Genomic DNA, 72089 nt, shown 5'->3' on the forward strand with positions numbered 1-72089 from the left:
TTAAGTGCCTGAGATTTCGGATCTGCTGCGAAACTGGTTGTAAGGCCCGCGGGAGGCCAAATCTCTGGCTTGCTGGAATCGACCTTTCGGACCTTACCTTTTCGAGTTTCTTCCTCCAGAAGCAGCGCAAACTCGTTCCGAATGGCGGATTTCAGAACGTCGCTAATGTATTTCGATAGTTCTTGGGCGGATCCGTGAAGGGACGACCGAATTTCCCCACGGATCTGCTCCTAAAGGACGCTGGCTGGAAGGCTAATGTTCTGGTCCGGCCTTCCAGGAGGCCTCATCGCGTGGGGCAGCATGTTGCGCAGACCACGATGACGAATCGCCGACGATTCCTTTGTTTTTAAACATCTTTGCAGTCGTCGGCGACATCAATTTTCTTCCGAAGTTGCATGTAAAAGTCGCGAGACGTCGGTGTCCCACTGGGCGTGCCAATCTGTTGTCGTAAAAAAATCGCCACCGACGGCTTAATCGGAAAAGCCTGTCGGAATTGATTTGTTCGAAGGGTTCCCCGGCCTCCTCAAGAAAGGATCCGGGCTATCTCGCGATATTCGAATAATTAACGAAAAAAAAAGAAGGTAAATACACAAGAACGAAGCTAAAAATTAAATTGGAATTAATCGAAGAAAGCTGTAAAAATTCTGAAAATATTACAAGAAAATAATGCAGAGAAAAAATTAATGTTGAAGAAGATTCATGATGAATGGCTGTGCCTTCCTGCTCTCTTGAATCTTCTTTAAATAGTTAATTTTTTTTGAATTTATTTGAATAAGATATTATCCCACTTTTTTCTCCAACAACTCCAACAACTTTCTAACCACTTCTTTGACCTTCTTGCTTCCGTTGGACTGCTTCCAAGTCAAGTTGGACCTTCTTGAACGATGGGCTAGACGGGTCAGAAGGTCCGTCTGCTATTTTGGACCGTATGTTGGGCCGCGAATGTCCTTGGAGTTGGGCTGCACTTGCACTAGGCCGGCCCAAATAATTTTGGGTGTGTACAATATTTTATTAATTAATGGAAGTGTATAAGAGTTTTTGACATTTTTGTCATTTGACTTTATGTATAAAGTAGTTATATGTATAATAGTATGTTTGTAATTCAAATAAAAGTTAAAGACTATTTTGGTATTAATGTATAATTACTTTTTCAAAATAGAAAATAGATACTTTGAAGTGAAACTGATGAAAATAGTAAAAATGATACTTTGAATGGTAACGGTAAGAGTATTATATATTGGAAAACGTCAAACAATACGTTCTTTTATTGAAGCTTAAAATGCTTCCACACAATATAGAAAATTTTGGAGTTTTGTATTTACTCTCAATTAAATGTCCCGCTGAGTAATATAGTATAAAATGATTTCTCATGTACATGTAAATACTAAAATCAATTGAATGTTAATACATGTTATTCAAATACTTAACAAATAATAATGGCCGGATATTCTTCAATTTTTTTTTAAAAAAAAAACTATGAAAATTAAGTTCTCAGTTTAATGAATTAGTCTCTAATTTTTTTTTTTAGACATACAATCATTTGTCTTTATACTTTTCTAGCATAAATAATGAATTTTGGTATCTTCTTGATGTTGATTAAAATTCAGGAGCATCTTGAATATTTTTAATCCGTTGGATTATTTCTACTGGCAATCTAACGATTGAGTTTGATTGAGGATATTTTGGTAATTTAAAAAATTAATTATGATAGCTAATTAAAAAAATTAATTAGAAAAAACTATCGTAACTACCTTCGATAATTCCGGGATTAAGATTTTCCTAAACAAAACAAAAACGTTCGCAAATAATTACTTTCAAAATCGTATACATTCAAATTATAATAATGTATACAGTATCACACAATGATATCTCTATAATACTATTATGATGTTTTCCATGAAATACTTTTTTTATATAATTTAATTAAACGATGTCCAAGTAAATGCATTATGATATATTCAATCAACTCGCCGATTATGATATGACAAATAATTAAATAAAATAAAAAAATATATATATATTATTAACCCTTTTTAACCCTTCTTATCTCATCTTATTTACCAAGCCCTAAAATCATCATGTACATACCCTCTCCCCCGTCGCGCTGCCTTCGTCTACAACACAGTCCGCTGCCGCCACCCCTAACCTCTCCAGCCACACCCACCGCCGTCAAATAACCACCCCCCGCCATCGATTTCTTCTCTATTTGAACATCCGCACTTGACGAATGGCGGGGGGTGGTTATTTGACGGCGGTGGGCGTGGCTGGAGAGGTTAGCGGCGGCGGTTATGATATATTGATCAGATTTAAATGATAGACTATGTTAGATATAATTTTCACCATTATGTTTATAAATATGATATATAACTTCAATAGACATGATATATACGTAAGATATAAATTATGTAAGTTCATATAAGGATGTTGCAGGTATAGTTGTGATATATTTCATTTTATGATTTCTATTTATGATTTATTTATTACATATAGGAATGTTGCATGTATAGTTATGTTATATATATATTTTTCACCATTATATTTATATGTATGACTGAGTAGCAACATCCTCTGAATATGTTTGTTTATTATTGGGGTCAACTTTATTATTATTTTTGCACCCTTTTTTATTGCGGCAATAAAGAATGTATTGTAATGGATGGCCTGGTGGTGTAGGGGTTGGACTTATGACCGTGAGGTCATCGGTTCAAACCTCTTACGCCTCAGGTCACCTGCCATACATGGTTCGTCTAGTGTGACTTGCTTGTCGGATTTAGTTTGCAGGGTATAAGGTTCGGTCGGGGGTTTACCAAGTGCGCACTTTCGGGTAGCGGCTGCCGGTTCTCACATCATAAAAAAAAAAAAAATAATGAATGTATTGTATATTTGATAATCACTTTTTACATTTTTGTATATTTTTTTACACGAAATTTTTTTGTCTATGCGTATATTTACAATATGATTTATATGCATCGTTAGAGCTTGAAAAAGATACATTTGTCCAATAGTCGTCACCTGAATAGTCAAATGATATATATATTGTTATAAAATATGTGTAATGTAAAAACGAGAAAGAAAGCAAATAAAAAACATAGAGGTTTTACGTGGTTCGGTGACGGTGTGTCAACCTACGTCCACGGGCAGAAACCGGAGAGATTTTATTATATTGATTCAAAGAGTTACAATTATGTCATACGACTAGGAACATAGCTATCTATTTATAAGCACCCCAAAACACCCTAAACCTCAAGCCTATTTGTTATAATTAGGATAAGCCCAAAAGGAACCCTACCAATTGAAGCAACCATTTCGCTTTGGTTTCGGGTCGAGTAGACCGCTAAATCCAAGTCACGTTTCAACAATCTCCACCTTGACTTGGAGTTTCTCCAACCACCAAAGGTTCGTCAGTATCTCTCAGTCGTCTCCTTCCTGCCAGATGCTCCGAGAGGGCTTTACCTCATGCGAATATTCACCAAGTTCAAGCAGTGCTCGAACTTCTCCGTCGGTAGTGTCTTTGTCAATATATCAGCTGGATTGTGTTCTGTAGCTATTTTCTAAATAGAAAAACTGTCTTCCTCCAAAACATCATGGATAAAATTCAACCTCACATCAATATGTTTGGTTCTCTTATGATACACTGGATTCTTAGCCAAACTCAAAGCACTCTGACTATCACGGAATAACACCGGTTTCTCCACCTTCAGACCCAAACTCTGCACCAGACCATGTAACCAGATACCCTTCTTAATACCTTCGGTCATTGACATGTATTCCGCCTTAGTCGTCGACAGTGGAACCGTAGGTTGTAAAGTAGACTTCTAACTGACTGCACATCCAAACAGAGTGAAGATAAAACAAGTCAGTGATCTTCGTTTCACCTAGTCACCCCCATAATCAGAATCTGCATAGCCAACCAGACCATTACCATGGCCTTTATCATCATATACCAGAAAAATATCAAACGTTTCTTTCAAATATCGCAAGATCCACTTTACAGCTCCCCAGTGAGCTTTACCTGGATTAGCCATAAACCTGCTTACCACACTAACCGCATAAGCGAGATCCAGTCTCGTATATACCATCGCATACATAAGACTTCCAACTGCACTTGAATATGGAACCGTCTTTATGTAGCTAAACTCTTCATCTGTAGCCGCTATAGTGCTTCGATCAAGTTTAAAGTGTGCCGCCAAATGGGTACTTACCGGTTTGGACTGATCAACAGAGAATGACTGCAAAACTTTCTCAATATACTTTTCTTGAGAAACTCATAGCCGTCCTGCTTCTCTATCACGCCAGATCTCCATACCCAGTATTTTCTTTGCCGCACCCAAATTCATCATCTCAAACTCACCCTTTAGTAGAGCCTTCAAGTCATTAATTGCAGCCATATTTTTAGTTGCAATTAACATATTATCCACATACAACAGCAAATACACAAAGGAATCATTAGAAATTTTCTTCAAGTAAACACAGTTATCAAATTGATTATGAGTATAACCATTAGACATCATGAAAGAATCAAATCTCTTATACCACTGCCTCGGAGACTGCTTCAAGTCATACCGAGATTTATTTAACAAGCATACCTGGCCCCTTTTAGAACTGTCGAACCCCTCCGGTTGAGACATGTAAATCCGTTCTTCTAGATTACCATGAAGAATGTTGCTTTTACATCAAACTGCTCCAGCTCCAGATCAAAAGCACCCACCATTGCCAAAAGAACCCGGATGGTTTTGTTTCACCACAGGAGAAAAGACTTCATGGTAATCGATTCCTTCCTTCTGTGAGAACCCTTTTGCCACCAGTCTCGCCTTGAACCTAGCAGCTTCAACACTAGGAATTCCTTCTTTTCTTTTAAAGACGCACTTGCATCCCACTGGCTTCACCCCTTTTGGTAGTGCAACAAGATCCCAAGTCTTGTTCTTTTCAAGAGACTGCATCTCTTCATTCATTGCTATAATCCAAGTTTCTGCATCTTTACTCGCCACAACTTCTTTATATGTCTTTGACTTATCAGAGCCAAGATCATCACCAACCGCCAAAGTGTAAGCCACAGAATTCATGTCACATGTATTGACACATCTTGCAAACCTAACTGGTTTCTGAATATCATGCAATACCCGCGTCATCAGCTTCCTCCTCAACCAGTTTCCCTTGAGGTTATTACTGATCTGGTTGATCGGATTGATCAATAGTATTATCATGCTGCTCTTCCTCTAACACAACTCTGTCAGGAGTCTCAAACTCCACCATCTGGTCAGCACCACAATCTTTTGTACCTGCAATACTTTCACAAACTTTTGACTCATGTTACATACCCTAGAAATATGCATTTTACTACCATCTGCTCCAGCTTACCATCATTTACATTAACGTATGCAGGGCATCCAAATATTCTTAGATTAGAGTAATCAGAGGATTTAGCAGACCATACCTCTTGAGAAGTCTTTAAGTCAATTGCAGTAAATAGAGATCTATTAACCAGATAGTTAGCCTTGTTAACTGCTTCAGCCCATAATTGCTTAGATAAGCCAGCAAATATGCGCATACATCTAGCACGCGCCATGAGGGTTTGGTTCACTCGCTCTGCAACTCCATTTTGTTGTGGTGTGTGTCATACAGTGCGGTGCCTCACTATACCTTCTTTCTTGAAGAAATCATCAAATGGAGCGTTGCAGAACTCCAACCCATTATCAGTTCTTAGAGTCTTGACCTGGTTACCCGTCCGTTTTTCAACCATGGCCTTCCACTCCTTGAACTTTCCAAACACCTCATCTTTAGTCTTCAGAAAGTACAACCAGACTTTTCTCGAATAATCATCTATAAAAGTGACAAAGTAAGAACAACCGCCCTGCGATTTTACCGGAGAGGGACCCCATAAATCTGAATGAACATACTCTAAAATTTCTTTTGAAGTGTGATGACTGGTACTAAACCTCACCCTGTGTTGCTTCCCTTTTACACAAGCTTCACAGAATTAAATTTTACCTATCACATCCCCACCAAATAAACCTTGTTTGCTCAACACAGACAACCCTTGCTCACTCATGTGACCTAATCGAAGGTGTCACAAATTTGTCCTGTCATCGTATTTATCCAAGGATTGGGATACCGCCGCCGTTCCTATCACTGAACTGCCCTGTAGAAACTAACTTCTATTATGCAGTTTACCCTTCATCATCACCAGAGCACCTTTCAGGACTTTCACCCACTCACCTTCACCATAATATTTTAAACCATTCTTGGCTAAGGTGCCAAGAGAAATCAAATTCTTTATGAGTTCAGGAACATACCAACAGTTAAATTTTCTGACAATACCGTCATGCAATTTTATCTGCACTATCCCGCTCCCATTTATGGCTAGAACCCCATCATCACCTAACTTCACTGTTCTAGAAGGACCGGTATCCATAATCCACGAATCAGCAGTACTAGTACTACACGCTGTCAGAACTTCACCAAAGTCCCCATCATCAGAACTATCTTGTACCACAGCAGCACTGCTGCCACTGTTACTAGAATCAACTTTTGTATTTGTGGACAATTCCTTTTAACGTGCCCCTTCTCCTTGCAAAGATAACACTTAACTTTGCTAGAGGATTTTGATTTTGAACGCGACCTCCCATTCCCGTTACCTCCTCATGTGGTCTTCCTCTGCCTGCAAACAGACCTGAACTAGAACCCTTTTCCAAAGAAACCTTCTTTTCAATTTTTTGGACTTAAGGGCATCTTTCGCATCATTAACAGAAATTGTAGTTCTACCATATAACATAGTATCTACAAAATTCTCATATGAACCAGGTAGTGAACACAATAAAATTAGGGCTTAATCTTCTTCATCTATTTTAACCTCAACCCCTTGAAGATCAAGAATAATACGGTTAAAGGTATCAAGATGATCATTTACCTTAGTACTTTCGGACATCCGGAGGGTGTAAAGATGTTGCTTCTGTTCGTGAGAGAGTTTTTTTGGTACTTCTCACACAGTTTATTCCATAGCCTAAAAGCCATCGTCTAATCTACAACCTCCCGTAACACCTCATCAGTAACTGACAACAAGATCACGGAATGAGCCATTGCCAAAATCTCATTATTTGTCTCCTCCTTCGTGTCTTTATGAAACTTGTCTTCTCCCTCTAACGCAGCCGCACATCCTTGTTGAACCATAAGTGCCCTCATCTTGACCTTTTCAGAGCGTGACGTCATTCGATCCATTAAACTTCTCCAGATCAAACTTATACGAGGACATCTTCAATCAATCAGATATGACTCTGATACTACTTGTTATGTGAAAACGAAAAAGAAAGCAAATAAAGAACACAGAGATTTTACGTGGTTAAGTGACGGTGTGTCAACCTACGTCCACGAGCAGGAACCGGAGAGATTTTATTATACTGATTCAGAGAGTTACAATCATATCATACGACTAGGAACCATAGCTATCTATTTATAAGCACCCAAAAATACCCTAAACCCTAAGCCTATTTGTTATTAATTAGGATAAGCCCAAAAGGAACCCTGCCAATTGAAACAACCATTTCGCTTTGGTTTCGGGTCGTGTAGACCTTTAAATCCAAGTCACGTTTCAACAATATGCTGTTTATTTTAAAGTAATGTTGTTTACGAAATTTAGTATTATGATATCATTCCTGTGCGAATCTAACTAAATTACTTGCTTTCCTTTTTTACGTAGTATATGACTGTATAAATATTTTATATATTTTTTAGGCATTTAAATAATGACAAAAATAATATATATGATTTAATTTGAAAACTGTTTCAAGTAGGAGGTTGATCCTAAATTTAAGGGAAAATTAGTTTAATTCAACACTTTTAAATTTAGATAAAGTATATTCTTTATCTTATTGGTTTCAAATATAATTTCATAGAGCAATCGAATAAATTATATTAGAAAATTAAAACTTTTAAGTTAGTATTTACATAAATTCTACAAAAATATAATAAGCTTTAAAATGTCTCAAGAAAATAATGTAAACAATTTTTTTTTTTTAATTTCAGGCTACATATCATTCGCACAAAAATTGGATTCGAAAATTATGATAAATTTAATGTATATAATTGAATGCAAGTCTTCTATTATTTCAGCCATTGATTAAATAATTCTTGTGTGCAACTATTGATACGTTGAATGACTAATACAATTACGATGCATATATATTTAAAATATGATGTTGAGAAGATAGGTATATGATGTAATAAAAATTCAGCAATATGTTACTTTCCCCATTCTGTATTTTTTAAAACGTCATCTTCGTCCACAACACACTGGAACGGTCCGAAATGCACATAATTTTGCTTCATCTTGTTCTACACTCCAACTTCTTCACAATTTATTTTCTTGGATAGATATCGGTGAAAGAAGATGTAGTTTTTTTTTTTATGTGAACCGACTAAAATTATGAATACGACCTGCATCGATATGTATATATGTTCCCTTAATTTATGCTAAAACAAAACATTGACTTATTAATTATTAAAAGTAAATTAAATATCTACCTTAACCGCAATATCATATGTTGATTAAGATTTTGATTCGAAGATTAAAATTTATTCAGAACCATACGTAAATTAATATATTGTACCGTTATATAAATGGAGTAAATCAAATCCAATACATTGTGGAATTTTATACTATTACTTATGTGATTGAGCCTTGATTTTCTTATGCCGTATTGGTAAAGAAGATAAGTATTTGAAACTTCAATTCTTATTTTTTATTTTTAACTTTTTTGCATGTTGGATAATAGATTTGAAATTAGGACAATATTTTTATTATTTCCAAAATTTTTAAAAACTCCGAAGTGTGGTCTTTTTAGAATTTGAATTTTATATTTCAGTTTAGAATAATAAAAATTTTGAATTTTCGAATAGTTATATAATGTAATATAAATAAATATTAGATACAATATTTTTTAATATAAAATAAAATTTTAATATAACATAAAAAAAAAATATTAATTAATATTTTAGAAAAAAGAAAAAATAATACAAAAAAAATTACAAAATCTTTCAAACAAACACAACCAAAAGCGCATACGTAAATACAATTAGTATTTGATATATATTTTTTATAAAATTGATTTATTGAATAATTAAAATATAGTATAAAATTTCATAAGTTTTGAAAACCATAAGAGGTGATGCCCGAACAATCCGAAATTTAAATGAGAAAAGTACAGGCTTAGTCAAGTAGAATCAGGTTGCGCTGCTCAGTGCGCCCAAGCAGTCCGAAACTAAAATGAGAGAACTGGACAATTGATTGTCCGAAGCCAGTCATGATTAGAAATATACGATGTGATTGAGAATATACGGTCGTATCTTATTTCCTAACATTAGAATATTATTTAAAGGAAGATCACGTGACTAAATCCTACATTGGAAAACCAAAGTGCTAACATTATATCGTAGTATCCTGTCAGACAACGCACAGTGTTACTGTAGGCATCACGGTGTTATTATTATAGGTAGTACACCGTGTGCATTCATATAATACAAATACAACAAATGAACTAACAGATATTGTTATATAACACACTTATAATTATAAACCAACAGCACCGGTCTTTATTATACACATGTGATGTGTATAATACAACTATGTGCTGTTTGAATACATTACGGGTACTGATTTGACACAGTGCTAATTTTTTAAATTTAACACCCTAAACAAATTCCAAACAATATCATAGTTAAGTAGCCTAATTCTAACAACCGGTAAAGAAGTTTTGATAAATAATTATATATATATATATATATATATATAATCAAAATATGTACGTTAACGACCCCTGACGCTTAACATTCCAACACAAACTTCAATAATAATAAATAATAGTAGCTGGTACTTTTAACTTTTTATAAACCTAAAAAAACAACATAATGTTCTATTAAAAAAAAAAAAATTTCATGACAAAACCTAAAAAACAAATATTGTAAATTTAAATGAAGGTAAGTATAGCATAGCACATGTGCAATAGGAGCCCTACATTTATACTATTGATGATATTGTGTTGTAATCATGATATTCTTCATGTCTAACTAACACGGCAGATCTTCAACATGCCATGCCATCCATAAAGAGAACATGTATGAATATATGTAACTAACTGGTATTTAATCAAGTGAAATTTCTTCGAATAAAAACCCCCAATTTTTTGGTATGTCCATTGTTATCAATGCAGCAACAAAATGACAACCACAAATTGTTACCAGAGCTCCAAAATATCGTCGCATTTAGCCACCAAAAGCACCAACATCCTTCCATCCTTGTTCAGTCGCCAGTCATATTTTTCGTACCCGGCTGCTGCTGCTGCCAACAAATACACAGGTGAACCGAACTGCGCTAAAAATAACAGAATGAAAACCACATAAACGAGGGACAGCAGACATCAAGGGCCTAACAACAGAACATGACCGATACATAATATTTGGATCGCCGTTGTCATGAGAATTGCAATGCAGAGCTCTAGGGAGCTCCATCAATCAATCTATGCACTGCCAAATGTGAACAAGCTCTGCGAAGCAACACAGAGCTACAATCTGAGACTCTGGAAGAGCGGATTGCATGTAAGAGTGTGCGCTGCCATCCAGAACATCCCAGATTCTCATGCCTGCACCCTAGTCACCGGGCATATATCCAGCCCTAGCAGTCTTCGTTGAACCAAGCCCGATTATATCAGACTAGGGTGCAGGCATGGCCCATGCCCCCTCATCGGGGCCGGGCTAGTCCGAAACCCATATCAGGCTGCTGCTGATGAGACTGAAAAGAAAACGAGTGAGAGATAAGTTTAGATCATAATGGTAATGGTGGGGGACAAGGACAACAATCCAATGCACAAAACAAGGGGTCTAAAAACGCAGTAGTTGGCGGAAATGCAGAAGCAGCAAATATAACTCTGCTGTATTACTTAATAGGAGTCCCTTTTAAAAGTACTCAGGAGATTGGCCATGGCTAGGCACTATCAAGTTGCTTAAGGTAATTCTCGCCAAGATTCAGTATACAGCCATAACAACTTGAGAAGTCTTATGAAATTTAAGAGCTTCAAAGCAAAAGGAAGAGAGAAGAGCAGAGACAGTGAATCTGAACAAGGGCATAGAACAATTTGTATGCCATAGACATTGGAACTTGATTTTTATATTATATATGCACATATATTGTTAACCTATCAAGAAGTTATAGAAATGACCAAAAAATAAACGAAATAAAATAGCAGGCATTCCTATCTAGTTGGTAGCTCTGGAAATAACGAGGAAAGGACTCAGAACACAAATGGTGATAGAGTGCAAAGTGCAAACTATAACTTGCAATGGGGTTTAATGCTACAAGGACTCCAGGGATTTTACTGCATCAACACTAAAGTTGGGCTACAGATAATTCACAAAAACCTACATGGTGACAAGTAATAAATATCAATATCAATTTTGCTCATTACTGTTACTTATTAGATAAGCAAACAAAATTGGCAGGAAGATGTAAATGTTTGGTAGCCACGAGCATTTTTCGAAATTAACAACAGAAACTGATGCAAGAATAACTAAAGATTATATAGTAATAAACTTAAATAAGTCTTACTGATTTTCGATGTCCATATTATAATATATGAAAACAAAATCACATTAATTCGATGCAATTGACTAATAAAATTCCATACCTGAGAAAAAGGTTGGTGAATCTGTTCAAGAGGATGCATATATGGCAGTCCAGATCTTTGGCAGGGGTAAGGAGCAGAGTGCAAGTAGAGACCACCATTGGAGCAGGCATTGACGTGACTTGAAGTAAATGGAGACAACATGACATCTGCAGGACCATAACTAATACCAGCAGGACTGGATGGAGACATCCACGGCCCAGGAAAGTGTTGGTGAAGCAAATGAGGTTGAGGCTCAGAAGAAATTGGGGGTCTGTGGCTTGATCCAAGCTGTGGAAATTCAGTGTTATAGTTTACTGCAGGTACGTACATAGGCTGAATGGCGTACTGACCTCCAATAAACCCAAAGCCAGGGTCAAACCGTTGCATGTATCTGAGGAAATTATCAAAATATTACCAACATAATAGAAGATGAAATGAAATATTAGAAGTATTCTAAGAAAAGTGATTCAAGTATTGAAGCAAAAAGGTGTATGAGATAAAACAAAAGCTGAGATTGAATATTAAATGAGGTAAAAATGTAAAATGGCCACATAACTGCTTTAGACTCCATTTTTTATAGCTTTCAACATAAATGAAGAATCTCATTCATAATAAAAAGAAGAGGACCATAGAAACTGAAGTGAAGAAAATAAACTTTGCCTGTCATAGCTCCTGTCATAGTCAGGATCTTTACAATCAACTTCACGATCTCGAAAGATAGCCACTCTATTGTTCGGTTTTGGCCTACCAATTGGCTCATTTTCCATCCGATTCTTAGGTAATCTACTACTAGATGTAGAAGAGTCGGAGAAACTTATTCCTATGGTTGCTTCAGATCCACCACCTGCAGATATTCCATCTTCGATCTTAGTTGTTTGAGACGAACCGTGCTGGTGACTATCCTGATTCCTTGGACTGTTCACAGGTTTGACACTGGAACTCCCACTAGAATTGTTGGCATTGAATATGCGTGCTCGAGCCTTATTGTACTCCTCCTTCCTTTCCTCCACACTCTTAGAACTATTTGATTTTGCAGAATGCGCACTTAAATTATTGTTCTTATTACTAACAAGTGAACCTTTTTGTGGTCTCTGCTTAATTGCAACCTTAACCGCACCACTCTCTTCTGTAGGCAAATTTACAGGAATGTCAGCAAGTCGAATCAAAGGAAGCTGTATATTAGAAGTCTTCCGAACAATGATCCGGGAGCCAGACCCATCAGGCAAGTTATTGTCCAACAAAACCATAGATTGCAGCGAGTAATGCTGTGCCACACGATGTGCAGCCAATCGCAAATATGAAGTGGGCAACTGTTGGAACTCCATCTGCTCCCGAGTAGGATCGTGGATGAACCTCTCCACTTCCTGCTCCATTCGCAAAACTAAATAGACACAAAGCCATTTTCTTCAGGATGAAGTGCAAAAAACATGAAAACATGAATTAAGAATCATCAATACAAAGTCACATCACTGCATTCAAATATAACATCTAATGTAATCTTTGTTCACCTATGTTTTCATCACTTTTCATACTATATAATCTACAGTAAAATGTTACTCCCTCCATCCACAAAATATATGCTTGTTTTCCTTTTTTTTTGTTTGTTTACAAAAAATACACTTTACATTTATAACAAAATATTATTACACCCCTTAATTTATGCCCTTCAACATTACAGTTACTTACAAATATATTATCTATCACATCCATTTACACACTCAACTTATCCAAAATTCTTTCAAAATTTTCTCTCAACTCATTAATTCGCTCATATATTTCCCCAAATACCCTACTTATGTCACAATCAACCACTATAATCCTATATTCATTAAGACCCAGGTCCAACTCAAATGAGCACATATTTTGTGGACGGAGGGAGAATTTTTTTTCTGCATTCTCAAAACATTATTTTCAAAACCTAAAATCTATATATTATATCAAATCCAAACATTAGTTTCACTCTACAAAATTCAAATCCAAAACAACCCAAAACACCCCAACTTACAAGTAAGCTCGACCTAGTGTTTCTTCTAGAAAAGCATGATAGAAGTTAAAAACCACCAAATAAAACTGTTGGTTTTCAAAGAAAAGAATGTTAAACAAAAAAAAAAAAAAAGGAATGTTTGAACCATGTAAATAAATAAAAGGAAGTCTTCAAAGGCCCCAAAATACCCTGAGAGCTCAGCCCTTTACTTTTATTTACAAGAAGAGACCTGGTAATGCAGAATTTTGGGGATTAAAGAGATAGAATTGCAATCAATGGATAATTATCTTAAAATTTATTCCTGTAAGTTTCTAACCAGTCTAGTTTTAGATAAAATTTTATATCAAGGAAGAAATTTACATATACTCCCTCCCAAGAAGATTGTCGTTAGCTTTTTGCAATGTTGATATTTGAATACTAATTATTATATCAATACGTAGTGCGAATCAAGAGAAAAAAACAAAAGTATGTTTATTAGTCTTTTATAATACAAATACAATGACATCTGTTGAGTAAATTATTCAACTATAAGGATATATTTAGGGTGTGTTCGTTTGTAGGATTTTGATAAAATCCTACTATTCATCCAAAATTTTTCCCCCAAAAAAATCAAATCAAAACACCTATTTTTTATTTTTTATATTATACTAAAAATCAATTTTACATTCAAAATATCACATCAACACCTATTTATATCACATCATACAACTATTCAAATTCAAAATTTTTACTATTCAAATCTCAACTCAAAATCCAAACCCCCAAACAAACACACCCTTAATGGTAAGTACAATAACGCAAAAACCAAATGACAACCTTGCATCGGGACGGAGGCAGTAGTATAATTTGTATAATTTACTTTTTTAGAGTACTTAATAGTAGATTCCCTTTATAAAAAGGGACAGTTACTTTGATTAACTGGCCAAAACAAAACCCTTAGCTGTAAACAGAATACAGAGTCCAAGTCATAATCTCCTGACTTCGCTTGCACACTTGCCTCTTGGAGGCTCATCTCGATCTTTTGTCCCTGACGCACCACCCAATCACCATTCACCACAGCCACACACCTTTCACATTCTCAACATGCAAAGCCTTGTCACAGATCATGTCACTGCTAATATAGGATTTATTCTATTTTTTATATTCCTTTTAATGGTTGTTTTTATTATTATTAAATGGAATTGTGAAACAATTATTTCTCGCATGCGCAAATCAGGAATTAGACTCGATGGTGTGCAGTAGATCAACATTAAATTTCACATAATTCAAATATTATTAATAATATTACATACAAAAATGCTTAAACAAAGATTATCGAAAATCCCAAGTGCTTGCAATAAAGGATCTACCCACACCGTACAGCAGACTTAATTTCCACATGTGAACTGCAGAATTACGTTTACTGTAGACAATTGGTGTCTCGGTTATGAATCTGAATACATCATAATATGGATATTGAATCTAAGACATATTTGAGGAAAATATAAATTTCTGAAAGTTGATTACAAAAAGATGCGTGAGAATTAGAAGACGGAAGAGAGACGGCCTTATGTACTTCATTGTTCCAACATAAGATCCGATATAAACATCCAAATTAACATGTGATGATATCATTTTTCACTTAAAAATAGAAAAATGTTCTCCCATAATCACTTAAACAACAAAATCATAAGCAACAGCTTGTATAATTGATGCTCAACCATTGATCAGCGAAAAAGGTTACTACATTGTAAACCTTTGGGCTTTGAAAGTACTGTCACTAAGTAAACTGAAGTAGGTAAATGGCACCAGTAATGGTGCATGGTGCACCATGGTGCAAAGATTGTGTTTTTGCATGGAGACTGTAACAGGTCTCAATAGAATATATATATTTAAAAAAAAAAAAAAAAAAGACACTGAGGGTGGGTACTGGTGTTTCTGATGGTTTCTTGTTGTTTTGAATTTGATTTTTGTAATGTAACATTTGAATAAACAATAAGTTTGGATGTAATGGTTTTTTTCACACAAGTTTTTGTCAAAATTACATTTTTGGGATAATATTTCATTGTAGATTTCCTAGTACAAAAAATAATGACTAAACACAAATGCACACCGCCAGAAACATTTGAATCCCCACATTACAATACAAGTTAATAAATTCTATTTTACAGTAAATATATAATATATTGACTCAAATTCAACAGTTTCACTTTCACATTTAATCTCACAAATATGCCATATACTTTAACTATCTAGATGGTTCAGCAATTGCGATTATAAATTTCAGAAACCTTTGCACTCGCTGACAGCGAAAGATTAAACCACTCAATTCAGTGGTTAATGAACAAATAACTATCTAGACATCGTTCAATGAGGAAAAAGGACTTCTGATAACAATTGCCAGAAATTTTAAATACTATCCAAAAAGAATAGAAAATAAATAAATAAATAATAAAAATAAAAAGGGTAAAACACACATAGGGGCAAACAAATACCAAATTAACATATTTAAATGTACGAGCAATCTCCAATTTTCTTCTAGGCAGTAGAGAAGTGGAGAAAATAAATGACCGAATACAAGAAGCAATTTCCAGAAAGCCAAAAACTGCTTACTGAAAAAGCTTACCAGAGAGGCGCTCGCGAGGATTCTGTATAGCTTCGCGTAAGAATTGATCAACGCTGCTAATCACATCATCCCCCGTACCCGAACCCAAACCCGATTTCAAATCCAACTCCGAACCGCAACAGGAGCCGGAACCCTTGGTTGTCTCATCCAAGAAGCTAACATCTGAATCCTTCTTGGACGACAGTAAGAGGCGGCGCACGCTAGCTTCCACATCAGCTACCTCCCACGACTCTGGGCCATCTTCCGCCGCAACCAAAGATGCCGCTGCAGAATCCTCCATAAACGCTTCAGAGAAGCTTATCCGATGAGTCAGGGGAACTTGATTCTAGAACCAGGAATCATCAATAACAGCTAAAATTGGAGGAACCATGAGCGTACGGCTCGAAAACAGCGTCGAATTTTATGAAATGATGCGCTTAATATAGAGCAAAACTGATTTTGGGATTTGGGGAGGAGAAGATAGGGTTTGACGATTGCTCTCTCTCTCTCGGCTTTTCCTGCCGCTGTGTTTTTCGGTTTTTTCCTTTTCTTTTTTTTCCTTTTGCTTCGAGGCAGCGGTGGAGAGGTCACGTGCACGTCACGCGATATTCAGATGCTTCTTTGGAATTTACACGTTATTTATTAAAATTACTAAAAATGAGTAATTAGTTTTGGGAGTTGATGTAAAATCAATTAGAGTGAAAATTTTCTAATTTTGTGTATCTTTAATAGGTTCATTCGTAAGATAAAACAAAAACAAATGAGAAAAAATAAACAAACCTTATTATTGTTCTTATTCTATAATTATTTAATCCATTAGTCTCCCATAAAATTGTTTTATGTAATATAATAAATATAATATGATGTATCAGTATATAAGTGTTAAATATATATATGTTTTATTGCGTATGTATGTATATATACATTCGTATTATAATAATCAAAGCATTAAATGAGCACCCAAAGAAGAATGAAAGTGATAAGCTTTGAATATGATAGTCGTGTAATTTTCTTGTGTTCTAATTATATATATATAGATATTCATGTCCAATAGAAAATATCTACATTTCAGCCAACACAATGTCTATGAATTCAATATGTGTATTACTACAAGTAGCTACATGTCGCATATGTGTATAACACTTCCCTTTGAATATTTTTATAAAAAGAATGTGTCTCGTTAAAACCTTATTATGAAAAAATCATGTGGGAAAAAAATTATAATGAAGGAAAAAAAGTACATCATTCTTCTATTAATGTTCTCCCCCTGTTTTGGACTTTATTTGATGTCTTTCATCCGACGCATTCCAATTCATTGCACCAGTTCGTTAAATGTTGCAGTCGGTAGTGCTTTCGTAAATAAATCTGCAAAATTTTCAGACAATCGAATTTGTTGCACATTAATTTCACCACTTTTCTAAAAATCGTGAGTGAAAAAGAATTTGTTGCACATTAATTTCACTTGAATAGAATAGACCGAGGTCATGAGTCCCCTGAAGATAACGAAAAATGTGTTTGATACCATTCCAATGGCGCTTTTGTGGGGGGTGCGCTAAACCTGGCCAGTAGATTTACTGAAAAAAATATATCTGGCCTATTACAATTTGCAAGGTACATTAATGCGCCAATAGTACTGAGATATGGTACCTCGGGGCCAAGTGTTTCTTCATTTTCTTCTCTTGACCTAAATGGATCTTTACTGGAATTAAGGGATCTGACCACCATTGGTGTACTCAGGGAGTGAAATTTAACCATATAAAATTGTTTTAATACCTTTTGGGTATATGTGGATTGATGGATAAATATTTCGTTGTTAACATGATCCACTTGTAATTCCAGACAATATTTTGTCTTTCCAAAATCTTTGATCTCAAATTTTTTCTTTAAATATTCAATTGTAATTTGGATCTCTTTAGAAGTTCCTATTAAATTGAGATCGTCAACATATATTGCAATAATGACAAAATTTGATCCATTTTTCTTTATAAAGACGCATGAGCATATTGGATCATTAGTATAACCTTTTTTATTAAACAGTTACTAAGACGGTTATACCACATTCGTCCTGATTGTTTAAGTCCATACAATGACTTTTTCAATTTGATGGAATATGATTCATTTAGGTTTAATTTGTATGCTTCAGGCATATTGAATCCATCATGAACTTTCATATAAATATCAGTATCCAAGAAGCCATAAAAATATGCAGTAACTACTAAAAGATGCATATCGAGCTTTTCTCGCACTGCTAGGCTCACAAGGTATCTAAATGTTATTCCATCAACAACCGGAGAGTATGTTTAATCAAAATCTACTCCAAGTCTCTGTGAGAATCCCTGAGCCACAATACTGGCTTTATATCTCACAAATTCATTATGTTCATTTATTTTTCGTACAAACACCCATTTTTATCCAACTGATTTTATATCATCTGGTGTTTGAACAATTGGTCCGAAGATCTCCCTTTTGTTTAATGAGTCAAGCTCTGATTGAATTGCATTTTCCTATTTTGGCCAGTCATTCTTTTTCCAATATTCATGAACCGATTTGGCTCCGGATCCTCATTTTCTTTCATTATATCAAGTGTCAAATTGTATGCGAAGGCATTGTCAATGATTGCCTCTTTACGGTTCCAACATTTTCTTGAAGTAACATAGTTGATTGAGTTTTCAATGATCTCATCATGTTCTTCAAGATCGTGCTCTTCTGGAGCAATTATTTCAAGGTTGACTTCCTCATTAGATTGAGGTTTATCAATGTCATTCCTGAAATTTTCATGATTATCATAATTCATTCCTTTTTTCTTTCGAGGATGTCTGTCTTTGGAACCGAGTGGTCTACCACGTTTTAAGCGTGTCGCTGATTCATTAGCACTTGCAATTTGTTCACCAGGGACAATTATTTTAGTCGGAGCATTAGCAGCTTGGATATATGATCGAGTGACTTTGCTTGAGTCATTGAATGCATCCGGTAACTGATTTGCAATATTTTGCAAATGTATAATGCGTTGAACTTCTAGTTCACACTGCTTTGTACGATGATCACAAAAATTCAATGGGATTTTCCAATTAATATCCCTTTTCGGTTTATTTTTGTCTCCCCCTAATGTCGGAAAATATGATTCGTCAAAATGACAATCTGAAAATCTTGCAGTGAATAAATCACCCGTCATAGATTCAAGATATTTTATAATAGACGGCGATTCATATGCGACATAAATTCTCAATCTATGTTAAGGTCCAATTTTTGTACTTTTAGGGGGTGGAATAGGAACATAAACAGCACACCCAAAAATACGTAGATGAGATATATTTGGTTCGTGACCAAATACTAACTGCATCGGGGAGTAGCTATGATAGCTTGTCGGCCTCATTCTTATAAGTGTTCCTGCATGTAAGATTGCATGTCCCCAAGCTGAAATGGGTAACATAGACCTCATAAGTAATGGTCTAGAAATCAGTTGCAATCTTTTAATAAGTGATTCTGCCAGACCATTTTGTGTATGAACATGAGCAACTAGGTGCTCTACATTAATTCCAATCGACATGCAATAATCATCAAATACATTTGATGTATATTCACCAACATTATCCAGACATATAGTCTTAATTGGATTATCGAGAAATTATGCAGGTAATTTAATAATTTGGGCAAGCAATCTCGCAAATGCTATATTGCGAGTAGATAATAAACAAACATGTGACTATTTGGTAAATACGTCAATAAGCACTATAAAATATTTAAATGGCCCAAACGGTGGGTCTATTGGTCCACATATATCCCCGTGTATTCTTTCCAAAAATGTAGGCGATTCAATACCTACTTTAACTGGCAATGGCCTGGTTATCAATTTTTCCTGAGTGCAGGCAACACAGGTTAACTCATTTGAGTTTAACATTTTTTGACCTTTTAATAAATGGCCATGTGAATTCTCAATTATTCGCCTCATCATTATACTACCAGGATGCTCAAGGCGATCATGCCATACTTGAAAAACGGTAGTCTTTTGATCTACAGTGAGGTGTGTTTCAACAACACCTAATCTGGCATAATATAAGCCAGTAGAGAGTGAGGGTAATATCTCAATGATGCATTTCCTTTTATCAATGATATTGGTGATCAATAAAAATTCACCATCGGTATCACTCATAGTTTCAATGGGATAACCATTTTTCCAAATGTCATGAAAGCTCAGTAAATTTCTTCGAGCTTTAGTGGCCAAAAGTGCATACTGTATTACAATTTTCGTCCCCGCGGGGAGAAATATAATGGCTTCTCCAAAGCCTTCAATTTGCACTGCCACTTATTGTATTGACATTCATTCTTTCCCTTTTCAAATGGAAAAAATATTTTTCGTGTTTCAATATGGTATGTGTCGTTGCACTGTCAATGAAACACATATTTGCATCATTTTGATTAGCATCTATTTAACCTTCAAATATAAATAAACACAGTATCAATAAGGCAAATATAAGTATTACAAAATGCATTACAAAAAGGTAATATGTGATAATTTAAATATTACAAAATATGAAATTGCATAATTTAAAATGACAAAGTATGTCTGTCACTGGGGATTTGCTAGATCTACGACAAAATCCGCTATATCAAGATGCGTTGTGTCGTAATCCAAAAGATCATCATCGGGGTCATCATCATTATCAACGTGATTAGTTTCGATCTTCTTCCCCTTTTTCTGCAGTGAGGCTTGATAAAGATCGGCTAGGTGTTTGGTTGTTCTGTAAGTATTGACCCAATAGCCTTCAATGCCACACCGATTACAAATGCCGATTTGCCTCTTCTCCAGTTTAGCCTTTTCGGCTATATCCCCATATTGGGGTTTACTCTGCTTCCTGTTAATGTCAAAATCAGGGTGATTGTAAGGGGTATATCGACTGCATTGACTCTCACGACCTCGACCACGTCCACGGCCTCTACCACGTCCACGGCCTCGTTTAGAAAATGTCATGTTCGTTTCAAAGAACGGACTGGAACCAGTGGACTGAGATTGATGATTTTTCAACAGTAACTCATTATTTTGCTCAGCCAATAAAATATATGCAATGAGCTGTGAGTACTTTTGAAAATTTTTCTCACAATACTGCTGTTGCAGCACAACATTAGAAACATGGAAGGTAGAGAGAGTCTTTTCCAATTTATCATTCTCAGTAACATTTTCTCCGCAGAGTTTTAACTGAGATGTAATCTGATGGATAGCAGAGTTGTACTCTGTAACAGTTTTAAAATCCTGCAACCATAGATTAAGCCAATCATGTCGGGCTTTGGGGAGAGTGATATATTTCAAGTGCCCAAATCTCTCTCTCAATTCATTCCACAAATCAAATGGATCTTTCACCGTCAAATATTCGGACTGTAAAGGAATGTCCAGATGGTGACGAATGAAAATAATAGCCTTAGCTTGATCTTGGCTTGTAGCCGTATTTTCATTGGCAATTGTATGAACAAGGCCAATAGAAACCAGATGCATTTCTACATTCAGGGACCAAGTCAGAAAATTATTGCCAGTGAAAGACAGAGGTTTAAAAGAAAATTTTGCAAGATTTTCCATAGTTTAGAAAATAGATAATATAGATAGTATAAAAATAAAACTTACAAAAATAAATAGGCAAGACCCTTCGTGCTGATAACGTGTTATATAAAAAATATAATATGATGTATAAGGATATAGGTAAGTGTTAAATATATTTATGTTTGATTGCTAATGTATGTATGTATTATAATAATCAAAGCATTAAATGAGCAGACAAAGAAGAATGAAAGTGGTAGGCTTTGAAAATGATAGTTGTGTAATTTTCGTGTGTTCCAGTTACACATATATATAGATATTCATGTCCAATAAAAAATATCCATATCTCAGCCTACAGAATGTCTACGAATTCAATGTGTGTATTACTACAAGTAGCTACGTGTTGCATATGTGTATAACATTTTACTAATATTAGTTACTATTATTAGTAGGTCGGCACCATATATAAGAAAACAAGATTGAAATTTGCATACAAAAACCATACAAAACATAAAACTTGACCCCAAACCCAAATTTTAGCTAAAACTGCCTAACGAAGTCTTCTATTGGACAACCTATTAGGAAACATCACAGAATTTCTACTGTCGAGTGAAGCCTTCAATGATCAAAACGAAGGTCTAATGTCTTCGAACAATATTCATACGGTGATACAATTCTACTCACACTCACAATGGCATAGATTCTTCCCCTAAATTATGTTTTTTCCTCCCGAAAAGTCCTTGCGAACTTAGCAAACATGAAGAGAAATATAAACTCTAAAAGTGAAGATCAAGACGGACGGCTAAAATGTGATTATATTTGTTTCTTCGAGAATATCAGAGTTATGAATCTGAGAATCCGTTTTGCTCTAAAGTCAAGTACCAGCAAACCTAAATCCAACATAAAATAATTAATGTGATTATATTCGTTTCTTTTCAAATCTCATCCTTATATGCATAAATATTCGTTAAAACCTACATTCAGGTCATTTCCAAATCATTATTACTTCTCTGCCATATAACCATCATATTCATTTAATCCCTCTCTCACTATCACTTACGCAAAATTATATCACTAAGCAAGTCATCATCATTTCTATTCATACAACCATCATTTTTTCCCTAATATATAAGTAAATTGTCCCATCATCATTTCACAATACATATTCACTTTCACTTATAATCACTGATAATTCCAAAGTTAAGCATATTTTTTACTTATAAAATCTATGTATTACTTAGATTTTTATTTGAAAATAATCACAATATTTAAACTATGACATACTTTATTGACTTTTTCACTTAAGATGATCTAAAAGTTCTTAGTTAAGGTTTACTAACATTTTGGTCTCGCTTAGACGAAATTCAGGCTCAAATTGATCATCCTAAGCGAAGTGACCAAGGCAGACACAATCTATGTTAATCGATGAGAATCCCGCTCAAGCCGAACTCCAGAGGTCAATAAATTTCCACCGCTACAATAAGACTTTGAAGTAAAAGCTATTAGCGCAAGTGAAGTAGATGTCTTTCAACAGTATAACCATTAATTTCCTATGCGCAATAAAGGTCACCTCTTCTTCAGCAATGTGATGCCCTCCTTCTACTGAAGCAAGGACAAAGATCTATACCCACACTTACCAGAAGCAGTGAAGCGAGTGAGTTGGGAGTTATGGGAGTTCAAACAGACTTCAACAACTTAACCGCTCAACTTCCTAACTACCTAACAATTTCAACTGATATCCAGTAGCATCTTAATTGCTCTTCAATTGATGTTTCAACTTTCAACTACTCAACCACCGCCTTGATTTCTCTATGAATAGACTATGATTTCTCTTTGTAAAAAAATGCTTCCACAAGTGTTTTAGAGCGAATTATTGTTGCTACTTCTGGAGTTTGACACAAAGATTAAGGATAGAAAAAGAAAGGAAAATTATATGGCAGGCCATTTGAGTAGATTGCATAAGTCGAAGGACACCACTACAAGTATAAATTAATCTTTTCGTGAAGAGAATTTTTTTTATTTTATTATTATTATTTTTTTGTGCAGGCAAAACAATCATGGTTCGCTGACTTTGCTAACTTTATAACTACTAAACAATTCCTCACCCACAACATTTAGAGGGGAAAAAAAAACATCTCCAGAGGTCAATAAATTTCCACCGCTACAATAAGACTTTGAAGTAAAAGCTATTAGCGCAAGTGAAGTAGATGTCTTTCAACAGTATAACCATTAATTTCCTATGCGCAATAAAGGTCACCTCTTCTTCAGCAATGTGATGCCCTCCTTCTACTGAAGCAAGGACAAAGATCTATACCCACACTTACCAGAAGCAGTGAAGCGAGTGAGTTGGGAGTTATGGGAGTTCAAACAGACTTCAACAACTTAACCGCTCAACTTCCTAACTACCTAACAATTTCAACTGATATCCAGTAGCATCTTAATTGCTCTTCAATTGATGTTTCAACTTTCAACTACTCAACCACCGCCTTGATTTCTCTATGAATAGACTATGATTTCTCTTTGTAAAAAAATGCTTACACAAGTGTTTTAGAGCGAATTATTGTTGCTACTTTTGGAGTTTGACACAAAGATTAAGGATAGAAAAAGAAAGGAAAATTATATGGCAGGCCATTTGAGTAGATTGCATAAGTCGAAGGACACCACTACAAGTATAAATTAATCTTTTCGTGAAGAGAATTTTTTTTATTTTATTATTATTATTTTTTTGTGCAGGCAAAACAATCATGGTTCGCTGACTTTGCTAACTTTATAACTACTGAACAATTCCTCACCCACAGCATTTAGAGGGGAAAAAAAAAACATCTACTAAGTTTGGTAAGGATTATTTTTTGGATGAGTCATATTTGTTCAATATATCAGCGGATGGAATTATACGGCGGTGCATTGCTGAAGCGGAGATTCCGCCCTCCTGGATGAGTGTCATGGTTCCCGTGTAGAAGACTATTTCGCAAGGCAAAGAAAAACAAGTAAAGTATTGCAATCTAGATTCTTTTGGTCTATCATACATAAAGGTACTAAAGTCTTTTCGAAAGCTTGCAACAAATGTCAGAGATTATATTCTATCTCAAGAAGAGATGAGATTCCTCATAAAAGAGTTTTAATAGTTGTCATCTTTGATGTTTTGGGAATAGAGTTCATGGGACTATTTTTGAATTTCTTTAGAAAAGTTTATATCTTAGTTGTTGTGGATTACATGAGCAAATGGGTGGAAATGATCGTGCTCCCCACCAATAATGCTCGCTTAGTCATCCTTTTTCTGAAGGACGCATTATTCCCAAGGTTTGGAGTCCCCAAAATTTTAGTCACTGATGAAGGCATCAATTTCATGAATAAGACATTGCAGGCCTGTCTCGAGGAGTATGGTGTTCGCTAGCATCTGACTACTTCTTTTTATCCTCAAGCGAGTAGTTAAGTGGAGGTTTCAAACAGAAAGATCAAACACATCCTCCATACCACAGTTAACAAAAGTTGCAAGAATTGGAATGAGAAGCTAGATGATGCTCTCTGGGCATACAAAATAGTCTTCAAGAACTTATTGGGATGTCCACCATTGGAACATGAACATCACTTATTGGGCTATTAAGTATTTGAAATTTCATCTACTCCCAGCCCAGAAGAAGCGCACCGCTCGTTTATTGGACCTAACCGAGTTCAATTACCTTACATATAGGAATGCTAAGTTGTATAAGGAGAGAACAAAACTTTATCATGACATTGTAAGAAAATAATTTTTAAATCAAATATTAGCAGAAGCGAATATGATAATTAACAAACCTCCAGTCATTGCTAAAATTTAAATATGTTCATGAGATATTCTTTTTCAAGCAGACGGTAGGTTGGAACCGCGGGAAGATGGTGCTGCCAAACCCTGGAACCCCTAGGAAGATGTTGTCAAACTTTGGAACCCTGGGAAGATATTGCCGCAACCCTAGGATGACGTTGCCAAGCCCTGGCGCTCTCAAACAACGATGGTGTATTCTAATTTTCTGATAGTAGGTTTAGTAACCCGTATGTGAGAGTATTTATAATTAAAAAGAAAAACCGTCCGTCCATCACGATTTTTCTGCCACTTCTCACGTATATTTTGAATGTGATGGACTTAATGGGAGAAAATTGGGCCACAATTTAAGGTTAGTTTAATTATATAAGATAATTCAAAAATAATCAAAATTTAAATATGATTAATTAATTAATTAAACTAACATTCTCCCACTTGGCCCACTCAAACCATCACAACATAACGAGAAACCTTACATATGAATCATGGCGGTAGGTCTTCTATAAACGAATGTTACCTTCCATGTATCACGATATGTCAAGCATCTCAAACTAAATTCACAACTTAATGAATAAATCTTATATTTATTCCGGGTTAAACTTAAGCGATTTTTCTCAATAATAATCAAATATGTGCACAATAATGCGAGAAAACATCAAACTGCATAAGAGTTGCAAATAACAATCTGCGCAAATAAACTACATTGTAAAATCAAGTGCCATACTTGCTATGTGATCTCTCAAATTCTTTAGTGGCATGCCTTTAGTCAAGGGATCAGCAAGCATCAACTTTGTACTAACGTATTCAATGACCACTTTATTTTCCTTGACACGTTATCTTAAGGTTAAATACTTGATATCGGTGTGTTTACTTCGACTCTCACTCTTATTACTTTTAGCCATAAACACCGTAGCAGAGTTGTCACAACTCGATCGGTCTAGAAATAGAGTCAACGACTCTAAGCTCGGATATGAAACTCTTCAACCATACACCATGCGAGCTAGCCTCAAAACATGAAACAAACTCAGCCTCCATACTGGAAGTAGCAATGATAGACTGCTTTACACTTCTCCAAGAGATAGCTCCACCAGCCAACATGAACACATAACCCGATGTGGATTTTCGAGTGTCAATGCAGCCAGCGTAGTCCGAATCGGAGTAGCCAATTACTTCCAAGATATCAGTTTGTTTATACATGAGCATGAAATCTTTCGTACCTTGAAGGTACCTCATATAACATCCCTTTATCATTAGTTGCAAGCAAAATATCATCCACGTACAACACAAGGAAGCAAATACGACTCCCACTAACCTTCTGGTATATATAGTGATCCATGACATTTTCTTCAAAGACGAATGAAGAGATAACATCATGAAATTTCAAATACCATTGGTGGGAGGCTTGCTTCAATCCATATATGGATTTATTAAGCTTACAGACTAAATTTTCTCACATTTCTCCATCAATAGTCTTTTATCCTCTTGAACACACAAGCTCATCAATTCATTGATGGACCATTTATTTTTATGTGTGTTGTAGGATAATGTCCCGCATCCGCATTATGTGCTCGCGCATACCCCTTACACCCGTGAATCTCATGGTGGAGAACCGAATGACTGGCATAATCAATGTCCATCTAGCCTAAATAAAGGAGGATCATTTCCTTCCAGATTTTGTAATTATCACCAGTCAATTCAGGGACATCACACTTAATGTCAGAGAAATTCATAGGATTAAATGTTCTAAAATTAAATATACATGCTTATCAATAAAAGAGACAAGTAAATTACATGTTTTACCAATGTAAACATGTTAAGACATGAATCTAAAGACATAAGACTTGCATGTGGGCTAAAGTTTTACTTAATTAGATTTAAACAAAACCTAACAATAAAACTCAAATTGTGTTCCTTTTCTCTGTGGGTAGATTAAGAAATACAATTTGATATTTTATCCTAATTACTCATATAAATATAACAAGACTCATGTGGGTAGATCTCATCACATTGTACATGATAATTACAATCGATGTCTATTAATGTGATTTCAAATAAATCATGAATAAATGTTTAATTAATCGATGATGCTGTGGCTATTCCCCAATTAAATAAAATTTAAAATAAATCACAAACATCATGAACATAATATGGATTACACATGTCTATAAGCTAAAGTCCTCCGTATGTGAATTTATAAAATAAATTAGCAATCTTATTACAAGTTATCGAGCAACATCAGCAATTGTCTTTGGATAAATTACTGACTCGTCAGTGATAAATTTGTTTTGACAATCAAAAGTAGACAATAAAGTAGAATGTCGAACAATACTCCATCTTTGGACAAATCTATTGTTCACACACAAGTAACCAAATTATCATCACCAATTCAATATCATTAAACATGCATGTAACTACTTAATCGCTGATTTTCTTTTGGGTCAATCAACAGCCTTATAAATTACATACACAACCTTCTAACATATAAAACAAACCGATCTATGTAGCAGAGGCTGCTTTGGCAATATTACTATTTCAACCAATTCAAAAAATATATTATATTATTATTTGTTGCTAATTAAATTCCCCTTATAGAAAATATGTATGTCCAAACAATACTAAATGCAGCGGAATTACACAGACAAAAATACGCCACCCAAAGAGACTATAAATTTGATATGCTAAATAATTATAGTCGAATTTACACAAATGCATACTGTAAAATATATATGTATATATACATGCTAATGAATCCCAAAATTAATTGGACTATCAAACAAATAATAATGAATATTCGTATATTCACAAACTCATATGTGAAAATACATAATAAATATGGCATGACAAGTTATCAATTAATTGAGTATGACCATTCCATAAATTATTCCAATAAGAATAAACAAATAATAGTTAATTAGTTCGCAATTGCCCACCAAATGCAATCGATTGCAGTCAAATAAACACATATGCAAACATTAAATATATAAATAAATAAGCACCCGATTTATCTTGGTGTCAACAAAATTCACATGCATCTAATTTCAATTGCAAAATAAACGCATTATCAACTCAGATTAGTGCAGCAACATGCTTCAATTAAAATAATAAATAAAATAATTGCATAAAGCAACATTTAGAAACAATGCATGTCACAGGATCCATAATTCAAATTCTATCCAAAATATCAATGCCTGTAAATAATAATAATTGAATTCCACGCATAAATCAGAATCAGTACAAGTGCCCTTCTTTCTCTTTTTTTTGAACCGAGATACACTTCTTATATATTCCAACGCACGGGCATCGAGGCATAAGATTCACTCAGCGCGTATAATTTGTAATGCGAAGACGTGATCATAGAATCAATTGAACGTATGCATTAAATATGGATAGTCACATATGTTCCACTAATGGGCGACTTAATTTCGATTAAACATAAATGGATTTAATAAAATATCTCAATAATTCAACACGGAAAAGTTTCTTCAAGGTAATTAATTGCGCATACAAGTTAACACAGATATGAAGTGCACAAAAGACATTACAAAAGAATTTGAACACTCCATCAAAACACAACACAGGAAAAAATCAGAAATTTAATATTTTGCATAAATTAATTTCAAAATAAAATTTACAATTTTCCTAAAAAAACAGAATGAAATTTTCTCAAATCGCAGGATCGGATCTTGATCAAGAAATATCGCAAAGAAATTGTTGAAAATAAAAAAACCAAAATATTTCTAAATAAGAAATTAAAGCGAATCTTGATCAAGACTTTGATGAGAAGAAAATTCAAAGCAAGACAGAGGCAAAAACCTGCTCTGATACCAAATGTAAGAAAATAATTCTTAAATCAAATATTAGTAGAAGCGAATATGATAATTAACAAATCTCCAGCCATAACTAAAATTTAAATATGTTCTTGAGATCTTCTTTTTCAAGCAGACGGTAGGTTAGAACCGCGGGAAGATGGTGTTGCCAAAACCTGGAACCCTTAGGAAGATGATGCCAAACTTTGAAATCCTGGGAAGATATTGCCGCAACCCTAGGATCACGTTGCCAAGCCCTGGCTCTCTCAAACAACGATGGTGTATTCTAATTTTCTGAAAGTAGGTTTAGTAACCCGTATGTGAAAGTATTTATAAATTTTACTATTTTAGTACAATGTTGCTAGTTTATCTTATCATTTTCATAGTTAGGATAATTAGTTTGGTTGTTAGAAATACTGCTTTCATAGTTAGCATTCTCGCTCAAGCGGTAGTTTATAACTTCCTTAGTATAATTAGTTCCCATAAATAGTAACCCTCGCTCAGGCGATTAGCTTATCGCTTGAATAGTATAGGTTTACAATTTTTTAGAATAAATTTATGCTTTTCTATATAATAGTCTACTACTTTAAATAGTTAATTTTATTGTTTTATTATAGGATTAGTTTACATTCTATCCCAAAGGTTAGTTTATCTCTAGGTAAAACAGATTTTCGCTTAAGTAGGTAAATTTTTTTATTGCTCTACATTACTGTTTTTAATAGATTAAAATTTACTGCTCTATTCTTGCTTTCCTAAATTAAATAAATATTTATTTCTGGTACTTAAGAGTCCGACTTTAGTCATGTCCCTACCTGCTCACTTCATTCTAAAAATTGAGGGATGAACGTCTTTTTTCGTTCACCAATTACCACTCATATTGTTTGTTCACTATGTCTCACTTTATATTTATGTAATATTTATATCATAAAAAAAAATATTGGATGAACAAATTTACTAATATATATAAATTTAACTACATAGTAAATTCATATTTATTGGAAAAGATATAATATATATTTTATTTAAACCGATAAAAAAAATGAATAGCTTTATTTGTAACGACGAAATAAATATATATTTTTTTTATTTGAATCATAAACCCTGTTATTCTTATGCTCCATTTGATATTTTTAATTGAAATATTTTAAATCAAAAGTAATTAAAATATATTTATTTAAAATTCACTATCAAATTCATATTTTTAATTATAAAATTTATTAATTAAAAATAATTATATATTTATTTAAAATTTAATTTTAAATTTATATTTATAAAATTGTTGGGTCAGACCTAATGAACCAAAAAATAGGTTTTCATTAGTTAGCGAAAAGACTATCATGACATGAATTCGGCTGAAAGATAGGGGTTATTTGAGATTTTTTAAAATTTAGAAGTTTAGAAAAAGTAAAAAATTAGTATTTGATTTGATGTTTTGTGAGAGAAAAAGTGTATTTGATGTGATATTTTTTTGAAAAATGAATAGTGTCAAATGAGTGTGTGTTGTGTAAACAGATAATTTATGTTTTTATTTTGTGTGTTGAGGAGCTGCGGTAGCTTGTTTTTTTCTTCGTTCAATCCGTCCATAGAAGTGTTTCTTTATCTTTTTTATGTTATTTTAATATTTTGAATTTTGAATATTTTTAGATGAAAAAATAATGTACTATTTTGAATTAAAATAAGGGAAAGTTGGACTAAAATCCATGTCAGTTTAATGTAGTTGCAATTCAATCCCCATTGTAAATTAATTGGACTGCAGTCCCTATTTTTTTTATTAGATATGTTATAACTCCCTTTTTATATTTTTTACCCAATCGCCATTGTATATGCAACGTGCGATTGTTTAATAAATACTTCCAATTTTATAGTATATACATATATTACCTTCCGCTCTACCCCCATTATACGATTAGATACTTCCATTTAAATACCGCGTACCTTATTTTGTGATTTTTTTTTTTAAAAAAAAAGAAAACTACACACGATTTAAGAGTTGAAACCTCCCATAATTTCCCTCACTCCCCGTCTAAGCCCTAGTTCTTCAAAAAAATCGACATTCGCGAACCTCCCGATGATCAAGCAGTAATGCATCCGTTCATCAAAATGGTGAGGAAAACAGCCAACCCGCCGCGATCCCCTAGACGAGTTCAAAGAAGTAAGTGTTTGGTCGAAGTCCTTTTCGATTTTTTATTTTGTTGACAATCGAATTGTATACAGTAGTTTATTCGATTGTTTGGGGTAGAAGCCTTGGTCCCGTGTTTGTATGCCTCGGTTCGGTGATGAGGAGCCCTGGGTGTTCGGTGTTGTGTTTGTTCAACGGGTTTGAAATTGTTCGAATTTTTGGCCAGGAAACCCGATTCGGTGTTTTATTTTGGCACCGATTTTGGGTGATTTTGTATATTTTATCTTTGATTTTGTTAATTTTGGAGATGTATATTTTATTTAGTTACTCGAAGTTGCATATTTTAGTTTTTTTGTTCGATTGTTCGGTAATTAATCATATTTGTGGGTTGCCAAATGCGGTATTATTAGGTACCAGGAGTTTCATTTGTTTGGTTTAATTTGCTAAGTAATATACCTGTAGGGGACTATTGTATACTCATAATGTGTTTTTACGTACTCCTGATAAATTGTGATAAACTTTTAACTAAATTGGAGATTTTGGATAATGTGGAGTGATGGTATTTACTTACAGGCCGGGGAAGGAGTACAAATCGGTAATTAGCCGCTTTGCATTACCATTTTTCCACAACGAGGTGGAGAAACTCAAGCAACAGATGTTGGACGAACACATCAAAGCTATCAAAATGACTCCATTCGGATATTTTTTGGACTGCCCGAAGATGAAGTTTCTGTGGCACCGCCCTTCTTGCCTTCGTTAATAACTTTAGTTCGGAGGTCGTTCAAAATCCGAACTGACATTGAGCTGCCGTTTGAAGCTGAGGAATATTCTGTAGTCTTGGGACTACATGTGAAAAGGAGTCTACGTGACATACAACACATCAGTCGAAAGTGAATGGTTTGTTTGGATTTTTGGGGGCAAGCCGCGTTCTGACACCCTTGGCAAGGTGTTGCAAACGTTGCGTGAGGCTTTATTGTAGGGGCTGGAGCCTTTATTGGTTGTGGATGTTGCTCGTCTTTTTATTTTTCTTGTTTTTGCAAATATTTTATTTTGTTTCGCAAATTATTATGTACCCTTTTTTTTGTTACTGTATGTGGATGACTTGACTGCGATTGGTGACTATGCATGAGGACCTGCAAGTCACCGATATCTCTTAAAATCTATAAGCGACTTTAAGTCCGGAAAGAAATATTTGACAGGCTGCACAGTCTGTTTGTTGGTAAAAAATGTAATATCGGATTTATTAATTTTTTCTAATTATTTTTGTATATTGCACAATATGTCTGTTACTATTATTGTTGGAAGTAATGAGATTATTGTTATGTGCAGGCTTGGTTCAACGAAAGAGTCCCAACCTTGGACAAGCAAGGTGCCTACCAAAGGTACCGCGGCTCTTTTGGTGGCTGAACAGTCTTGGTCCGATCTCCAGGGTTCATGCAGTGACTGAATTATCATCCCTGAAATGAACAGATATTCAGAACTTTTATCGAATAGACACTGAAAAGAAGTTTGTTCGTGCAATCTGCGATGCTTTGGAGGTAAGTGCATTATTCAATGTTGTTACCATTGTAAATGGATAAAATAATTTCTTATATGACATTATTAAAACATGCTGCAGGAAGCAGCTCAAAAAATTGCGGTATTGAAGGTGGAGCTACGGAAAAAAGATGTTGCAATTGCGAAACTTACTCGTAAACTGCAAAGAGCTAGATTTAGTGTTGTCGAAGAGAACAGTGAAGCTGAGTGCGAGGATGAGAGTGATGGCGAAGATGAGGGTGATGCAGAGTATGGGGAGGAGACAACAGACCGGATGGATGTGGAGACAAAGAAGAAACAATTGCAGGAGGATGAGGAAGATCAGACAGATAAGGACTCGAAGGAAGAGAAGCACGGTGAGGAGGAAAAGAAGAAGGCCGACGGGGAGGAGAAACAGGGTGAGGAGGAGGAGCAACAAACTGAGGAGAATGAGAGTCAGGCTGATGAGAACCTCAACGAGACAGTGGAAGAGCGAATCAATACCGAGCGACGAAGCAAAAACAAAATGGACACTTTTTTTGCCCAAATTGATCCTATAAACGAGTCGGATGATGAAGGGGTTGGTAGCCTACAAGAATTTAACCAACTAATGGTCATTTACCGTAAATTGCGCCTCCAGATGTCAAGGTAAGTTAATTAATATAGTAAGTACATTTTGTAGGTCGCAATTGTTTATCTGTTGAATGATTGTTTGCTCTGTTGAAATCATAGCCGGCCGATGAGTCCGACAGTGAGACTTGTAGCAGGGCCTCAGATCCATCAATCATACGTGCTGTAATGGCACGTAAGGATCGGAAGAGAAAGAAAAAGCCTGAATTTATGACACCCGTATCAACATCGCGAATTAAGAAAGCCAGAAAAACTGGGAGGGCCAAAGGAAAGTCAGTGGCTAACGTCATAGATCAGCAGGTACGTAGTTTGATACAAATACCAGTCGTCTGGCTTAAAATACTTCGGACAGATTCTTAAATACCCAGGGTTTTTTAGTTAATACTTGTACAATAAATACAGATGCCTACGGAAACATGATTATCTCCATTGTTGGTTCATGAACTTTTTGTTTTCGGCGACGATGGGGAGTCAGATGCTACCGTTGGAACAGACCATGAAGTAAAAAATTGAGAGATATATCACAATAACGACAGCTACTGTGGGAAGGGGACCTTATCTGAGGATGAGACGAACACTATTGAACAATTTCTCGCGTCATTCACCGTCTGGTATTGCTATTCACTATTACGGCTTTATATATTTTTCTCAATTGATGTTTTTATCCGTTTGAGGCTATCATTTTGTAGGGACAATGTATGGCAGCAGGGCGTCGTGTTCGTCTCGTCTGATGCGGTGCTAGAACTACTATTCGACCAAACTGTGAAAGGCGAAGTGATCGACGCGTACCTATATCATTTATGCAGCAGTGAATACCAGCTCCAGCACAATCTGCAGGTGTGGTGTTGTTGTGTGCCATGGATTGTAGCGGTGAGTATCCTATTTGGAATTTTTACGTTCAGTATTACAAATCACACTTTATTATTGTTTTGATTGCTTTGTTTGATTTTCAGAAGGCCGTGAACCATCGCTATCACAACCAAGCAGGGTAGAGAAACAGCCGACCATCAATAGGTGTAATGTGCTCGCTTTTTTTCAACTCGATGCAAGTGACCATATGCCAGGAGATCGCTGGAATCATGGACAAAATCCGATATGGGTGCCGGTATATATTTCTACCGGTACACACCCGGTTCCACTGGCATCTCTGCATATTGGATACCGTCAATCACGTTGTACTGGAGTGTAATTCGTTAGGCGACCCCTTCGGCCAAGGGAACGCAAAGAAATTTGTACGTCTGTGGAATAATTATAATTAATTGCCTTTGGGTAGACCGAATTCCTTAACAAAAGAGTAGCGTTATTTGTGCAGACACAATTTTTATCGTTGTACATGAACGCTGCACAACTATGGCCTATGCTGAGCGACATGCCCGAATACATTAAATGTCGACATCAGGGTGACACGCTGGACTCCGGACCTTTAGTCTGCAAGTTCGTAGAGTGTTATGCGCGGGCGGGTCCGGATGTCAATCTCGTGGACGTCCTTGGCGAGGACTTCGGCGATGTGAATAGCTACTGGGGCACGATTGCGGCGAGGATATTGAAAGGTCCTCCATCTGATTCGTAGACCCCAATGGAAAAAACAGGGTAAGTTAACATATGTAATGAATTTAGATTGATTTGGAAAGTTCTTACGTTGTGTTGCGGGGTGATGGAATTGGTTAATATCTTCAAATTGGATTGAATTATCTGCTAAATGGGTTTGTTTAATTATCAAAGGGAATAAACATTCGATGATACATGGAACTACATCGTTGATGCCCCGAAAATAATTTCATATACCATTTATGTCGCGACTAGTGCTCCTCTCACATCCTTTTAATACTCATAACACAGACGTAGATACCCATTTATAGCTTTCATGTGCCTATAGTAAACTAGTATGTATTTTCATTTATATATTACATGCTCCAATCACATTCGTTTGTGGGACCCGCTTTTTTTCTTTTTGCACTGATCACTGAAATAGCGTTCACTTTGAATCAATTCAACCGTGTCGGCGTTTCTCGTGAAACCCTAGTGAACGCCATATTTTAATCGACCGGTAAAACTGCAATGGTTTGACCGTTAATTAAAATCAAACACTATGAAAACAACATGATAATATAACAACAAAATACTTGTGTGGGACATGGGTGTCTGGTAACTGCGTGTGTGTCAACTTCTAATAAAAAATTATAACTCCATATTATAATCAACTATTTCCTGCGGAGTGCTAAACAACACGTGGTTAAGGCGGTGTCTACTCCTATACCTACAACTACAACACTAATACCCGCGTACGCATTCTGTGTACCTCATTCAGCGAGTCCGGTACTCGGCTCACATGCATACATAACGGAGTCATAAATACAAATACCCTATATTATCTATTATGTACCTACGACAATAGCTTTTATATTTCCGTTACGATTTCAAATGCTCTGGTAACCTGTGGGTGGGGACTCGGCCTTTTCTCTTGAAATATTCACCAAATGACACTAAGAGTGCATTGGCTTAACCATGGTAGACATGATAAAACTTACAGCGTTTACCCGTTAGTTGAATTCAAACACAATAGAGTAGACATGATAATATAACCACAATATAGTTGTGTGGCACGTGGAAGTCTGGTACTTAGCTGTGTGCCGAATTTTAATCAATACTACACCTCCAAGTTATTATACGGTAATACAATTTAAATACCGTAGAAACAACATGAGATCTAGTTTGTACTCGGACCGCAACCTTATATATTGGAATCATTGATGTATATACCCTCTATAAGCTACTGCGTACTTATAACAACCATGACATTATACTTCAGTTGCGATTATATATGCCCTGGTTACTTGTGGCTGAGGAAACAATCTTTTTTTTACTTGAAATAACATGTATTTACAATTGATGGTTAAACAAGTCATCAACAAATACTTAAGTTGTATGACATATACAGTTGGTTAGTATGACGAGTTTAATACAAGCCAAACCATTTTATACATGCCTCAGACCAATTCGGGTACGTGGTTATAATGTGTAAGAAGTGGTTGCACATAGCAACAACGATGAGATTTAATCAACAACTATAACTCCAAGTAATTACCAAAAAATATAATATAAATACCGTGGAAACAATTAGATATTACATTAACCATCCGTCCCTACAGAGCTAAAGCATCAAATGCCTCAGTACATGAAAAATATACCTGCAAAATATAACTACGAACCTTCACAACTTCATTATATACCTGCGTGAAAGGGCTACATACCACTTACTACTGCAAATAAGTCGGCGATTCCAACCGGTTATATCCTAGAGACACAGAAAAACAATTACAATATACCTATTGAATACAAACCTACTGTCTTAATATATACTTTTGGATGCCAAAAAGATATACAATGAAAAAAATGTTCGCTAATTTTCTCGTTGCTTGTAACTTCTTCTATTATGTCCGAGAAACCCACAACGGCCACATTCTTGTGGATTTTTTACCTGCTGGGACTCGACTCGTCGCTTCTTTGGCCGGCTTGGTTGGACGGACGATGGAGGAGGGTGAATTCGGTCCGCCTGAATTTCAACAATCACGTCCATATCATATGTTGGTACGGGATTTATTGGTTCTTGGTATGTTTTTATGTAGCATTCAATGCTATAGTAAAGATCACAAAAATCATGAATCGACATATTGTATTTTTCAATGCAAGCGCAAGCATGCTTGCAGGGCAATCTGAACATTTTCCATTCTCCACACGAGCATTTTCGCGCCTTCAAATCGACTGCGTATCTTTTATTACAATTTGTTACCTCGAATACGGTTTTAGAGGATGAGCTGCACTATAGCCGTCGAGACGCCATGTACGACAGTGCCAACTTGCTGTCCCGTTTCGGACAGAGCCTCCATGCATTACCTCCGACTTTTCGCGGCGTTCATTCATCATTACCATCACTTGCCTTCTAATGGTATCCAACATCCCAACAAATGGCATTGACCTCGCGGATCTCACCCAACTATTCCATGACTCATAAATGTTATTATTAATTATTCCCCAACGAGTGCCTCTGAATAGTGAGTTTGCCCAACATTCTGGGTGTGATTGGGTAATGAAGTTTCGGGCCAATGGCATCGATTTGACCACAGAACTAATGCGGTTTTTTAAATCTCTCCTCAACGGAGCATAGGGCCTTGTTGAAGACAACGGTCCATCGTTTTTTATTATGCATTGGGTATCTCCGTATAACCTAAAAAAAGACATTTCTTGGCTGATCATAACCATTGATATTCATTACAAATTAATATTGACGTACATATACCTGGGTACGGAAGTTGTCCACTAAGTGTCGGAGACAGTACGCATGATGTGCTCCGGGAAAGACGCATGAGATTGACTTTAGTAAACCCGAGTGCCGATCCGAGAAGAATGTGTACTGTTTCCAATCCGTACGCCCTCACATTCTAAAATAGTTCGCAGCTTCGAGCAAAACCACTCCTAATTTTCATCATTTTCTGTAAACACCGCTGCAAGTCAACAAATAAGAACACAAATAACTATAAATTTTTCCAGCGTATGATGGTACATACGTGCCTAAAGAAAGCATACCGGAATGCTCTAAGGGTATTCGAAACAATATTGCAGGTAAATATTTAACAAACAAGAGATCGCATGGAAAATAACACATACGAACAGCTATACCCAATATTCTAACAAAATGACAACCGTAGGTAATATCAAATTACGTACCAGAAAATGCTAAAGTAAACATCCCATTATCCCAATCCACTGCTATTGCACTTAGCTGACACCTTTTGTGTTTGTTTTTTATGTGTGTCCCATCAAGAAAGAGTAGGGGTCTTCAATCCCTTAAAAAACCCAGCCTGCATGAACCTAAACAAACAAAAAGACGCTGAAAATGTTTGGTTGCCCGCTCAACTTCGCAGTCTATAATATTTTTTGGATTTGACTCTTGAAATGCATGATAGTACCACGGAAGTTGTGAAAAACTGTCTCTACCTCCACTATTAATTGCCCTTATCTCATTCTCCTTGCCACTCCATGTTTTATGATATTTCACATCAATCCCATAATCTATTTGGATATGCTCCCGGATGTCGGATGCTTTATACGCTAGCATAGAGCGTATCTTATCTTTGTAAACTTCAGAAATTCAGTTCGCATTGGCTGTTGGATGATCTCTTGATTGCAATAGACTCAAAGTACATGTGTGATGTAAATTGCAGTTACGAATGCTAAATGATGCATCACGAGCATGGAATGTGCATAAATACGCCAACCACAGCCTTTGTCGATGCACACCACAATAATTCTGCTCGAATCATTCTTTTGGTACTTGAAGTGTTTCTGAGTGGCAATAGAATAATTCTTCAATAACTTTCTAAACTCCTGCGGTCCCTTAAATGTCTGACCTTCCCCGACAATGCATCTCTGCATTGAAATTAGACTAGTACTTTTGTCGGGAATAAAGATACCACATGTGCCATCTTCGTTTAATACCGAACATTTGGCCTCGCCCCTGCATTACAAATACAATAATAAGAATGAAAATTCTATCAGATATAAGTAATTCTAATTCTATATGGTAATAAATCTTTTCTTCGTAAATAGAAAACATGGGTACCCATCTTACTCAACCGAGTATGTCCACGGTGTATACGGTTACCTATCATGTCATCCAGGGTACTTAAAGGAACAACTGCATCTATTCACCGTAGCAAGCTACATGATGCAGTAAATGCCACGGGCTACGGAAATTTCAACGCATGGATCATGGTACACCTACCTAAACCGGATTACTAGAGGATACTGAAAGTGGCTTGTAAGAAGGAGTGAACATCTTTAAATACCTTCAAGATGTTATATCCCCACTACATATCTTTACAATCTCTTCAGTGGTTTGTTCTGCATCGCGCTACTACAAAATCGCGGAGGCGAATACTTACTACCTATAGACAACATCGCAGCAAAATACCACAGTATTGTTGTATGCCAATATCATGAAAGAATTATTACTAACGTAGCCGATAAACAAAAGGTAGGTAGCTTCTTACCAATCTTACATATCAAAATTCAAGGATATGCATCATATCAACTAAAAGTTTGTATATAAATAACATGCTTTTAGATGTGTTGAACATGAATACATAAGTGCTTACAAGTTGCATTCTTTCATAAGGCACAATTGTGACTGTATTCTATGACAAAATTGATTAAAGATGAATAAAGAGTACTTAATTATAAAAGATGAGTAACGTACTTGCGTCCAACCCTGCTTCGGGGAGGCACGCTCTGGTGCTCGCTCCTACACCGTCCAATCATATCCACAAACATTATCGTTAACAAGATATGCATTTTTCACATATTGGCGACATCATCGTCATACAATAACGTCACGTAGCTTTTTCGAATAGGTGCAATATATTGGAATTTTACAGCATCAATACTCACCTTATTCTATCTTTTCGATAGATCACGGCAAAGATCCTCTAGGATGGTGCCCTCTTCTAAACTAATTACATGATGCTCACCTTCGTACGAACAGATAATTAATAATTTCAAACTACATTGCTCCATGTCCATCGGAACCTAACGATCCAACCAATGGATGTATGAACTATATTAGGTCGTATGAGCAACTTAACAATCTTACACAAAATACACTAAAATCATATGTTCTTACGAAATTTTAATAATGTCTTGATCCTCAATAGCAACAAATTACCCATTTCACAAAATAAATATTACCCCTAAACCCTGAATAGCAACAGAATTTCTTATCAAAATCACCCAAAATAATACCCAAATATTTTCTTCCAAATAAAAAGTTCCCAACTAATCCAAATGATATCTATACAAAAATACACATGGTAAATCTAATTTCACCGGAGAACAAGAAAGATAGGCCACTACGGAGGATGATCCAAGGACAACGACCGTGGATCTAGGCCAACCAGAGAGCAGTGTTGACTTGGAGATTGCCGGGAACAGCCTTCGGGAGTTCTTCGACCGAATCAACCGACCGCCGACGACAAGGAACCGGAGCCGGTGAGTACCCTAGAGAGTTTTTCAATTGAACCGGACGACAACCAGCGATGTAAAATCGGGCGGATGACCTCCGCAGGATGTTGCTTTCGAGCTCACGGAAGAGGACAACAGATTGAGAAGGATTTTCGCGCGAAGAGAAACCGAACGAAGAAAAAGAGAAACAGGGAGGAAGAAGAACGAAGAATGGAAAATGAGGAAGTGCAAACAAATCTATTACAATTAGGGACTGAATCTCAATCAATATAACGGAAAGGGATTTAACCTCAGTTCACTGTTAAAATATTTGTAAAATACTGTATTTTAAAAGTCAAGAAGAAAATAAAAATGTAATATTAGGAAGAATTGTTGTGTATATTTAAGATGTCTTTCATTTAACATTTTAGAATACTTACTCGTGAATATATTTAAACAAATATATAATTACATACATTAACACAATATAATATATATTTATTCATTCATAAAAAAAATCTTGTTTATGAAAATGAATTTACGGTTAATAATATTAATAATAGTAAGTACTATTTTTTAACATAAAAATAATTATTTATTTTATAATTGTTATATATATATATGAAAAAATACATACAAACAAATCCTTGTTAGAATACAAAATAATTTTTATCCTTTACTATTTAATTTATTTATTTTATATAAAAATATAATATACTCTATACTCAATATTATATTTATTTTTATTAAATTGAATTTAGTATTAAAAAATTATTAAATTTGTAGTATTAGATTGCATTAAAATATTTTATAATTTTAATATCCGATATAAGTTTGAAGTTTATCCTATCAATATTGGTAGTATTTCAACCGTAACGATTAATTAAAAAACCTAAAAAATATATAAAAATAAAATAATGTACTTAATATATTTATAAATAATTATTTAAAAAAAAAATCATTGTTGTTCAGCTCAGTTTCAAATTAATCAAATTATTTAATCCTAAATGATCAAAACTACAATACAAGAAATTGAAAAATAAGTGAAAGAAAGCCAAAATGTAACTAGACGACCCAACAGCCCCAAAGACGCCAAGATTCAACCAAATCAAAATATTCCTCATACAAACCCACAACTCAACGAATTTTAACACATATTTTTACTATTTAAATTCTTTCTTCACTCAAAAAAATATTAAACCAAACAATCATAGGCTGTTTGGTTCAAGGATTTGATGGGATTCATGGGATTTGGATTTTAAAATCCTATGAAATCCATATTTGGTTAAGAAAAAAAAGGTGAAATTTAAAATGATGGGATTTGAAAAAGGGGTCTAAAATCCTACAAATAAGGGATTTTTTTTTAGGTACAATTGGAATTAAATCCCCATTCCCATTAGCAGATTTAAATTCAGTCCCTAATACTAATTTTTTACACTGCACTCCCCCCTTTACAAATTTCCGTCATTCTTACTCTCTGCCCATACCAAATTAATTCTCAAACCCACTCCAAATCGTTGGTTAAATTCGTGCGATTCTTTTACCACAGAATTGAACTCCGGCGATAATCGACGATGTCGGAAGCCTTTGATTTCGACTGTCAGCCCCATCCTTTTGGCGCCACAACCCGGCGATAAAGATCGAGAAAGGAGATCGGAGAAAGTTCGGCGCGATTTTGTCGCTGTCCACCGATGGATCTCTCTGTCGTTGTTCAGTGTTATTTTTGTGTAGATGTAAGGAGAATCGGTCGCTGCCGATCAATGTCCGAGGCTGGTCGGGTCTGTTCGGAGGAGAGCTGCTGTCCAGCCGCGCCAAGCCGCCGAGTCGATCGATTTCATCGATGCAAGAATTGAAAATTTATTCAATTCCAGAGAAAGTGAGTACAATTATTTAAATTGTCCTTAACTAGATGTGTTTATTTGCATTTCTTCTTTGGATTTCTCTATTATGCCTTTCGTTTTTACGATGTTAATTTTAATTTCGATTCGGTATTAATATTGATTTGGATTTTATTTGAATTTTACTTCCGCTATTTATTTTGTATTTTTTATCAGGTTTGTTCGAATAAACTTATCGATCCGGGATATATATTCACAATGATCATCCTATTTTGCAGAAAAGTTGGAGCACTCAGGTGATTCTTTATTGTAAAATTAAATGTATTGACCCTAGTAGCTTAATCTCGAACGGAAGTAATTGCAATTTTTTTGGGAAGAATTCAGTCAATGTAATAATAAAAAAAGAAGTTGAAATTACAATTATTGCTAAATCTATTTTCACCAAATAAGTTTGTGGTCTCGGTTGGAATTGAAAATTACAATTAAAACACAGAATATCGAGTGTTTGTTTGGTTTCTATTTATTTTCTCGTTTTTTTGTATTTGGGGAGGTGAGTATGGTGTATTACATGTGTTTGATTACATTTCGAACTTAAGTATGATGGACTCTAAAATATTCATATTTATGTTGATATGTATATACACCACCCCCACAATTAATTGTGCAGATTCTTGTCTTTTGGATTGGTTTGATTGGTGCATATAGGATGTTGTTTTACGTTATTTTGACAATTGATTGTGTAGAAAATGAAACCAAAATGCTTTAGGTTATGATTTTTAAGTACATAACCTTTGTATGGTGAATGAAAAGAAATTAATGCAAATAATTTGGGGAACAACTTATTCATATGTATGCAACTTGACTGAAAGAAGCATACCTCAACATTTTCTAATCGTAGATAATGGATGGCAACAAATTGGAAGTGAGGTGACGGAAAACTCATATTGTGTAGTTCAAGAATGAGCTCAGTAAGTAAATAATTGGGTTTTGTCATATAATAAATTAATCAAAAATATTGTTTATATCTTGTACTCCTAAAGATTGCATTGAGTTTCTTCTACAGTCTAATGTTGCTATTATATAAAAAAATGTTGTGGTGATTGGTAAAAGTAACATTGATGGATTGCCTGCAACCTTACTTATTCGGGTATTGATATATATATTGTATATATAATTATAATTGATCTTAGTCTAGTAGATTTAAATTAGTGCGTAAAAATATTATATTTATGTACTCTAATTGTGCAATTAATTATATAATCACATTTGTTTCCCTAAGTTACTGAACATCAATATTTTATTCATTTATGGGCAGAAACATCATACAAAAGTGATTATTCTTCATCCACTACCGAAAATTCAGAACAAATTTGCCATGAAGCTGATATCTTAATTGCAGCCGCAGAAGTACTCAACTTGGTATGTGGTACTTGGTTAAAGCCATACGCAATTGTTGTATATATTTTAAGGTGTAATTTTTTATGTTGATAGGATGTCCGTCAATCATTTCTTTGTAATTACTTTTGGTGTGCTAAACATAATGTAATATTGTACGTAAATATAAAATAGTAAAAGTGCTGTTGCATTGAAGCTCTTTTTTAAATTTGATATATTATGATAGATGAACGAAAATTGCAGGTATGTGATGATGATTTTTTATATATGATTTGTTGACAATAAAGGTTTCTGAAAATGTAACAGGGGTACATCGGAGTTGTGTTGGAGTACTTGCCTGCTCAACCGAGTCACTATTTTTTAAAATGTTTCTAACTGATTGATATTTGAGTTTGTGAGTGTGTGACAATTTGGATTATTATGTTATGGGTAAAAATATTTTAGAAAAGATGTGTTTATCCTATTACACAAAAAACACTTGAAGTCCTAGTAGTAGATTACAACTCGTGTTTTCACTTGAATGTTGTTGTGTGTGTTATGGTGTGAATTACTATGTAATAGGTCTAAAGATTTTTAATTTGTGGCTGTAATTATTTACACTAACAACTAATATAATTTAACTTAATTATTTATGACTTGTTTAACCATCTACAAGTGAAGGTTGGATTATAATTGTACGTATATCATACAATATAACCAAGTTATTTCTCACTTGTTTAGTAATCTATAATAACTATATGTTATTTATCTTTTCATACAATTCAAGGTATCGCGGAAATACTATCACGATGAATTTATCATTTTTTACCGACAACAAGTGAATATTTTGAACAATAAACGGTCTGTTTTCTAAGCACAGGTTATCAGAGTATATATACTCGTCATTGAAGCATATGATACCACTATTATAGGTATGTAAGATTTGTGACATGGTATATCGGTATTTGATGCAGGTATGTAAGTATGTGCTTCGGGCACAAACATCGACACTCAAGGTATGAATAATGATTGCTTAGGTATTATTTGTATAGTAGCAAGTATTCGTGAGTATGGTTGATTTTAGTTGATCTACTGATGGAGGAGCCAATTCACAAACTCGGTGAGAGTACTTCATCTCTGAGCCTTGTTGGAAAAAATTAGACATGGTACGGTTATATTCGACAACTCATGCCACACTTTTCAATGGCAAGACCACAAAACATGTAGGACTACAAAAAATATAATTTAACTAAGTCATTTATGACTTGTTTAGCCATCCATAATATATATGTGTTGTTTACATTTACATACAATTGTGGAATTCACATAAATACTATTATGATGAATTTATTACTGGTTATAGATAATAATTAAATGTTTTGAACCGAGAATGATTTGGTTCCCAAGCACATGTTTTCAATGCATGATTTACTAGTTATGAGAGCATATGAGATACTAGTTCCATGGTATATTGGTAAAAGACTTAGGTATCATTTGATGCTAACCTGTGTGAAGGAATGACATGTTATAATTTTATATTCAAAGTTTGGGCATGGTACATTTATATTTAACAACTTATGCCATATTTTTCAATAGGAAGACAACAAAGCATGTATGAATAACAACCAACACAATTTAACTAACTATTTTGTCTTATTTATCCATCTATAGTAAATATGTGTTGTTTACCTTTACATATAGTTCTAGGATTCGCGAGAAACTATAATGATGAATTCATCCATGGTTACTGACACAATTGAATGTTTCAAATTGAGAATGATCGGTTTTTAAGTACAAGTTACCAAGGCATAAATACTCATTACTAGAGCATACGAAATCATATTGTATGTAAGTAAAAACTACTTAAGGGTAGTTGATATTTAATGAAGGTATATAAATATGTGTTCTGGGTACGAGCATTGACAATCAATGTATGATTGATGGTTGCTTAGGTAGTATTTATGTAAAAGCAAGTATCTTTGAATGTGGTCGACTTCAGTCAATCCCTTGACGGATAAGGCAATTAAGGAACTTGATGAAAACATTTCTTCTATTAGCAATTCTTCACTTCATTGGTGGTTGAGAGAAATGGCAGCGATTGGAAGAGCATAAACCTTCGCAACACATGTATATACTTTTTTTTTAGTCCACCATTAATGTACTTAAGTATCCGTGAATGCATTTTTGTTCATTGCAAACATTATTTCAACCATTGCAAGCTCTTGTAATGAATTAGTTAATTCCAATTTAAAATTCGTATGCATAAGTTTTCTGGTTGGTTGTTGTCTTCGTACAAGGATAACATTCCTAACAGATGGATAACATTTATATGAGCATATATATGTAGATGGATAGCATTACAAGGTACATCGATCCGTTGTGGAGGTACAACGTATGCATTACTGCAATTCTAACCATGTGAACAATTAATCATACAATCATTTATGGCACAATTCATAGCATTACTCTAAACATTAAGTTTTACCAAATTCAACCTACAATTCAATCCATCTATCAATCTTAATACAATCTCATCAAACATGAGGCAAATCAAACCAATTTAACCAACAATTCAATTAGAAAATAACACATTAACCAAATCAAGTACAAATAACACAACCCAAATCAATCTCAAATCCATCTAAATTCATTACAGATGTTCACTTACATGTGCTGCTCATCAAAGTCTATGATTCGGAGGGCAAACCTTTCATTATTTTGGCCGCAATTTTACTGTGGTAGCTCTTCACATTATCAAACTCACCGTTGATGCCACCAATGGGATTGACTGTTGGATTCGTGTGAGCGTAACACTTGCCAAACATGCAGACCAAAAGACCACAGTCGAGAGTATCACATTGATTCCGACATCTTACGTACTCGGGCATCTTCCTTACCATGGGTCATAGGTATATTACGTTCAGGTACAAGCATAAAAATCACAATTGTAAAAATAACATTATATTTTGTTACGTAATTCGGTTTATCCATGATAAATTAATTATATTTATTTTGTACACCTGCCAATTTCTTCGTGTTCCCTTGCCCGAACGGATCGCATTGTGAATTGAATAACAAGCACAATCCGACATACAATCTGTAAATAAATATCATCAGTACATTACCCAAATCTGAATATTTTTAACTACGATCTGTAAATAAATATCATCAGTACATTACCCAAATCTGAATATTTTTAAAATTTATCAGAATCTATCAGGAGTACGTAACAACACATGTCGAGTACACATTAGTCCCTAAAAGTATATTACTTAGCAAACTAGACCTAAAACTGCAACTCGGGGTACTTAATAATACCACATTTGCCAACCCACAAACATGACTAATTACCGAACAATCAAACAAAAAAACTAAAATATGCAACTACGGATAACTAAACAAAATGTACATCTACAAAATTAACAAAAAAACACATATTAAACAAATAAAATCACCAAATATCGGTACCAAAATAAAAAATCCAACCCGGTCTACGTGGGCAAACATACAAACAATTTTAAACCCGATTAACAAACACAACTACATCGATCACACAGGGCTCCTCAACACCAAACCGAGACATACAAACACAAGACCAAGAGTTACACCCTAAACAATCGAACAAACTACATACAAAATATTAGTATCAACAAAATAAAAAATCAGAAAAAGTCCAGCCAGGAACTTACTTCTTCGAGCTTGTCTCGGGGATGAGAGCGATCAACTGTTTTCTTCAGCATTTTTGCACCAACCGATCGCTACATTATTGCCAAGGGTTGAAGAGCGTCGGTTCGCCTGAAGAAGAGAGAGGTAGGGTTTAAAATTGGGGTAAGAGAAGTTATAAGAGATTTTCTTCATCAACCCCTGTTAAATCGTGGGTAACTATCTTTTTCTTTTTCATTTATTTTTTAATTCGCGAAAAAAGTACGTGATATTTAACTAGAAGTATATAAGATTATAATGGGGGTAGAGCGGGAAGTAATGTAGGTATATATTACAATATTAGAAGTATTGATCAACTTATTTTGAGTACTTATTGCGTATACAACAATAATTGAGGGATAAATACAAATCGGAGTCATAACATATCTAATCCATAAAGTAGGGAGTGCAGACTAATTCATATTCAATAGGGACTGAATTGTAAGTGACTATATCTGACAGGGAGTTAAATCCAACTCTCCCTTTTTCTTTGTTTTTAATGGGATACCCTGTTACTTTTAAATCCTATTGTTGAAATTTTAATTTTTACATTTATATCATTTTATAAAAAAAAAATAATAGTATTATATTTATATAAAAAATTAAATAATTTTAACATTAATTATTATTTGAATTATATACTTAATTAAATTTATATTATTTTTTATTGTACAATATTTTTTAAATAAATTAATAAATTTATTGTTTAAATTATTATTTATTATAAATTTTATTTGAATTATAAAATTATAGGGATGACCATAAGTCAGGTTCGGTCGGAACTCATATTCATCCCAAATATATATTATTAAATCCGATATTCAAATTGGATCTGATTATACTAGATCCAACCGAGACTATACCCGATAAGACTTGATGGATCCGAAAAATCCATTTTTTTTACAATTCTTAAATTTTAATTTAAAATTACATGTACCGGATCCAATGTATATTAAAATTTATATATTTTATTAAAAAAATATTAATAAAATAATAAATATGTTAAACTCAAAAAATATTTTTAATATAATTATATTATTCGAAATTATTTTTTGATACGTATGGTTGATATATTATTATTATATTACCCTGATGATCATGATCCGGATCCAAGCCTAATACTCAAATAATTGGACTCAATTTCAAATAAATAAGTCGGGCTCGATCGGGTCTCGAGTTTACGAGAATCTATTGTCATCCTATAAAATTATTGATATCTTTTCAATTTATATTAATAATGAATTAAAGGTTTAATTTGTCAAAATAAATAAAATTTATAAGAGGACAATTATATCATTTAGAACATAAAAAATCCAAATCCACGAAATATAAATCCATCACATTTTACCAACCAAACATAATATGGGATTCCAAATCCTAAATATAATAAATCCCATCATATATAAATCCTATTGTGAAATCTCAATCCCACCAAAAAAGTCATGAATCAAACAGCCCCTTAGTTTTCTTTTTTTCTATTATACTACAAAATTTATTTTACATTCAAAATATTACATCAATATCTATTTATATCTCATCAACAACTATTCTAATTCAACTTTTTACTATTCATGAATCCAAACCCAAAACCCCAAACCCACAAACAAATACACCTTATATTTGCTATCTACCATACGGCAACACAAAACGAAAACACAAACAAAAAAAAACATCCAATTGTTGCTCATGCCAGAAGATATCCATCCATACAGTCTCAGCATCACTTCTTAAGAAAGAACAAAAATAAATAAAAATAAATAACCATTGGCATAACACATACCGAATTCAATTTATTTATTTCGTAATTTTGTTAAATGGAAGTGGGGGTGGCATCAATTCACAATCTTGGCTGCAGCAGATGCATAACTTACACTGCTGTCCCTCATAGCTTTGCATTGGCTAGACTGTTCGTATCGAAGAAACCCAATCTTTATCTTCGTCGAGCAATTCTTCAACATCTGAAGCAATTTGACACAAACACGGGGCAAAGTTAGTAGACTCATAAGAGCAACTATTGGTATCGAAAAACATTGACACTCTCAGAAAGCTCATGTGGATATATATTAATGGCGGCGGCAGCAGCAGCAGTGGTACATACATATAAGTATATCTTTTCCAATAATGCTGTTGGCACAATATAGTGTTACAATATAGAAAGCATTGGACATTTGCCTAAACCTCATTGAATTTATTTGAAAATAAGAATAAGTTCATAATTAATGGCTTACCAATCAAAACAACGAGATATTAATAAAAAGAAATCAGAAAAAAATTCGAATAATTGATTGTAAGTGGAGTTTCAACTTTCCAAATGAAGGACACCAAGAAGGTGGAATTTCATCAATTTAACAACTTGATCTTTTGTATTACTGGGTAATTTCAAAGCAAGGATGCTTCTTCTCAACAAAAATAAAATAAATAATAATAATAAATAAACACAAACAATGGAGAGAGTGAAAATTTTACATGGAGAAAAACACTGATAGGATGCCTCCCACAAATAGTATTTTGTGTCTCTGCAAGGTACTGCTTGAATGCATCTGGATCTCCTGTTTCGATTAATTCCATTCCCATCTTATCCATTGCCTCAATGGACTTATAGATGGCCCCATGCTTTCTATCAAAACGCATGAAGTTGAACCTGAAGAACAAATAAGATTTTCCAACACAACATTATTATATACATATGCAACTAACTGAATACATCACTAGGAGTTCCTCTGAGAGAGATTCTCATAATGAGTTCACCTTCACAAAGACAATTGCATGAATATGCATAAAGGAAAAAAAAAAAAAAAAAAAAAAAAAAAAAAAAAAAAGGAAAAATTGCTTTGAACACACCAATGTATCTGAGCCCTTTGACATGTTTATTGACACACATTACTCCCTTTGCTACCTGACTTTTTAAGTACGACACATACTCTACTTTGATCAGAAATCTATTTGTATGCTTCTTTTTCCCTCTTTTCTTTTGTGGTAGTAAGTCTCACTTATAGCATATTGACATTAAATCAGAAACATGTGATAACTCATCATATCACTTGCCATTAAACTTGAATTAACAACAATAAGCATAGACACACAGTAAGCTTTCTCGTTCAAAAAAATTGCACAAATGGAAGCATTTATAATGAAGTAAAATGCAACAGAAAATCAATGAATATCAAATTTAAGCAAGTAATGACACTTAATACAAAATAATTGTAATGATGATTACTTTCATAACAATAATCAAGAAAACTGCATACCGTGAACCCCAGTGACAAAAATCTGAAGACACGGAAAAGAAATTGGTAGGATCATCCACATATTTAGCCAGTAATTGACCATAAGTAGCTTCACTTTCAGCGCTAAGTGAACCTACCAGAATAGGCACAATCTTCACAGTATATCTGCACGTGTTTCTCTAGCATAAGAGTATTTGAAAAAAAAAAAAGAATAAAATGAAACAATCGTTCACTCATACCCGTTAAATACTTTAACAAGGTATGGTAGATGCATTTCCATGCTGTGTTCAGCCTCATCAACCTGAAGATCCATTAATTCAAACTTCCCACTAGCTTTAAGCTCCTCATTTACTGGAAAAAGGTAAAAGGAATGTCAGTAAACCTATTACTTGCTAATGCAAAATGCTCCACTCCACTATACTCCTGCTTACCAAGAGACAATTTAACTTTTTCAAACCATCTAACTCATTCGGACTGTAATGTAAAATTTAGAAACCACTTTAAAGCAGTTCATCTACCTTCACAAAGTAGTACACAGTGATACATTTTCGTAAAATCTAAAAACTGAAGCCATGTGCAACATTATCATAATAGATTATAGATGAACATAGAGATTTACTAATACTACGTTATAAGACAAAGATAATCCCTTCAAAATATTGAATTTTTTCAAAGAGAGGAAAGTAAGAGGCCATGTGATTTGTTCTAGTATAAACAAAAAGGTATCGCCAAAATATCCAAATAGCGCTATTATACCTTCTTGATCAATTGGTAGATCACCTAGCGGCGTCTTGTATATTGTTGCTTTTGAAAGTGCACAGTTTGGAGTGTAATGGTGATGAGATGGGCCAAGAAGGAAAACCCTTGAGCTGCAAAAATGACCTCTTTATACAACCAGGTAGAGAAACAACTTGAAAAATGCACATACAGGTCACAATAAAACCAGGGCAAATCTGAGTATGTTAGGTAAAACCCACATGTTTGCTGGGTCGATGTTCCCAAATGCGTAGGCGGCAGCTCGGCCAGAATACGAATAACCTGCATGACTAAAGAGCAGCAAACCACCAGATACACATGTTACGGCTTTTCAACATTTACTTTATTTTCAAGAGTTATAGTATGTAAGGACTCACGGTGCAATTACACCTCTTACTTCGGGAGATTTAGCAATGCCCGATGCTCTAAGCCACTCATCAAGCTCCACTGATAGTATATTAGCTAAAATTTCACAAAGCCAAAATCAGAGTATAGTAATATTGTTAGTAAAGCTGCTGGGCTGTAGAAATTAAATTTGTTAAATACTTCCCTGTACATACAGGAAGGATATACTTTACCTACCAATTACAGTGCACTCTTAACTAAATGAAAGGTAAACGTTATAAAACATGGGGCAGCAAACCACGTTGCCGGAACAGAAACAAGAAGGGATCACATGTTCCGAATCGCAACCATAGGAATCCTAAACAAGGTACGATTTTAGGACAAGTAATATTTAAAGGCACTAAATTTCACCAATGATTTCCTCTCAGTAACCCAGCTAGATTAATGGTCAGCATAAAGAGAAAACCCTCGCTTTTTCTTTTTTTTTTCTTTTTTTTTTCTTCCTTCATCATCAGAAAAATAGGCAGATGTTTGATCCCACATCTTAAGCAGATAGACGGAATGAATTACGAGAACGTGTTCGGATGCGTACAAGGAAAAAGTTAAGTGTTTTGCCCTTCCTCCCAAAAGGAAGGTCATAGTGAAGAAAGACCGAAGAGAACTAAAATTACTATAAGAGAGACAAGGGGCTTTACTTACGGTTGTCGGTGTACCATGAACCGGCGTGAGATGGTCTTCGAATAATATTCTCCATTCCTGCAATTCTATTTCTGCGTATCGCTTTAAGGAAGAAGAAGAAGAAGATAGTGCAACACCCCACTCAAAGTATGTAAATATATATAATTGATACAGCAAATTTGTTTACAGTTTTTGGATGATTTGTAAGTATATTTTTACTCGAGGATATTACGGAGCAGTTAAATTTGTTCGGAAATATCTTCACTTTGGTAAGTAATCACTCCGTCCCAATTTCCATTAGGAGTGTGTTTGTTTGGGGGAGTCGATTACATTTCTACTGCTCATCCCATTTTTTCTCCCCGAAAAATATTAAATAAACACGTATTTTTTATTTTTTATACTATATTAAAAATTAATTTTACATTTAAAACATCACATTTCAACACCTATTTATATCATATCATACAACTATTCAAATTCTTCAAAATTTTTACTATTCAAATCCCAATTCAAAATCCAAATCCCAAACAAACACACCCTATGACACGCGGAACAAAAATTTTCATTATACACAGAATAATATTTAATTATTTAATAATGTAGAATTATAATATCATTTTATTATTTTTTATATAATTATTAATATTAATAATTTTAAAATAAATTTAATATTTATGATTAAAAAAATTTAAATATATATTTAGGTATTTTAAAAATTACTATATTGGAGTAGTAAATAATATATGTAATATAGAGGTGTTTGAGAAATAACTTTTTGAAAAAGTTTTTAGTTTATTATTAAACAGTTTTAGCTGTTTGACCAATAATTTAAGTGTTTGGTAATTTAAATTTTTGAAAATTTTTTTGAATTTAAAAAACTAATCAGCTATCTAGAAGTACTTCATTTTGTATAAAAAAAAGGTATTTGTATTTATTTATTAATTGTAATTAGCCTATTAATTATAATTAGATTATTTAGCCATTAAATAGCACTTAAAATGAGCACTTAGCATATAGATCAGTCCTTCTTAATCCTCTTAATACTTTGTATTGTAATAAAAGAAATCATCAAGTTTTGAGAATGAAACAAAGTGTCAGTAATTACTACCCGAAACCCATATCTCTTCTCTTGTTCACTAAAATGGCAGGTATACATATATATGCAATTGAGCAAATTTCTACATCATTATTGCTGGGACAAAGACAAGTAGCTTCTTTGATTGATCTATGAGTACCCAGATAGTCCCGATTCCCAGAAATACCATCTTCGACTCCAAATATCTGCAATACATACAAGCATGGAAACTTGATGGCTTCATATATCAAATCTATTCAAAACAAAAATCCAGCAAAAGGTCCCCCTGGTCGCTTCAGTGGTAACAAAATCTGTGGTTGTTACAGTTCTCATGCCTGCCGAAAAGTGGCAACGAGTTCTTTCTCCAGCTCCACTAAGCTGGAACGGAGACAAAAATTGAGATATGATAAGCTAGCATGAATAAGTGTACAATGAAGATGGAATTTTCGTGTGAGTTAAAGAATTGTGCTATTACTTACATTTCAAACTTGCGCAGAGCTTCTCTCTTTTTTGCTTTGTATAGTTCACTGTCTTTGGGAATGCTGCTCAAGTTGTTGCCTGAAATAAATTCACCAAGAATAAGGAAAATGTTAAGCTGTCCCCAGGCAAAATTTGAATGGCTAATCAAATATCCAAATGGCATAGCCGAGAGCAACTTTTTTCTCAACCTCATTCATATAAAATGAAATTTTAATATAATGAACTCCAACCATCTAACGAACAGAAAGTAAAAGTATTGATTTGCTAAGGCTATGGCGCTAGGTTGGTAAATTTGGCGTCAGTTGGCTACGGCAATTTTTTACATTGTCTTTTTTACAATCTTTTTATTTTTTTTATTTATAGTTTTTATATTTTTTCTTAATTTTTAAATTTTTTTAAAAAAACTAATTGTAAATTATAAAAATAAAAAAGTTGTTCAAAATGATATATAAAATACTAGAATATTTAAAGAATATTAGTGAAAAAATAAAGTCATGTTTGGAGTAAAAATACTATAACAATGCATTTATGAAAAACTAAATACATAGAGTTTATGAGTTAAATATGGCTTAAGAAACACGTCAGTAAAAACTACACTGCACAATGTGAAGTTGCAAAAGAGGAATACAATACATTTCAGGGTTTGCATATATACTAAACTCCAGGGTACATACAGTACATCAATAAGTCACCTAATTAAGTCATCGTTCCCACAAACATAACTAGAAACCAGCAAATCACATAAATGTGTCCCATCTTGAGTTATGTTAATCTTATTCTTATTATTTATGGAGGTTGCACAATGCATTTGGTATAGAGAATGAAATTGCATATAGAAGGAATTTAATAAAGAATAATGGATTATTTTGTTTGGTAAAATAGAAAATTCAATTGAGAAATAAAAAAAAAAAAAAAAAAAAAAATACATCAATCTGCATAAAGGGGGCAGTATATTACTGGTAGAAAAAAAATGAAATGATCAGGAAAAAATAATAAATCGGGTAAGAAAAATATTGTTGTATATATATTTTTTTCTTTATTTATATGTTTTATTTTAATAATAATTTAAATGTGATATTTTATAAGATCGAAATAATATAAAAATCATAAAAGATAATAATAATAATAATAAAATAACAAATAAACACATACTAAATCATAAAAGCTAAATTGTTAAAAAAAGAAACACACACCGTACTTTCTCAATTTTCTTTCTCTCAACTTCATTGCATGGGAGAGAAATGAAACTAGAAAATAAAAAATAATTTATTCCCCAACCTTCAATTCCTGTTCTAACCAAACAAGAGATTAGAGATATTTTTATTTCGCAGTCCCCATTTCTATCACCGTGAATGTTTGTGCTATTTCTCCAGGGAAATGCCTATTTTCTTATACAGAATAAAACAATAACCAAGATAAGCTTGCTCACTGAATAAAATAAATGGGAATTACCAGAATAATGGGGAGAACCAGAAGCTTTTTCAGCACTTTGATCAGCCTTAGGAGGAGGTAGTTTGGCAACAATCAATCCCTGTTTCATTGAAGGCGCGGATTGAGTTGGACGTTCACCAACATTCCTTAAAGCTATGTGGGTTATAGTTGGTTATAGAATCAACAATGTGTAATCGGCATGTACAGATAGCAGTAAATCCCGAGTTCCCAATAGGCAAAACCAAATATGCATGTAAAGACATCCTTCCGTAAAGACAGAAGTCGTCGAGCTAAAGGTCTGTCAGAGTCTTAATAACCTCTATTGTTGGTGAAACAAGCAATATGTATTTCAACCATGCTAAAGTCATAGAAGATCTTCAACACCTCAGTTTAATAGGTTTAGGCCTACACATCTAGTTTCCAAAACTGTCATAACTTCACTAGTCTAGATCCGGCTAGAGAGTAAAGCTCTTACTCAAGCGTTGACTATCGGCATGTTTGTTAAGTGGTATCTTGGAAATATTTTGTTGTTTTAGGTTGTTTCACGAATAATAAAACGTTGAATAGAAAACAGGTGTTGAAAGTAATATTTTATATAAAGAATAAATTTATAATATAATAGTTTAAATCTAATTTGATGTAATATTTTAAGAAGAAAATTTTGATGAGCAGAATGAAAATGTAGTTAAAACACGACAAAAGGGAAAAACAAAATAAAATTTTGGTACTATAAGGGGCATCCTATATTATTTTGGTCATTTAAATATACGTATGTGACACTCTGAATGCATTATGGACTCTCCATGTATCACTTTCTGTCTTGTTGTACAGTGTTACACGCAAATATATGACCATTAGAACGACAATGAGTATGATATATGACCATTTTCTTCAATAGTTCACTTAAAGTACCAAGATAATAAGAAGTGTTACTACCGAACTAAAATTACACTTTCACCTTACAAGCAGAACCACACAAAGGTAATACGAAACACAACAACTTCAAGCATAAGACAATTTATCTTTCGAAGAAAAATATCTTACATGAGTAATACAACTTCCTGCTTTAGAGCTCACAAAATACCTAAGGATATAATAAACTTCACTAATTGGTGATGAGAGAACAAAGCATAAAATGATATTTATGTCCAATTTTTTCGCAAATAGGTAACATAAATTTCCAAGATAACAGCACTTGCAGAACTGCTATACAATGAGCATTTGATTATATAAAAAGAACACAAATGTTTCTGCTCAGTAATATGCTCAGAGTTAACATATCGACTTTTCCCCTTAGCATTCCAGTCAACCCAATCTAACCAATCAACTTATGCTGGAGTGTTCTTTTTGGTGATTATTATTATTTTCTTTTTTTTTTTCTTGTGTTTTGGTTTGAATAGTAATTTTGATGTAATATTTTGTGAGAGAAAAAATTTCTTTTTTTTGGGTTAACATTTCCTTTTTTCTGTTTTTTTTTTTTTTTTTTGGTTATTTTCAAAATTTATAACATTGAATCTTCACAATTCCCTATGTTAACTATTTCAATTTAAAATTTTACTATTCAAAACCAAAACTCAAAACCAAAATCCTACAAATAAACACAATTTCTCATATTTTCTACTTGTAAGATATGAATGGTCAACAACAATGCCCATTATTTTAGTTTTTTGCTGATTTCTCATCTTTCCGACAATCTTATTGATAGAATTATGGGCTACACTGGAAGAATAACAAACCAACATCAATTCACAAAACATGGATTATAAGTTCTACTTTCACTCAGTGTACTCGTATTTGAAAACCATTTAAGTGCCTGGAGCGCATTTGAGGAGAAAGATACATAAACTCAAAATGCCTAAATTCAAATAGATATAGACAAATATGAATTATCAGAATTGAAAAGACTGTCTAGGAATACACCGAATCAGTAAAAATGACTCATGAATTGTTCTTCCACAGACTGTTAGCTAGTCAGACTAACATGCCCATGATTATATTTGTTCTATCTATGTCAGTGCTTCACATAATCTTCACCAAACCCACTATACGTACCAAAAGAAACATTAAAGGGAGACAACATTGAATTACAAACGTTCCAGTGTGATATTTGTAAAAATGACTGAAGTAAAAAGCTTTTAACCCAACAAAAATGTTTCTCCTTCCATCTTTCTGTCGATTAGAGTGCTCTTGTCGATTGTATTTTATCTTCATTCTAACACTTTCACAATCGAAAGAAAAAGAAAAACAAAAAACACAGATTGAGTGTCAATGTAAACACAGATTGAGTGTCAATGTATGAGACTAAATACTTGGCTACATCTTCAATTCACTAACTGAAGAAAGGAAAAAGCTTTCTACTTGTCAATAGTTTTCAGTCCCATGGACCTAATTTTCTTTCAAAACCTCAAAGCAGAAAGGAACTTTGCTACTGAAGATTTATCAATCCATACTAATGTATCTAACCTTACAAAGCCATTCTATTTTTCTCAATTCACTACGTTTTCAACCATCCACCCATAAATTGAATGTTCCTAAAATCAAAATGTTGATTTTATTTTATCTTCATTCTAACATTTTCAAATTCGAAAAACAAAAAGAAGAGCAAAAACACAAATTGAGTGTCAATGCATGAGACTCAAATATTATGCTACATCTTCAAGAGCTTGCCGTAAAAGCTTTCTACTTTTTGATAGTTTTCAGTTTCCACGGACCTAAATTTCTTTCAGAACCTCACAGCAGAAAGGAAATTTGCCTGAAAATTTATCAATCTATACTAATGTATCTAACCTCACAAAGCCATTCTTTTTTTCTACATTCACTAAATTTTCAACCATCCACCCATAAAATTGAATGTTCCTAAAATCACAAAGCTAGCAATATCACTTCAATCCACTTAATCAAGAATGTCGTAGGTCAATCTAACAATTGAAAATTTTGAAATCTCCAGTTTCCCCAATTCCGTAATTTATGTTACTAATCACATTAATAATTCCAGAAGCTCCAGAACAAACAGAGTCAGAATGTCTTTCAACACAAATTGAAACCCTATTTGCAGAGAGTTGGAAAATAACTCTAGCTAGCAACCGTAATAGAAGAGCAACAAATTACCAAAAAATTAAAATAAAATAAAATAAAATAAAATAATGAAACAGAAACAGAAACAGAGAGCTGGATTACCTGCTTCTCCTTTCGCTTCAGGATTTTGACATGGCATTTTTTGATGTAGTGCATCAAATGGTAGCGGGAATGCCTCGAATACAAGTGATCCCTAATTTCGGGATTCGCCGTCAGCCAATCGACAACATCTTTGGACTTTATGACCTCATCAGTGTCCAGCGATTCGAGCCAAGAATAAACGGGCATCCACTGGTCGGTGCGCTGGAATCTATGATCATACACTTTCTCCTAATTCACGGAAGGAGAAAAGACAAGCCCATCAGAGGCACGTACATCGCCGAAACTTCAAATTAAAGAAAACGCATCAAACTTCTTTTTTGTTTATCTTTTGGGGGTTTTGGTTTTGGAAACTTATAGCTTGGACTACCTCGGCTTGCTGATCGCTGTTAAGCATCTTCTCATTAACCAAATATTCAGATTCGCCCGACGATTTAAAGCAGAGTGTGGAGCGGAGGGCGTTTCCCGGCTGTTAATTGTTGAGGCGAACCAGATCGGCCAGGGCATTAAGATCCAAATATTATACTCCCTCTCCTCCTCTGCCTATAGTTTTTTTATACGAGAAGTACTGGAATTTGATTAGTGAAAATTAAGAGGCTTTTTGACTCTTTTTTGCTTTATTTATAAAAATAATTGAATATATAAAAATATATTTATAATTAAAGTAAAAAACAAATACTCCCTCTGTCCCAAATACCGTGTGCGCTGCACCGTATACACAATATTTTAGAAGGAATGTAACTAGTAGATAATTAAATAATATAAATAATTATAAATTAAAATTAATATAACTAATTAGTTTAATTAAAATTAAAAAAAATAAAATTTAAAAATTTAAAATAAGATTAAATTGTGTAATCATTTTTTAAAAAAAAAATGAAAGTAAGATGGTATGTGAGATGGACAGAAACGGCAACGTGAACATAGTATCTGATACGGATGGAATATATTTTAATATTAATTTCGAAGACAATATTTTGGGATTATATAATATTTTAAAGAGTTAGCCAAAAATAAAATATAATATGTGAGACGGAGGGGAGGGAGTATTAAAAATAGATAGAGGGAATAGACAGAACAGAGAACAGATAGTGTTTCTCCTCCAGCACCGGGCCAAACAACTATTCATCTGCTTCTCTGCTCTTCTCTAAATCTCCATATTCTTTGGTTTTTTCTTTTAGGCTTTGTTTGTTTGGGGTTTAGATTTTGAGTTCGCATTTCAATAATAAAAATTTTGAATTTGAATAGAGATAGGATATGATATAAATAAATGTTGATTTTTAGTATAATATAAAAATAAAAAAATAGGTGTTTGATTTGATATTTTTTTTGTGAAAAAAATGGGATGAATGGTGTATTTAAAATCCAATCCCCAAACAAACACACCCTAAGGATAAATGTAATTAATATTAAATAAATTATATGTTATAATTTTTAAACTGTTGTAATATTATTATAGGGATAGTCAATAAAAATATTAATTATTTCTACTGCTAACCACTATTTTATATATTGTATATAATATATTATATAATAATATATATGAATGTAATAACTTGCATGTATATTATAATATATATATATGTATAGCATATATGTATGTATATGGATATATATATATAAAGGCTAGAGAGAGATGGAAGTGAATTCATTGTGATGAAAAGGCAATACAAATTGATTATTGGAGACACATATTTATATGCATGAAAACCTTGTACCGAAGGAAATATAAAAGCACACAACATAGCTACGTAGCTACACGTTTATGATACCTGTATAATACTCCCCCTTAGATGCTTTTATACGAAGAATGTGCCTCGTTAAAACCTTACTAAAAAAAAATCATGTGGGACAAAAAATTCTAGTGAAGGAAAAAGAGTACACCATTCTTGTATTGATACTCCCCCTGATATGAGCATTATTGGAGATCTCTGAACCGACGCATTACAATTTTCTTTACCAGTTTTTCAAATGTTGCAGTCGGTAATGTCTTGGTTAATATATCCGCCAAATTATTATCTGATCGAATTTGTTGCACATTGATTTCACCATTTTCTTGTAGATCATAAATAAAAAAGAATTTTGGTGAAATATATTTCGTTCTATCTCCTTTAATGTAACCCCCTTTCAATTAAGCTATACATGCTGTATTATCTTCATACAATGTAGTCGGGGGATTTTATCGTCGGATATTAACCCGCAATTTTTCAGTATATGTTGAGTAATTGACCTCAACCAAACAAATTCTCGACTAGCTTCATGTATTGCCAATATTTCAGCATGATTTGAAGAAGTGACAGTTATAGTTTGTTTCATTGATCTCCAAGAGATCACTGTTTCGCCACAAGTGAATATATAGCCAGTTTGTGACTTGGCTTTATGAGGATCAGATAAATATCCTGCATCGGCAAATCCAATTAATTCATGTCGAGAATCTTTCGAGTAAAATAACCCGAGATCAATTGTTTCTTGGAGATAGCGAAAAATGTGTTTAATCCAATTCTAATGTCGTCGAGTAGGCGATGAGCTGAATCTTGCCAATAAGTTTACAGCAAATGATATATCAGGTCGGGTGCTGTTAGCAAGATACATCAATGCACTTATAACAGTCATATATGGCACTTCAGGGCCAAGTGTTTCTTTGTTTTCCTCTTTCGGTCTAAAAGGATCCTTTGCTGGATCGAGTGCCCATGACGATCATTGGGGTACTTAGCGGATGTGATTTATCCATCATGAATTCTTTCAGTACCCTTTTGGTATAATTTAATTGGTGGATGAAGATTTCACTTTCCAAGTGCTAAATTTGCAGACCAAGGCAAAATTTAGTTTTTCCAAAATCTTTGATCTCAAATTCCCTTTTCAGATATTCAACAACTTTCTGGATTTCATCAGGAGTTCCAATTAAATTGAGATCATCGACATGTACAACGATGATTACGAATCCTGACTCATTTTTCTTTATGAAAACACATGGACAGATAGGGTCATTTATATAACTTTCTTTGGCTAAGCTTTCGCTGAGGCGATTGTACCACATTCGGCCCGATTGCTTGAGCCCATACAAAGACTTTTGCAATTTGATGGAATATGATTCTTTTGGCTTTGATTTGAATGATTCAGGTATGTTGATCCCTTCTGGGATTTTTATATAGACGTCATTATCTAAAGAGCCGTAAAGATAGGCAGTAACCACATCCATTAATCGCATATCAAGATTATTGTGTACTGCCAGGCTCACCAGATACCTGAATGTTATTCCATCCATGACCGGCGAATATGTTTCTTCAAAATCAATACCCGGTCTCTGGGAAAAACCCTGGGCTACAAGTCTTGTTTTATATCTTGTGATATCATTATTTTCATTTCTTTTTCTCACAAACACCCATCTATAACCAACAGGTTTTACATTTTCAGGTGTTTGGACTATAGGGCCGAATACTTGCCGTTGTTTCAATGAGTCCAATTTAGACTTAATTGCGTCTTTCCATTTTGCCCAATCATCTCTTTGCCGACATTCATCAACTGATTTTGGTTCATAATCCTCGTCATCTTTCATTATATCGAGTGCTACATAATATGCAAATGCATTATCAATATTTGTTTTCTTTCTATTCCAATATTTTCCACTGGTGGTATAGTTAACAGAAGTTTCAATAATTTCATTATCACTTTCATCAGAATTTTTAGTATCAACCTCTTCAAGGGTTGTACTGACCTTTTCAGGTATCTAATCATTGTTGATCTCTTCACCAGTATTTACAATTTTCTTCTTTCGTGGATTCTTATCCTTGGAACCCAACGGTCTGCCACGTTTTCCGCGGGCAGTATGATTATTAGCACTCGGCATTTTCCCTTCTGGGATATTTATTTTAGCTGGTGCATTTGCTGCTGCAATATATGATTTTGTAACTCTGGCAGCATCATTAAAAACATCAGGCAATTGGTTTGCAATTTTCTGCAAATGCACAATTCTTTGAACTTCAAGTTTACTATGTTTCGTACAAGGATCAAATTCAAGTGGTATTTTCCATGAAATTTCTTTTTGCAGTCGATTACTGTCTCCCCCTAATGTCGGAAAATGTGATTCGTCAAAATGACAGTCTGCAAACCTCGCAGTAAATAAATCACCCGTTGTTGGTTCAAGATATTTTGCGATCGAGGGTGATTCATACCCGACATATATACCCAACCTTCTTTGAGGTCCCATTTTCGTACGTTGAGGTGGCGCAATTGGAACATAAACAGCACACCCAAATATTCGGAGGTGAGATATATTTGGTATTTTTCCAGAGACCAATTGAGTAGGGGAATAACAATGATAACTTATCAACCTTATTTTCACAAGGGCTGCTGCATGTAATATAGTATGTCCCCAACATGATACGGGAAGTTTAGACCTCATTAACAATGGTCTAGCAATTAATTGCAATTTTTTTATAAGGGATTCAGCCAGGCCATTTTGCGTATGTACATGGGGAACGGGATGTTCCACAGTAATCCCAATCGACATGCAATAATCATCAAATGTATGTGATGAGTATTCTCCAGCATTATCTAAACGTATTTTCTTTGTCGGATGATCTGGAAATTGTGCTCGCAATTTAGTTATTTGTGCAAGTAGTCTAGCGAAAGCTAGATTGCGAGTAGATAACAGACATACGTGTGACCATCGCGTTGACGCATCAATTAGTACCATAAAGTACTTGAAGGGTCCACACGGTGGATCTATTGGTCAACAAATATCACCCTGAATTCTTTCCAGAAAAGCTGGGGATTCAAATCCAACCTTTGTTAGAGATGGCCTGAATATTAACTTCCCTTGGGAACAGGCAACACAGGCAAATTCATTCGGACTCAAAATATTTTTCTTTTTAAATGAGTGGCCATTTGAATTTTCAACAATTCGCCTCAGCATTACATTGCCAGGATGCCCAAGTCGATCGTGCCAAGTTTTAAATTTGCTAGTAGCCATTTGGTCTACTAAGTGATATGTTTCAATGGCACTGATTTTTGAGTAATATAAGCCGGAAGAAAATGATAGCAATTTTTCTTTCATAATTCTCTTGCCATTCACAATCTGAGTTATCAGAAGATACTCATTTTCTGCCTCATTCAATGTTTCAATGTGATACCAATTTTTCCGAATATCACTGAAGCTCAATTTTTCAATTGCCATTTTTGTCTATTTTGGGAGAAATAAAGTAGTTTTTCCTGAGCCTTCAATCATTTTTTATGCACCACTGATAGTAACAATAGTGGTCTTTCCCATATTCAGGTGGGAGAAATAACATTTGTTTTTCAGAATGCTGTGAGTCGTAGCACTGTCGATAAGGCAGATGTTGTCATCGGCTCCAAAATATTTGGCATCCATATCTTTGCAAGAAGGTAAAAATAATTAAAGACATGTATTAGTAACATAATTAAAATAGACTTATATTATAAGGGGTAATACAAAAAGGGGGGCAAAAAAGCATCAAAATAACAAAATAGATACAACAATATTTTGTCATTTAACATCATCAGCTATATCAAGCAGATCATCGGCATCCAGGTGCATGATATTTTCATTCACCACATCGTCAAATGTGTCATCGTGGGCAGGGTGGTTTGTTTCGGCAGCAACTCTTCCCTGCCTTTCTTTTGAGGCCCGATACAGTTCAGCCAAGTGACTGGCTATGCGACAAACATGGGCCCAATGGCCTTTGATTCCACACCGGGTGCATTCCTCGTCATTGTTTATGTTTCTCCCGGTGTTGAACCTCTATTGAGGTCTGTACGGCCTTCTGTTATTATAACGCCGATTTGGCACATATCGGGGCCTGTTTCGATAATTATTGTGACTTTATGCGTTTGCCCGGCCCCGTCCGCGATTCTAATTTTGATCACGATCAATTCTTTGATTTCTGACTTCCCTACGGCCACGCAACAGATTTGCCGGTTGTATTGCATTTGCCTCTGGAAATGGATTTGCACCTGTCGGCCGAGATTCGTGATTTTTCAACAGCAATTCGTTATTTTGTTCGGCCAGCAAAAGACAGGTGATCAGCTCAGAATATTTCTGGAAGCCTCTTTCGCGATACTGCTGCTGCAAAACCATGTTAGAGGCATGAAAAGTGGAGAAAGTTTTCTCCATCATATCAGATTCAGATATATTTTCGCCACAGTGGAGCAGCTGTGATGTTATTTTGAACATTGCAGAATTATATTCTTGGACTGTTTTAAAGTCCTGAAACCGTAGGCTTTGCCATTCACTTCGTGCCCTTGGCAATAATGTCAGCCTCAAGTGATCGTATCTTTCTTTCAATCTCTCCCACAATTCAAGCGGGGATTCCAGCGTGACATACTGCATTTTCAGTGCCTCATCAATGTGATGGCACAAAAAGATCATGGCCTTTGCACGATCTTGGCTCGGGGAATTTTTATCCCGGGCAATGGTATTTCCCAAGCTCATTGATGCCGGATGCATTTTAACATCGCGAGCCCATGCCATATAATTTTGGCCAGAAATGAGGAGAGGGAGAAATTCCTGTTTAGCAAGGTTAGTCATAATAAACAGATAAAATATGAAATATTACCTTGCGGAAATTAAAATATATAATCGTGCTGATAACGTGTTGTAATATTATTATAGGGATAGCCAATAGAAATATTAATTATTTCTACCGCTAACCACTGTTTTATATATTGTATATAATATATTATATAATAATATATATGAATGTAATAACTTGCATGTATATTATGATATATATATATGTATAGCATATATGTATGTATGTATGTGGATATATATATATATATATATAAAGGCGAGAGAGAGATGGAAGTGAATTGATTGTGATAAAAAGGCAATACAAATTGATTATTGCATACACATATTTATAGGCTGAAAACCCTGTACCGAAGAAAATATAAAAACATACAACATGGCTATGTACCTATATGTTTATGATACGTGTATAATATAAACTTATTTTTTGATTTTTTGTGATATTTTTTAAATTATCTTTAAAGGATTTGTTCTAACATATTTAATTTTGTTATTTTCTATTTATAAAGTTCATTAGAATGCTTCTTTAGGGTTTATATGAAAATCTTTATAGTGATTTAAGGGGAAAGGTGACAGGATTTATGCTATCAAACTTTTATTAATTAGCATAGGAGATTGTCTCAAAAATTAGAGTTGTCAAAATGGGTTGAGCCCGTCGGGTTGGCCCGCCCCGCCTTACTTTTAAGGAGGGTTGGGTTGTGATTTTTTAAGTCCGTTAAAATGCGGGTCTAAATAGGCCAATCCGCATAGGCCGCGCGTTGAGGGTGGGTTAACCCGCAGTGGGGCAGATTAGCCCGCGGGTCAAGTAAATATAATAATTAGTACTCACTCGTCTAACTAAATGTATTTTTTTACAATTTTTTACTGTCATATTAAAAAATTATAATAAAACTAATCAAATATTAATATAGAAAATATATTTTAATTTTTTATAAATTACAAACATACCATTATAAATAAGTTAAGACGAATAAAATAAAATTTATATTATCCTTAGCTTAAATAAATTATCAATATTGTCTACACATTGTTTTTCTTCTGTAACTATGTTATTCATAGAATTGTTATTTGTTTCGATTTTTCATCATTTGTTTTGTTAGTCTTTCATTTTATTATTTTATAATTTTACAAATTCATAAAATTAATTATGATTTATTTTTAAAATGAAGTATTTCTTATTATTAATTTTTTTAAATACACCAATTAATAATATTTAGAATTGAGAATTTTTATATTTGTTATTTATTTTAAAATATTTATTATTTAAATTCTACAATAAAACTATTTTTAGCTATTTTTAAATATTAATTACGAAAATATTTATAAAATTAATATTCTTTTAATATTTTTAAAAAGCCCGCGGGCTAGCCCGCTTAGCTCGCTACCCGCCGGTGGGTTGGGTTGTGCTGATAAAATTTTTATCTGCCCCATCGCGGGTTGGCCCGCAAACAACCCGCTTATTTGTGGGTTATGGTGGGTTGTGGCTCAATCCGCCCCACTAACCCGTTTTGACAGATCTACTCAAAATCAATTTTAATACAATAAAAAATATATATATAATAAATATAAAATCAATTAATTTTTTTGTCTAAAAAATTTCGAGACTATTTAATTTTATTTCGGATTTTCTGAAGCTATTTTAAATATATATTTTATTATATTGAATAGTTTCAAAAATTCCAAACCTTTTTAGTCTCGGAAAATTTCAAATATTTATTAGTCTCAAAACTTCCGAAGTTATTTTAATTAGTATCAGAATTTTCGAACCTACTTTAAATAGTCTTGAAGATTCCGAACTTCTACCGTCTTGAAAAATTTTGAACCTATTTTAATTAGTCTCGAAAAATTCTGAACTTTTATTAGTCTTGAAATTTTCAAGCCTATTATTGTAAATAGTTTCAGAATTCCGAACATATTCTAAATAGTCTTAGAAATTCTGAATTTTTACGGTCTCGGAAAGTTTCGAATTTATTTTAATTAGTCTCGAAAATTTTTGAATCTTTCTTGGTCTTAGAACTTTCGAGCCTATTTTATTTAGTCTCAGAATTTTCCGAATCTATTCTAAATAGTTTCAAAATTTCTGAACTTTTATAGTCTTGGAAAATTCCGAACTTTTATTAGTTTTGAAACATCCAAACTTATTTTAATTAGTCTCGAAACTTTTCGAATATATCAAATCATTTAACTTCACCGCTACTATAAATTAATTAACTTTAATTTTGTTTTTATGCAAATATATATTGATTTATTTATTGTGTAAAAATATAAAAATAATAATTGATTAAATTGTTACAACATAAAAATAATTAAAATAATAAATTTCATAAGTAATTAAAACAAATTTTAAATTACAAATAAAAATAAATTATAAAAAAATTAATATATTTTAATAAGATAGTTTGGTGTGTTTGTTTGGAGGCATGAATTAGATTTCCACTGTTCATTTTATTTTTTCTCCCTAAAAATATTAAATCAAATACTTCTTTTTTATTTTTTATATTATACTAAAAATCAATTTTATATTCAAAACATCACATCAACACCTATTTACGTCACATTATACAACTATTCAAATTCAAAATATTATACTATTCAAATCTCATTTCAAAATCCAAACTCCCAAACAAAACACACCCTTAAATTAAATACTCTTGATGTATTACAAAATTTAAAATATAAATATATAAAATAATAATAGTACTCCTATATTATAATTATTATATTTTTATACTATTAATAATAATAATTATTTTTATTAATATTTATATTATTAAAAAATTAAACAAATATACCCTAATTACGTAATTAAAAAAAAATTCATTCTCCCAAAATTATTTCTTCTCCTCCTCCACTCCTCCTCCATCTTCTTTTCGGCCGTTTTGGCGGCTGACCGACGGATCTTTTCTCCTTTTTCTCTGGCGACGGCGGCGACGACAGTGGCGGCTGTGACGACGGCAGCAGGCCGGCGGACCTTTATCATCCTTCTTCTCCGGCGAAGGCAACAATGACAGCGACGGCTGTGACGACGACAACGCGGCGACAACGGCGGTGGGCCGGCATATCTTCTTTTTCTTCTTCTCCGGCGACGGCGGCTGCAAAGATGACAATTCAGCGACGACGATGGCGGCGAACCGACGCTCCCTTCTCCTCCTCCTTCTTCTCTGGCTACGGCGACGGCAGCGGCAGTGAGGGTAGGCGCGGAGGCATGTCCTCTTCTTTCTTTTTCTTCTTTTATGGCGGCGAAGCATCCTCCTTCTCTGGCGGCGTCGGTGGTAGCTACAGCGGCGGGGCAGTGGAGCTGCCTCCTTCGTCTTCTTCTCCGATGGCAACGGCGGCAGCAACGACGTCTTTTCCTTCTTCTTCTCCGCCGGCGGCGGTGGCAGCTACTCCGACGAAGGTGGCAGCTACTCCGACGAAGGTGGCGGCGACAGCAAAGGCCGGAGTAAATTTTGAATTAATTTTCTTAAAAAAATATCTTAGTAACTGCCTCAGAATGTTTCGAGGCAAATATCAAAATTAATTTTTTTAAAAAAAATATTTAATAATTGTATCATAAAATTCCGATGCAATTATCAAAATTTTCACACATTTCCAGGTATTTTTGGTTCGAATTAGGTTTCAAAATTTTCGAGACTACTCAAATTAACTTCGGAAATTTCAAGACTATGCAAAATAGCCTCGGAGTTTCTGAGACTTTCAAAACAACGACAAGTTTTTAGCCTCGAATACCAATCCGAAACAAACTCCGGGGCTAATTAGAAATAGTCTTGGACTTAGTTTAAATTTCTGAACCGATTTCCGATACAAATAGAAATTTTTTGGTAGTGTTATGAAATGTGTTAGAAACCTAATTTTTCCCTAATCTAATTTATGATATTTTTTTTTGAAAAAAAGATATGTGATAATTTATAAATATTGTGATGTTTGGAATTAGTATGCCTATTTGGATGGACATAATGTCCAAATAGTTATTTTGCAAAAATAAAGTAATATTTTAATGAACTTGTTGGATTTTTAATACTACTTCTTACTTGGTTATTAAATGAAAATATTGTTAGACGAAAAAAATATTTCATTAGCAACTTTGAAAGCCCTCATTTAACTTTCGCTTATATTGCAAAATATGGTTACTTTGCCGATGCTTTTATTGATTGGTTGGTTAAATGTAGGCAAATGAGATGTTTTTGGTTGAAAGCTCTTTTTAAGATTATCTAATAGCATGTTGAGTATTATGTCAAATTGGTAATTGAAACTACTCGTCAAGTCCGATCAACTTGTCGATTTGGGATGATAAGGTATAGTCTTTCACATCCGTGTCTTGCAAACATGTAAGAGTATACTCATATTTTAGGATAACTAGCTAACCTCGAACCAGAACCCGAATGGGCTAGGTCGTGGGATCGAGATGGCGAGTTCCCTTTTTGGATGATTTCGAGGCGCCCTTCATTCACGATGGAATAGTCTTTAGACCGTCATCCGTGATGGAGGGATGAATTGCGTACAATTCCCTTTTGGTATATTATATTGGAGGACTAGAGTGTATAGCCATTTGGCGTGTACTTTGGGCTTCGATCCCTTAAGTACCTACCGTGGAGCTTTTCTTGAGGGTTGTGACCCTATATTTGCTATGTGTAGTTATGTGACGTGTTAAGCGAATTAAAAGGTTGAAAAACCGTGTCAAGCTAGCCCTAATTAAGGCATAGTGGATTTTTATTACAATTATTTGAGAATAAAAATGAGACATAAGGAAAACACTAAAAGACTTGTACGTGTGAAATTGTCTTTATATGATATGTGACATTTCATTTAAATTATCTTATTCAAATAATTTTGTTGTACTTATATGTGAATCATGACATATATTGTATTAATTTACTTTTCATTAATTGTGTTTATTCAACCGTCGTGTTGACTATTTTTTCTACAAATGTTTTGTAGGTGATGGGGCTTCCGTTATGCCTAAATGATACATCTACTTTGCATGATCCATCGGGGGAAAACTAGAATTTTTTCATCTATTAGGATGCTTTTGAAATTATTACTATTGTTTATAGAATTAAGGCATTTGAACTAATTTCCAGCTTACGCTTTATTCGAACTTTATTTATTTATATGATAAGTGGTTGCGCTTTACTTTTTAAGTTTTTATTTAATTGCATGTATTGGGTATTTTAGTCTTAACGTTGCAACGTGAGTTTCGTTGGTTGACGAACAAGCCTTCCGGTATGGCGTGGCGGTGATACTCTTGACTAGCCGGCTGGGAAATACTATGATGAGAAGCCAGTAGCTATTAGTAGCTTGCTTCCTAGGGTTAGCTGCTAGTAGCTAGGAGTGTTGAGGCGGCTACTTCTCGATATTGTGCCAATTCTAGTTTTAAACTCCCGCATACTTGTTTGAGCCGACCGAAGTGTTACAAATTATATATTAATATTAAATAACAATTATATTTATATTGTTATTTTTAATTATGATCATTTTTAATATTTTGAGTTATTTTTGTCTTTTTGATATATTGAAAATTGTGCGTCATATCGTTAATTTAGATATATTAATTATGGTATGATATACAATATACTAGTGATGTTAGAAAATATTTTGATTGATATATATTATTCGACTGTTGTTTGAATAATATTTGATCAATGTAGATACGATAAATTAACTGCATATATTTTTATTCATATTTTGAATATAATTGGAGATAGAAATTGATATGTTTTTTGTTGAAATTTTGGAGATTCTTAACGAAAAGTTACGTGGATTGATTTTGAGATTGATTGAGTAAACTAAAAAGTAAAATATAGATGATTTTCATAACTAATGCTATAACTATATAGAGATTTGGCAAAATTGCACAACTCACATGTGGTTTCAAAAAATTGCGCAAAATTAACCATACTTTTAAAATTGTGTAAACTCCTTATAGTTTCGTAAACTCTAGTCTAATCTATGCGACCACCCTTATTTAACTGTATTTGACATACATACACTAAAACTACGAATGAATTTTAAAGTATCTATTTCTAAACCCTTAAAACTACAAATATATTCATACATCTTATATTTAGCCTCAAGTAAAGTAAAAAAATAGAATCAGAGAAAAACAACTATTTTTTAGTATTTTTACTATTCCTTAAGGCTTAATATATGAAAGATGAGTATCTTTGTAATTTCAAGGGTTTAGAAATTGAGATTCTAAAACTCATTCGCAATTTGAGCGCATGCAAGTCAAATACTGTTAAATTAGGATGACCGATGGGGTTAAACACAGAGTTTATGAAACCATAAGAGAGTTTGACGCAATTTTGAAAATACGAGAAATTTGGCGCAATTTCGTGAAATTACGGATGGATTTTGTGCAGTTTTGCCTGAAGATTTTTGGAATGAGATTGAGTTTTTGGGAATTTGGAAACAATAAAAAATATTTGGGGATAAGAGAATTCAAATTAAGTGGAAAAAAAATTGGGAGAGAAGAAGACGAGAAAACTCAACACAATTTTTCAAAGAATTGTTGATTTTTATAGGGAAATATCACATGAGATTCTTTCACACGGTTTTTGAGTTTCTTGGAAAGATTAATTATTCATATTTGAAGAATTTTCATGGTAGAATTTTGGAGAACAAGTGAAGATCGATTCTAGTCTTCATTGGGGTTCTTACAAAAAGATTTTTGGGTGAAGACACAATAAACATCAAGAGAATGCGTCCTAAGTGATTCGTGTCGAGTGTTGATGACACTCAAATACTGGTGATAAGTTAGTCATAGTGCTTACGGATAGGGTTGTGTGATTGGTGTTTTGATATTTTATCGAAATCCTTTAGGATAGTTGATAAATCTTGGGTTGGTA

At 34.0% G+C, this 72089-nt stretch overlaps 7 protein-coding genes across 9 annotated transcripts; 1 reads left to right on the forward strand and 6 right to left on the reverse strand.

Moving 5' to 3' along the window:
* Positions 1-9988: 9988 nt before the first annotated feature.
* Positions 9989-16763, reverse strand: LOC127259642 (uncharacterized). Its single transcript, XM_051287114.1, has 4 exons — positions 16241-16763; positions 12312-13032; positions 11673-12042; positions 9989-10780 (listed from the first exon to the last, which is right to left on the reverse strand). Exons 1-4 carry the CDS (start codon positions 16518-16520, stop codon positions 10730-10732), a joined length of 1422 nt encoding a protein of 473 aa, XP_051143071.1. The 5' UTR covers positions 16521-16763; the 3' UTR covers positions 9989-10729.
* Positions 16764-20786: 4023 nt separating this feature from the next.
* LOC127259539 (uncharacterized) lies at positions 20787-21707 on the reverse strand. The gene is made up of 3 exons (XM_051286918.1): positions 21576-21707; positions 21339-21467; positions 20787-21221 (listed from the first exon to the last, which is right to left on the reverse strand). The coding sequence occupies exons 1-3, from the start codon at positions 21705-21707 to the stop codon at positions 20787-20789; spliced, it is 696 nt and encodes a 231-aa protein (XP_051142875.1).
* Positions 21708-32026: 10319 nt separating this feature from the next.
* LOC127259540 (uncharacterized) lies at positions 32027-35185 on the forward strand. Its single transcript, XM_051286919.1, has 10 exons — positions 32027-32196; positions 32800-32852; positions 32941-33008; positions 33089-33598; positions 33718-33915; positions 34165-34226; positions 34305-34452; positions 34569-34603; positions 34680-34800; positions 34928-35185. The coding sequence occupies exons 1-10, from the start codon at positions 32027-32029 to the stop codon at positions 35183-35185; spliced, it is 1623 nt and encodes a 540-aa protein (XP_051142876.1).
* An 11254-nt stretch (positions 35186-46439) lies between these two features.
* Positions 46440-47619, reverse strand: LOC127260076 (uncharacterized). 2 transcript variants are annotated; one of them, XR_007840629.1, is made up of 3 exons: positions 47513-47619; positions 46844-46920; positions 46440-46711 (listed from the first exon to the last, which is right to left on the reverse strand). XR_007840629.1 is itself a non-coding variant. In XM_051287738.1 (3 exons), the coding sequence occupies exons 1-3, from the start codon at positions 47561-47563 to the stop codon at positions 46511-46513; spliced, it is 333 nt and encodes a 110-aa protein (XP_051143695.1). In that variant the 5' UTR covers positions 47564-47619; the 3' UTR covers positions 46440-46510. The 2 variants fall into 2 exon arrangements, 1 of the variants encoding a protein (XP_051143695.1); XM_051287738.1 differs by having other exon boundaries at positions 46440-46715.
* A 1564-nt stretch (positions 47620-49183) lies between these two features.
* Positions 49184-52704, reverse strand: LOC127260187 (uncharacterized). 2 transcript variants are annotated; one of them, XM_051287890.1, is made up of 8 exons: positions 52553-52704; positions 51906-51970; positions 51730-51798; positions 51509-51621; positions 50992-51103; positions 50774-50917; positions 49992-50166; positions 49184-49483 (listed from the first exon to the last, which is right to left on the reverse strand). In XM_051287890.1, the coding sequence occupies exons 2-8, from the start codon at positions 51944-51946 to the stop codon at positions 49358-49360; spliced, it is 780 nt and encodes a 259-aa protein (XP_051143847.1). In that variant the 5' UTR covers positions 51947-51970; positions 52553-52704; the 3' UTR covers positions 49184-49357. The 2 variants fall into 2 exon arrangements, with proteins under 2 accessions (XP_051143847.1, XP_051143846.1); XM_051287889.1 differs by having other exon boundaries at positions 51886-51970.
* Positions 52705-53558: 854 nt separating this feature from the next.
* Positions 53559-59258, reverse strand: LOC127260168 (uncharacterized). The gene is made up of 5 exons (XM_051287865.1): positions 59062-59258; positions 58695-58922; positions 55539-55617; positions 54086-54164; positions 53559-53984 (listed from the first exon to the last, which is right to left on the reverse strand). The coding sequence occupies exons 1-5, from the start codon at positions 59086-59088 to the stop codon at positions 53936-53938; spliced, it is 462 nt and encodes a 153-aa protein (XP_051143822.1). The 5' UTR covers positions 59089-59258; the 3' UTR covers positions 53559-53935.
* A 5305-nt stretch (positions 59259-64563) lies between these two features.
* LOC127259542 (uncharacterized) lies at positions 64564-65238 on the reverse strand. Its single transcript, XM_051286920.1, has one exon. The coding sequence runs from the start codon at positions 65236-65238 to the stop codon at positions 64564-64566; it is 675 nt and encodes a 224-aa protein (XP_051142877.1).
* Between the last annotated feature and the right edge of the window lie 6851 nt (positions 65239-72089).

This window comes from Andrographis paniculata, unplaced genomic scaffold (genome assembly GCF_009805555.1).
Source record: "Andrographis paniculata isolate CXL003 unplaced genomic scaffold, ASM980555v1 Contig60END, whole genome shotgun sequence".
In the NCBI taxonomy this organism is placed as follows: Eukaryota; Viridiplantae; Streptophyta; class Magnoliopsida; order Lamiales; family Acanthaceae; genus Andrographis; species Andrographis paniculata.

Bases quoted from the DNA above. Each gene is read 5' to 3' on its own strand.
- LOC127259642 (XM_051287114.1), bottom strand. From the start codon at position 16,520: ATGGAGGATTCTGCAGCGGCATCTTTGGTTGCGGCGGAAGATGGCCCA. The intron at 13,033-16,240 runs GTAAGCTTTTTC...GTGTCTATTTAG, and splicing joins TCCTCGCGAGCGCCTCTCTG to TTTTGCGAATGGAGCAGGAA. The intron at 12,043-12,311 runs GCAAAGTTTATT...TAATTTCCTCAG, and splicing joins TATGACAGGAGCTATGACAG to ATACATGCAACGGTTTGACC.
- LOC127259539 (XM_051286918.1), bottom strand. From the start codon at position 21,707: ATGCATCTGGTTTCTATTGGCCTTGTTCATACAATTGCCAATGAAAAT. The intron at 21,468-21,575 runs GTGAAAGATCCA...CTATGGTTGCAG, and splicing joins TACAGTCCGAATATTTGACG to GATTTTAAAACTGTTACAGA. The intron at 21,222-21,338 runs GTTGTGCTGCAA...CATCAATCTCAG, and splicing joins CTACCTTCCATGTTTCTAAT to TCCACTGGTTCCAGTCCGTT.
- LOC127259540 (XM_051286919.1), top strand. From the start codon at position 32,027: ATGGTATTTACTTACAGGCCGGGGAAGGAGTACAAATCGGTAATTAGC. The intron at 34,227-34,304 runs GTATTGCTATTC...ATCATTTTGTAG, and splicing joins CTCGCGTCATTCACCGTCTG to GGACAATGTATGGCAGCAGG. The intron at 34,604-34,679 runs GTAGAGAAACAG...ACCATATGCCAG, and splicing joins CGCTATCACAACCAAGCAGG to GAGATCGCTGGAATCATGGA.
- LOC127260076 (XM_051287738.1), bottom strand. From the start codon at position 47,563: ATGCTGAAGAAAACAGTTGATCGCTCTCATCCCCGAGACAAGCTCGAA. The intron at 46,921-47,512 runs GTAAGTTCCTGG...ATTTATTTACAG, and splicing joins CCCGAGACAAGCTCGAAGAA to ATTGTATGTCGGATTGTGCT. The intron at 46,716-46,843 runs GTGTACAAAATA...ACCCATGGTAAG, and splicing joins GAACACGAAGAAATTGGCAG to GAAGATGCCCGAGTACGTAA.
- LOC127260187 (XM_051287889.1), bottom strand. From the start codon at position 52,607: ATGGAGAATATTATTCGAAGACCATCTCACGCCGGTTCATGGTACACC. The intron at 51,622-51,729 runs GTGGGTTTTACC...TCATTTTTGCAG, and splicing joins AACATCGACCCAGCAAACAT to CTCAAGGGTTTTCCTTCTTG. The intron at 50,167-50,773 runs GTATGCAGTTTT...TTTGTTCTTCAG, and splicing joins TTTTGTCACTGGGGTTCACG to GTTCAACTTCATGCGTTTTG.
- LOC127260168 (XM_051287865.1), bottom strand. From the start codon at position 59,088: ATGCTTAACAGCGATCAGCAAGCCGAG. The intron at 58,923-59,061 runs GTAGTCCAAGCT...TCCGTGAATTAG, and splicing joins ACAGCGATCAGCAAGCCGAG to GAGAAAGTGTATGATCATAG. The intron at 54,165-55,538 runs GTAATTCCCATT...AATTTATTTCAG, and splicing joins TGGTTCTCCCCATTATTCTG to GCAACAACTTGAGCAGCATT.
- LOC127259542 (XM_051286920.1), bottom strand. From the start codon at position 65,238: ATGACTAACCTTGCTAAACAGGAATTTCTCCCTCTCCTCATTTCTGGC.